The sequence below is a fragment of the Rhincodon typus genome, chromosome 24, assembly GCF_021869965.1.
Source record: "Rhincodon typus isolate 14 chromosome 24, sRhiTyp1.1, whole genome shotgun sequence".
Taxonomy (NCBI): Eukaryota; Metazoa; Chordata; class Chondrichthyes; order Orectolobiformes; family Rhincodontidae; genus Rhincodon; species Rhincodon typus.
In genome coordinates, this window is record NC_063355.1 from 35,766,308 (window position 1) to 35,838,396 (window position 72,089).

General features: G+C 41.0%; 1 long non-coding RNA gene across 1 annotated transcript; it reads left to right on the top strand.

The window, feature by feature from the left end:
• Window positions 1-27,873: 27,873 nt before the first annotated feature.
• Window positions 27,874-56,591, top strand: LOC125486013. Its single transcript, XR_007264709.1, has 3 exons — window positions 27,874-27,961; window positions 42,044-42,210; window positions 56,232-56,591. It is a non-coding gene; the product is annotated as an uncharacterized LOC125486013 (long non-coding RNA).
• The last annotated feature ends 15,498 nt before the right edge of the window (window positions 56,592-72,089 follow it).

Here is a 72,089-nt window from a genome sequence, read left to right on the forward strand (position 1 = left end):
GACAACTAATCTCCTGAATTTCCTTCACAGATGATCTCTTCCCTGCTTATTCAGGTGATTATCCTATAACTACATCTGGGGGAATCTTTAATTTCGTACATCATAGAAAATAGCTGTTTTGTTGAATTAACTCCTTTCTTTCTTGAAATATCCTGGATTTCTAGACTAGGCATTTTCTCTTTGATTTGACCAGGTATTCTCCTTTTTATGATATCCTGTATGTTCAGACCTGGCAATTGTTTTTTTTTTCTGGTCTTCCTCGCATGTAAGCATACGCATGTAGTCATCCCTGCTTAAATGAAGCCAATCTTTACTCCCGATCTGCTGATAGATCTGAGTTAAAGTATATACTTTACTCCAACTTGGGTTGGACTTCTTCAGTTGCCCTATAAAGATGCCTTTCTGGTGAACTAGACTTTCAATTGTGTTACTGGAGGATTGCTGCTCTTTCACCGATATTTCTGTCACTGGCACAGAGAATTCTGCTTTAAGAAACAACAGATTGTATTGTTCTTAAGAGAAAACATATCCACCAATTTTGTAAGATCTGTAATATCCTTGTTAACAGTATGGAACAATTCTCTTTTATGAGCAGATGTAATCTCACTAGATTATTTCTTCTTTTGAATTTTACCCTAAGACTTGAAGGCCCATTGATATCTTCCACCGATAGCTTTTTAACAACTTGATTGACCATCCTTTGTTTACGAACCAGCTGTTCTCTTGAAACTAATTTTAGAAATCCTTCTGCCACTGCAAGTATGTTCAGGCAAAGACTACATACAGACTATTATGAAGATAGTAAACATGGACTGTCAATATTCAACTTTCATCATCTGATTTCTAATGTCTGAAATCTTCATGGATTAAAGTGATTCTTACTTAAGAAAAGAGCAAATCCTGACCTAAAATGGCTTCCATAATACCTGATGACAGATTAAGGAAACACTTGTGAAATGTACAAAGCTTGTCTGCACTGAAATTACCATTTCATTTAAAAACAATGGAACCAGATAACTAAGCATCAAAAAAGTTTCACTTTATTTAATTCAGATTTGCATGATGAGTTCAAATAGTGAGAGATGATATGTTGCCTGGGGAATATTCAGCTTGGAATGACAACAGAGCTAAACTTAGGAATATACAAATAAACCATATCAGTAACTTGTTTAGGAATAAAGGTGCAGGGTTGGGGGGATGGGGTACTGGGAAAAAAGAATTTATGAACAAGATCTGGTACTCCCTCTCTCTTTTCCAATGTCTACTATCTCTTCAAAGAAGCATCTGGTGATGAAACAATTTGGCAAAACAACCATTCATCAGAAATGAATATTGTACAAATCTCACTACTGATAAACAAATAAGACTTCAGCTAATAAGACCACCGCTTTGTGGAACACCTACGATCGGTTCGCAACAAACAACTGCACCTCCCAGTCACGAACCATTTCAACTCCCCCTCCCACTCCTTGAACGACATGTCCATCCTGGGCCTTCTGCAGTGCCACAACGATGCCACCCGAAGGTTGCAGGAACAACATCTCATATTTCGCTTGGGAATCCTGCAGCCCAATGGTATCAATGTGGACTTCACAAGCTTCAAAATCTCCCCTCCCCCAACCGCATCCCAAAACCAGCCTAGCTCGTACCCGCCTCCCCAACCTGTCCTCCCACCTATCCACTCCTCCCACCTCAAGCCCCAGCCCCATCTCCTACCTACTAGCCCCATCCCGCCTCCTTGACCTGTCCATCCTCCCTGGACTGACCTATCCCCTCCCTAACTCCCCACCTACACTCATCTTTATTGGCTCCAACCCTGTCTCTTTGACTTGTCTGTCTCCTCTCCACCTATCTTCTCCTTTATCCGTCTTCTATCTGCCTCCCCCTTTGTCCCTATTTATTTCAGAATCCCCTTCCCCTCCCCCATTTCTGAAGAAGGGTCTAGACCCGAAACGTCAGCTTTCCTGCTCCTCTGATGTTGCTTGGCCTGCTGTGTTCATCCAGCTCTACACCTTGTTATCTTAGACTTCAGCTAAGTAGTTGTGGGGTTTCATATTCAGAACTCAAGGACATCAGAGACTTTTAAACTTCATTTGTTTTATCTTATGCTTGTAGATATCTCCCTTTTGCTTTTCAACTTATCTGTGTTTGTATGCGTATTTGATGCCCTGTCTTTATTTTTTGTGAGTGAGAGGAAATAAAATCCCTACTTCTTTTGCTCAAGAAATCCTGGTGATTGGCTCTGTCATTTTCTGGTGAACTACATTTTAATTGAAGCATGATAGCTCTGAAAGAGAAGAAAATTTGTTTCAACCAAATGAAAGGGGGAGTAAAAGAAGTGAGCCAATTTCCAATGCTTGAATGTCTACAACAAAGCTCAAAAGTGAGGATGTTGACTGTGAGCCACGTAACCTGGATACTGTTTGTGTTACAATCTTACTTGTAGCGTCTTTGAGAATTGTTTCACATGGACCATCTAGTTTCATCTTTGTGAGCTGTATCTTCAGTTTCTTCAGCCGTGGTACCTGTTCTGACAGGTTAGTGACACTCATTCCATTATCCAGCTAAAGATTAACAAGATGTCCATTGACATAAATAAGTTCTGTGAAACTTGTGACAGTTCAGTCGTTAGTGTTATTTGAAGCACTAACTTCCCCCAGGAATGCCTCTGTTATTTTTTTAATGGAGATGCAACCAGGTGAAAAGGGGTGAATTGGCTCCCTTCCTTTTCATGTTTTGAAATAATTTTTAAAGTCTTTTTAGCATATGGCAATCACACTTCAACTAAAACATGGTGCCAATCAAAATTAAGGAGCTAATTAAAATGCTTTCTTGGATGGAAGAAAGGAATTTTATTAATCATTGACAATTTCATCCCCCCAAATGAAAATGTGACATCAAGCACACAAACAAACCAAAGGTAGTAAGTTTTAAAAGAGGAGAGAGTGTCTGGATATCAGCTGCTGGTGGCTTGTGTTTGGAGAAGCTTGCTGCCACTAATCCTCCTTTCTATGTAGAATCTAATGGTCTGTCTGGTTTTCAATGATTGAAGGTAAGTCATGAGATAGTTTTATCAAGAAGAGGCATTGGTCTTACATAACAGGATATTGTTTATTACATGCTAGGAACAAGTACATAGTACATTAATCAGCAAAGTATAATTACAACTACCAGAAGCCAGGTATGTCATGGTTATCTACATCAGAAACTAGCACAAGGCTAACTGTTTCTCCACCTAAAGACTGTGTCATATCATCAGAATGGGCAGGCGAATGTAAGTTCAAGATTAACCCTTTCAGAACCTTATACAAATAATCTTAGTGGTAGATGCATAGAGTCATACAGCAAGGAAACAGACCCTTCAGTCCAATCTTCTATGCCGACCAAGTTTCCCAAACTAAACTAGTCCCATTTGACTGCATTTGACCCACATCCCGCTAAACCTTTCCTATTCAAGTACCTGTCCAAATGTCTTTTAAATGGTGTAACTGTACCTGCATCTAACACATCCTCAGGAAAATAACCCTTCCTTAATTTACTGTCCCTCCTACACATTTTTAAAAATGGTAATGTCTTGTGCATTGTATCTCCAACCTTTGTCTGGTGAGCATTGCCTGCACTTCCTTGGTCATGTCACCCATTCCAGTAAACTCCGAATAGTTTGAATCAAGCTCAGAAGGGCTACTATTCCACTACATTTTGAGAATCTCACGACACCAGGTTATAGTCCAACAGGTTTATTTGAAGACACAAGCTTTCGGAGTCTCGCTCCTTCTTCAGGTGTCAGTGAGAGAGGTGGCATCAGACACAGAATTTATAAGCAAAAGATCAAAGGGTCATAGAACTGATGCGAATGTGTTCAACAAATCTAAGATGACTGTTAAATTTTTAATCAGTTAGAAGGGATTAATATGCAAATCCCAGAATTTCTTTCAAGTCACTGCCCCGAGAGACGAAAGGTTTTATTAGTATACCAAAGGTGACATCTCAGGTCAGACATTGCATTTTAGGTGTGAGGCCTTGCTTAGAATCTGGCTGTGTATCAACTTGGAGCCAGACTGGTTTTATTTCCAAAGTAGGAATTTATAAAATGCCACATTGACTGTCTACAAATTGTGTGCTTTTTGAACAAAATAGAATGCATCTGCAATTACAAATCTGCAAATGCAAATTCACCCCATATATTTATATTGCGCGCGCGCGCCTGTGTGTGTGTGTGTGTGTGTGTTGTGTGTGTGTGTGTGTTTGTGAGAGAGGGAGAGTGTGTGTGTGTGTGAGAGAGAGAGAAAGAGTCTGTGTGTGTGTGTGTATGTGTGTTTGCATGAGTGCAAGTGTCTGCGTGTGAGAGTGTGTGTATGAGAGAGGGTCTGTGCAAGGGTGTGAGTATGTGTGTGTGAGTGTGTTTGTGTGAGGTACTGTATGTGTGCGTGTGTGAGTGTATACTGTGGTGGGGTCACCTGTAGTGTGACATGAACCCAAGATTCTGGTTGAGACCATCGTCATTGGTACTGAACCTGGCTATCAGCCTCTGCTTGGCGACTATGCGTTGTTGTGTATCCTAAAGTCCACCTTGGAGGACGTTTACCCAAAGATCCTAGGCCGAATGTCCTTTACCACTGAAGTATTCCCTCACTGGGAGGGAACATCCCTCTCTGGCGATTGTTACACAGTGCTCATTCATCTGTTGTCATAGCGTCTACATGGTTTCGCCAATGTACCATGCCTCAGGCCATCCTTGTATGGGATAGACCACGTTGGCCAAGTCACATGGGTATGTGCTGTGCGTGTAGGGGGTGGTGTTCCCACATGTAACGGTAGTATCCATGTCGATGACCTAACATGTCATGCAGAGGTTGACATGACAGGGTTGTATGGTGTTCTGGGACATCGTTGTTGTCCTGAAGGCTGAGTAGTTTGCTGCAAACAATGGTCTGTTTAAGGTTTGGCGGTTGTTTGAAGGCGAGAAGTGGGGGCTTACGGAAGATCTTGACGAGGTGCTCATTGTCATCGATAATGTGTTGAAGGCTACGAAGAACATGGCGTAGTTTCTCCGCTCCTGTCACACCTCTTGCAAACTCCTCAATCATCTCGTACACTGACTCTATAGAAGGCACCGTAACCTTGGAATTGAGATGGAGTCCATATTCTCAGCTTGCACTCAAGATACAGCAGTACAATTACGAGATACTGCCAAGCAGACAAGGCAACGGAACTGCACCATCTACATGCACACCAAGAACAAGAAACTGGAGAAACTTGCCATCACCACCAGCAGTAGCCAAGCCTCCCCTGATACCACTGTTGAAAACGGTACCACCACAGGGAAATCCATTGTCAACCGATCTGACTACACCCTTCCACCGGATGAGATCGAAGTTCTCAGCCGAGGGTTCAATTTCTGCCCCACCACCAAAATGGACCCCATTGGTCTTGCGGCAGACTCAGAGGAATTCATCAGACGGGAATTCTTCTAAGATGTCAGCAGCGAACCTAATGAGACAACCAATGAACCAGAACTGTCGACAGAGAGATCTGTGGTAGTGCGGCCAAAGAAGGAGTGGAATTGGACCCCTCCAAAGGGCTTTTGCCTTGGGCTTGACATGTATGCTCAAGCCATCAGGGAATGCGTGAACGCCAGATTCATCAGCCTCACTCACAAGGTAGCGCAAAACATCACCCAGGCACAACACAACGCCATCCATGCTCTCAAGACCAATTGCAACATTGTCATCAAATAAGCAGACAAAGGAGAAGCCATCATCCTACAGAATAGAATGGACTACTGCAAGAAAGTATACAAATAACTGAACAACTAGGAACACTGCGGACAACTATCTGCCGATCCAACCAAAGAACACACCTGTGAACTCAACAGACTGATCAAGACTTTAGCTCTAGTCCTGCAGCGTATGCTACACACTCTCATCCCATGTACTTCTTGCGTAGGGGGCTTCTGCTGCCTTCCGAAGATTCACAAAGCCAACCCACCTGGACGTCCCATTGTGTCAGGCAATGGGACCCTGTGTGAGAACCTCTCTGGTTAAGTCAAGAGCATCTCGAAACCCATTGTACAGGGAAACCCCAGACTCTGTTGCAACACTACAGATTTCTTGCAGAAACTCAGCACCCACAGACCAGTCGAACCAGGAACATTCCTCATCAGAATGGATGGTTCGGCACTCTACAACAGCATCCCCCATGATGACGGTGTCGCTGCAATTGCCTCAGTACTCAATTTCCAGACAACATCCTACAACTCATCCGCTTCATCCTCGACCACAACGTCTTCACCTTTGACAACCAGTTCTTCATCCAGACACGTGGAACAGCCATGGGGACCAAATTTGCACTCCAATATGCCAACATTTTCATGCACAGGTTCGAACAAGACTTCTTTGCTGTAGAGGGCCTCCAATGAATGCTATACACCAGATACATTGACGACATTTTCTTCCTTTAGACTCATGGCAAGGAATCACTTAAACAACTACATAGTGATATCAACAAGTTTCATCCCACCATCAGACCTACCGTAGACTACTCTTTGGAATTAGTGTCATTCTTGGACACACATATTTCCATCAAGGACGGACACCTCAACACCTCACTCTACTGCAAGCCCACGGATAACTTCACGATGCTGCACTTCTCTAGCTTCCACCCTAAACATATTAAAAAAGCCATTCCCTATGGACAAGCCCTACGCATATACAGGATCTGTTCGGATGAGGAGGAACACGGTGGACATCTGAAGGTGCTGAAAGATGCCCCCATTAGAACAGGATACGATGCTCAACTCATCGATCGCCAGTTCTGACATTCCACGGCAAAACACCGTAATGACCTCCTCAGAAGACAGACATGGGATACGACTGATAGGGTACCCTTCATCATCCAATACTTCCCAGGAGAAGAGAAACTATGCCATGTTCTTCGCAGCCCTCAACACATTATCAATGACAATGAGGACCTCGCCAAGATCTTCCCTACACCACCACTTCTCACCTTCAAACAACCACCGAACCTTAAACAGAACATTGTTCACAGCAAACTACCCAGCCTTCAGGACAACATCGACCACAACAATATACAACCCTGTCATGGCAATCTCTGCAAGACATATTAGATCATTGACATGGATACTACCATCACACATAGGAACACCACCCATTACGTGCACAGCAGATGCTCATGTGCCTTGGCCAGCGATGTCTATCCCATATGCTGCAGGCAAGGATGCCTTGAGGCACGGTACATTGGCAAAACCATGCAGATGCTACAACAACGGATGAATGGGCACTGTGTAACAAATGCCAGTCAGGGATGTTCCCTCCCAGTGGGGAAACACTTCAGCGGTAAAGGAAATTCGGCCTCAGATCTTCAGGTAAACGTCCATCAAGACTGACTTTGGGATACACAACAACACATAGTCGCCAAGCAGAGGCTGATAGCCAAGTTTGGTACCCATGAGGACGGCTTCAACTGGGATCTTGAGTTCATGTCACACTACAGGTGACCCCACCACAGTATACACTCTCACACACGCGCACATACACACACACTCGCTCACACAAACACACACACACACACACACATAATTACACACTCACACAGACCCTCCCTCATACACATAATCTTTCACACACACATGCACTCACTGGCGCGCGCGCGCGCGCACACACACACACACTCAAGCACACACACACACACTCAAGCACACACACACATACACATATAAATCTATGGGGTGAATTTGTATTTGCAGATTTGTAATTGCAGATACACTCAAAAAGCACACAATTTGTAGACAATGTGGCATTTTATAAATTCTTACTTTGGAAATAAAACCATTTTGACTCCAAGTTGACACACAGCCAGATTTTAAACAAGGCCTCACACCTAAAATGCATTGTCTGACCTGAGATGTCACCTCTGGTATTCTGATAAAACATTTAGTTATCTCAGGGCAGTGACTTGAAAGAAATTCTGGGATTTGCATATTAATCCCTTCTAACTGATTAAAGATTTAGCAGCTAACTTAGGTTTGTTCAACACACTTGCATCAGTTCTATGACCCTTTGATCTTTTGCTTATAAATTCTGTGTCTGATGCTACCTCTCTCACTGACTCCTGAAGAAGGAGCGAGACTTTGAAAGCTTGTGTCTTCAAATAAACCTGTTGGACTATAACCTGGTGTCATGTGCTTTTTGACCTTGTCCACCCCAGTCCAACACCAGCACCTCCACATCACTGCATTTTGAGACCTGAGTCATCCTTGTTCTACCTGGCCTACATCAGATCAGTAATGACCCAGTGGAAATCTCTGGAGCCAGGAATGAAGGCATACAACACAATTATAAAGGGTCTCAAGCTAATAACGTCTGCTGTCTAGGTATAGTTGCTTACCTGCCTTCATTCAGGCTTCTCAATTTAAAAAAATCTTCTAATGTGTCTCAGCAAAGTGTATACATTTTGTAAAACCGAAAGAACTGCCGATGCTGTAAATCAGAAACAAAAACAGAAATTGCTGGAAAAGCTCAGCAGTTCTGTCAGTATCTGTGGAGAGAAATCAAGTTTCGGGGTTGAGTGACCATTCCTCAGAACTCGGTTCTGAGGAAGGATCACCCAACCTGAAACATTAACTTTATTTCTCTCCACAGATGCTGCCAGATCTGCTGAGCTACTCCAGCAATTTCTGCTTTTGTATCCATTTTGTATTGTCCATAATTTAAGAAAAATCATTAGATGTTCAAACATTTTAAGTGTTGTCATAGAGTACGTCTATGCAGTTTTCAATCGGCTGAAGTCTGTCCAATGCAGGGCAGTTGGAGAAATCTGTTCCCCACTCTTTTTTATGTGCCTTAGAGGGTGTAAACCCACTTGCTCATTTGTGGCTTGATTCTTCCTGACTGCTTTGCTGTTGATGGCACAGAAATAAATGGCTTCTGTCACTCGTTCACATTTGTGAGAAAAGACTGTGTAAGTGTGATTTATGAAACAATCTGTAAGCATTTTAATTCTCACTCAGCGGGTTTTAGTCTGGCAAACATGCTGGACCAATAACGTACACACTATCTCTCTGGTCAACAAAAGCCCGACCTTCCAATGACCTTGGCAAAAAATGTGTCCTGGAAACAGCACTAACTTTCCCTTAGTGCCAAATGAATCCTTTTTAAAGACAGTTCCCGTGTTAACTTTGCAGGATTTAATTGTTTGTTCTGTTCGTGTTTCAAAAATACTCATGTCGACACCAGTCATGCTTATACATGTGATCAGTTCTTCAGTTTCTTTTGTTCCTGTCCATCATTGTGATAACAAAAATGTACTCCATATGCCCTTGCTTCCATAACTAATGTGAAACCAGCCAGATATAAATCTGCCCTCAGAGAGAAATCACTTATTTTCTTCTCATGACCAGGCTAATACATAGAGCAGAAAGTTATAGATAGGGTAATGTTTTAAATCTTTCTGTAAACCCTGAGATTCCTGATGGTGCATGGGCCATCGGGTACAGAACTGAGTCATACAGAGCAGAAAGTTCCTAAATTTTTGTACAGGTTCATTCTGAATTAGTTGGGGTCTTAAACAGACTAAAATTAACATTAGTGCACTGAGATGGGGTGAGGGAAATCCAACCAGAGGTTCTGCACCAAATCGCTACTTAGTAAAATCTGTTTGCATCTTAACAGAGTACAGCATTTGGCCATGTTGTGGTGCCATTTACAGTTGAATATTCTGTGAACGTTTAGTGTCTATCCTTGCAAATAAAGTATGGCCAACTTAAGTGGAGTACTGTTGAGCAGACACTGTCTCTCACAGTGTTCGCACGGTGGCTCAGTGGTTAGCACTGCTGCCTCACAGCACCAGGGGCCCGAGTTCGATTCCATCCTCGGGTGACTGTTTGCGTTGGAGTTTGCACATTCTCCCCGTGTCTGCGTGGGTTTGCTCTGGTTTCCTCTCATTGTCCAAAGATGTGCAAGCTAGGTGAATTAGCTAAGCTAAAATTGCCTGTAGTATTCAGGGATGTGTAGATTAGGTGGGTTTATATGGGGATGGGTCTGGGTGGGATGCTCGGAGGGTCAGTGTGTACTTGTTGGGCTGAAGGGGGATTCTATGAAAATGTAGTAACATCTCAAGATGTAGAACAGGGAAGAAAACTGAGAAAGAAAGTACTTTAAGTATATAAAATATCTATTTATCCTTTATGAGAAACTGATGCTAATTAAGATAAGTTAATATTTTCCATTAGTAGTTTCCACCACCAAGTATAATCTCTATCAACTTGCCTTTTTATGTGTATTTATTTAGGGATATCGATATCACTGGTTGGGCCAGCATTTATTCCCATCCCTAACTGCTTTCAGGAGGTGGTGGTGAGCTGCCCTCTGGTATCATTGTAGTCCGTTTAGTGTAGGTGCATCAAATACCTTCCCAGGATTCAGATTGTGACTTTATGCAGCATTGGTGTCATGCCTGCTTTCATTCTGTCTGCCGATGTCCCAGGAACACACTTGAACCCCTCCAACCTCCACTAGAAACATACAATCTTAAGGTATTTATGGAAGGGTAAAACACAAACATGTCTTTCGTGTCTTTCAACTCATCTCCTCAGTCTGAAATATAACCCACAGGAGATGTTTTCCAGTAGAGAGGAAGTTACCTTGCATCTCTGCCCATTGTTGAGTTATGCTCCCACCTCTACTCTTTACGATGCCATCTATCTTTACACATTAGGCAGCTCTCTATCTCATTACATAGTCTATAAGAAATACAACATGAGGTCACAACACAGATTGCTGCGGGTCACTACTGGCAACTTCGGTCATTTGCTAGTCAGCTGGATAGTCACAGACATAATATAAGTAGCTCTATCATATAATAACATGTAGTTCAAGCTGTGGAACTGAACCAAACCAGGAAGATCCTAAATTCAACTCCAGATCCTAGTTGTTGATTGATCTGAGTATAGGAGTAACTGGCTGCTATTGTGACAGGGACACAGAAGAGTATAAAATCCAGGCTTCTGCTCCTGATTATTATCTTATGAGCTTCCTGGAATAAAGCATACATGTGGACATGAGATGGAGACAGCTGAAGTCATTCTCTACAGTAAAATAGCACAGTCTCTTTTGACTCAGTCTTGAAAATGGTGACCTGGATGCTATACTGAAGAACCACAAACACTTGTGGAATGGCAGTCTTCGGTAATCATGCCCATCAGGAAAGAAATGTGGTAAGTTTGGGAAAGTGTACGGAATGATTAGAAGAATATAGATGCCATTGAAATAAACAATACTGAATTGTATCCATCCTGCAATCTGTACCTGCAATACATTTTATAGGACTCTGCTCCTATATTGTACAGGTAGTATCTTCTAGCTGATTCATTTACTTTCATTTCCTACTAATTAGTTGTGGTCCACCAGCCAATAAAACTTTGTAAACTATCTCTCAACCATACCACTGCCTGTCATGTACACTAGAGTTTGTCAGACAGGACTATCCACCATGATTCCTGTTACCAGGGAGTCACCAATGCTGCTTCACAACAAATTGTTATGTAATGTATTTTGATTCTTCAAATTCAACCAATGGAATAACTTGTTATTGCCACAGTTGTCATGGTACTGGAATGCAATCATCATTTAATGCCTTACACAGCTAATAGCCAGAGAGCCAAGATAATGGATCCTCATTTTTTTGCAAAGTGCTGTTTTTCTATCAGCTTCAGAAAACATAAAAACTTCACAAAATGATTTTGCTGATTGAAACATTTTCTCTTTAGCATTGTTAAAACAAAAAGCAATGATATTCCATGTTGGGAGATAATGTTCCATAAGAAGGCAAAGATTAGGAGGAGGGGGTACAAAGTTAATCACGGTCTCCTGGTAAACAATAGATATTCAGAAATGATCTTCAATGTGAGAAATTCTCAATCACCAAGGCAGCCTCCTTCAAACTTCTCCATATCCTAATGCAAACCATTGAGATATTAGGCATGATTGTTGTTGACTGTTGCTAAATTTGGCAAAGATTTTTTTCTTCTGTGATTTTTTGCCTCTTCTTTTCATACTGTTCTACTAGTACCACGACTGTACCTCTCTGGCACCTCATCCACTTGGCAATTTTTCAGGTATGAACCTCAAAGGTGAAAATTAACCAGACCTTTAATGGAGGGGATATCAAAGCAGAGTCCAGCCCAGTTCCTAGTTCCTGTCTATATAATATTATATATCTACACTCCAGCAAGAGTCACTAGCTAACAATTAGGAATTGGATCTCCAGGAGATTTTTTCACTTTTGTTATCTGCTCACTGAACCAATAATAACAATTTACTTGTTGCCCCACTGAGATTAACCAAACCAGCACAGTTGAGGATGTCAAACCTGGGATGCTCTTGATTAAGTCCTTAGATTTGCTATGGCTTCACCTATTCAGCCGTAAGAGGCATGGGAATATATTGTTTCTGTATCTGTATCATTTCTGTTTAATTTAGCTTTAAAATAGCCATTAGGAGATAGCCAGTAGTCCGAGTATTGTGACAATTGTGACTTAAAAGGCTACTTAATTCAACCCATGAATTGGGAAAACTTCTTATCAATATTCATATAATTAGTGACAATTTCACATGATGAAAACAATATTTATAGTTGGACACCATCAATGTAACATATTTGCATTCCATTCAGCAACATCACCTGCTGTTCTTCCAGGTGCACTTTCCCTCAAGGCATGAGGATGGGTCTTCGAAAATGTTTTCAGTGCAGTTCTGAGATATTTGCCAGGAAACGCTCCAGATTGGTGACAAACTACAATTATGCCTTCTTGATATTTTGCCAATATATTTATGAAATGCAAGGCAGAATAATACATGAATCTTCAAACTGCCAAATAACATCTGTAGACTTCCAGGTAGTCAACAGACTGCTGTCACCTCTCATCACTTTTCATCACCATTAAAGCAAGCCTAACCATTAGATTCTCTTTTACAAACACCCTTAGTCAAATACATACCTGATTAATGCGTTCATACTGCATGATCCTATTGTTGAGGCATTGCCTGGATGAAGTTGATTGTGATAGTGGTGAGAAGAAGTCTCTATTTCATTAAAATCTTTTCTTCCTGTCCTGGAGATTGATAGCTTTGGACTGTTTGAGAATGTACAGGTGGAGTAAAGAACCTCAAATATGATACCTGAAGACCAGCAATGTCCAACAACTGGGATGGGTTTGATATCTTCCATGCATCAATATGAATTGGTTTTTTTTTAAAACTTACTTGGACAATTTGGTTAGACAGTGAGTTTGGCACAGTATGGCTCCGACTAGTTACCAGCTCTGCCACTTCATGCACGACTATGGGATCTTGACCCCACTTGTCCCAGCTTGACTCAAACTGCCAATTGCCTGAACTGCCCAATCCAAAATTCTAAAATATCCAAAATCCGACACAGCCTTGATTCCATAGTTTGAGGTACTGTACCTGTAGTTTTACATGTTTACTATACAAATAGAGACAATTAAGCCAGTTGTGTCTTTGCCATGACTGGCTGAATGGCCTTCTTTTGTGCTGAAAATCTCCTTTGTTCAAAATTAATGTCACTGTCATGAGTTTGCTCAGTATCCAGCATTTTCCTCGAGTTTAAACATTTATCTATTTTTCCTGTGACAAAGTATTCTGTAACTGTGACATCTTACATAAACATATTGCTTATTAGTGACATTTGAACATTGGTAACCTATGGCCTATGATCACTGATTCTACAACCAGGAGTGATCACCTTTTCTTACAGCAAGGATTTCTGATTATCTGATATTCAAGTTTGTATTCACGAACAAGCACAGTTTAAGAACAGAAATAGTTCAGATTTCAAGGGGTGGCAAAGTGTGTGGAGTGGTGCCTAAGGAGATGAAAGTGTTCTGCATGTGTGTGGCCTTCAAGCCATATGCTGTGGAGAGAAACCTAAGTCATTTTGTGATATTTGTTCCTGCTGCTGGAAACTAACACCACAAATTGACGTCTTTTTTCACTCTGCATGTATGCAGAAGTTAACGCACATGTAGAGTGATTTTTCTTTCCCAAAATAATTACCGCATGTGCTGCTCTGTCAATCATCCTAAGCCATGGCCTTGCTTTCAAATAAACCCCATTCAATTTTTAATTGCATTGCAGCACACATCTTCATGCACACACACCAGCACTGTGCTATGTCAGTAAGCACCAAGCAGCCTTGTGTGACACACACTTCTTTTACACTATGTTACAAGATCTGTCTGATATGTCAGTGGGCCCCAGATAGCCTTAAGTCTTATGCACATTGTTATGCTATAATGATGTGTGACGAGGCTCTTTTAGCACTATTTCAAAGGACTTATTCACCAGTTAGCAGGGACCACAGTCATGGTGTAAAACATTTTTTCAGTCGAAACATCAAGCAATCTGATCAACCAAAATGCCTTACTTATGTTGAAAGAACTCAAGAAAAGCTTGCTACATTAAATTAACAAAACAACTCGTATGTAATAGTTCTACTTTGAATCTATTGATTGCTATTGGCTGCAGGATCACTGGAAACCAGCAGTGATAACAATTCTAGTAGCTTTGGCCAAATGAACACAATCATTTTGCCTCTGTATTTAACAACTAAACCAACTCACAACTATTGTATTCATTACCAGAACTGCTGGACCAGCTGTTGCAGGACAGGATGCTGACAGTGTTATATGAGAGGACAGTGACTGGGGAGCTGGAGAGGTGTGTTTGTGTGTATTGTGTGTGTGTGTCTGTGTGTGTGTGTTGGGGAGTGTGAGGGGGAGGAGGAGGTGGGAACAAGAGGATAAGCTATTCTCGCTTGAGAGAATAAAGAAAGAACATTACTTAAGATGCACCAGCCACCTGCTTGCCTTCGTACAGTGAGGCGGGTGAAGGCACAAGGACAATACACTTGGATAAATTCATCCAGGATAATGAAAGGTTTTATGCGTCCATCAAATACCATCAGGGGACAGGGCCTGCAGAGAATAGAACAAATTAGACTCGGCATGACGAGGGATCCTAGGAGGCAGTAATTGCTGCAGACTTTTTTCAGTTGTTCTGATTTTTAATTAGCCACTGAATCAAGCTAGAAACATTACACTAAAATCATCACAGGAAAGACTACAGATCACTCAATGTTAAAGTTATTACAATGGCAAACAACCCCTTGTCAGAGATATGCTTTATGTTATTTTCTCAAGGAGGACATTATAAAGGGATCTCAGATGGAGATCAAATTGCATTTGACAATGGAGAAGAGGGAAAAGAAAAACTTAGATTTGACAATCATTTTACGAGCCCCTATGCAAACTTTCCTGGTGCTTAGGCAATAAATTAATTGCCTAATGTGGAAATGTGCTTTGTGGACCAGAAAAGGCCAATTTCCAATCATGGCTTTTCCAGCTTTCAGCAATGGGATGACCTGTCAAAATGGTCCCTGAGAGAAAAACAATGATCCAATAAACCACCTCCCCCCAACCAATTTATTGATTTTTTTTAAGTGTTAACACTTGTCAATTCCAACTATCAGTGCTTGGGCCCCAGCTGTACATAATGTATATAAATGGTCTGGATGACACAAAACTGGGTGGGATTGTGAGTTGTAAGGAGGATGCAAAGTGGCTTTGAGGTGATTTAGACACATTGGGTGAATAGGCAGATGCAGTTTCATGCAGCTTAATGTGAAGTTATACATTTTGGTGCCAAAAACAGAAAGACAGTATTATTAAATGATGAGATTTATATTGACAAATGTGGATATAGAAAGGGATCTGCGTGTCCTTATACACTAGGCAATGAAAGTAGTCAAGCAGGTATGGCAAGCAATCAGGAAGGCAAATTATATGCTGGGCTTTGTTCAAAGAAGATTTGAGTTCAAAAGTTGGAATATCTACTGCATTTTTATAGGGGCTTAGTGAGACCACACCTGGACTATCGCATGCAATTTTAGTTTCCTTACTTCAGGAAGGATATACTTACCATAGAAAGAGTGCAGCAGAAGTTCACTAGGTTGATAATGGGGATGACAGGACCGTCCTATGATGAGAGATTGGTCTGACTAGACCTATATTCACTAGATATCAGAAAGATGAGAGGGGATATTATTGAAACTTCTAAAATTCTAACAGGGCTGGACAGACTAGATGCTGGTAGGATGTTTACCCTGGTTAGGCAGTCTAGAACCAAGGGTCACAATCTCAGGATACAGGGTAGACGATTTAGGAGTGAGATGAGGAAAATGTTTTTTTTTACTTGAAGTATGATGAACCCATGGAATTTTCTTCCACAGAAGTCTGTGGAGGCCAAGTCACTGAATGTATGTAAGAAAGAGACAGATAAGTTTTTAGATTTTAAAGGCATTGAATATGGGATTGCAATAAGGATCAGCCATGATCGTATTGAATAGCAGAGCAGGCTTGAGTGGTCGATTAGCCTACTCTGCTCCTATTTTCTATGTTTCTATATTTCCACTGTTCTGTATGCTCCCATTACATTAGTGCATCTGTTGACAAATTGAGCACATTTTTTACCTCTAATTTCAACTCATTGTCTTCATTAAATCCTACCTTTTAACTTAAATACAACAGCCTCCTCTGCTACCTCCAAGTCCAAGACTACAATCCACAACACACATGACCTACGATTGACCTGACTTTTCACAAAAATGATGCGTTATACGTTCTGAGCAGTATCGCCTTTCCTGGCCAGGAACGAAATCTCTTATTGCTAAAAGATCAGTCTGCAAGGCAAGAATAATGTCAAGCTCATCTTTGTCACAACAAGCCACATTCTATGCCTCTCTGAATCTATACTTCTGACACCAGACGAGGAAAAATTATTGTTTTAATTTTCTGCATTTAAGCTATGTGCAGAGCTGCCTTTAGTTCTGTCTCTTCTTGGTGTACCGTCCTTATGCCTCCCACTTAATCCATTGTATCAAGTTACAGATTCTGTATCTATACCAACCTCTACCTTTCCTTAGATAACATTTTCACTTCTTAAGAACTGATGCCGTAATCCACTTCCTTTAAAAAAAAGCTGTCTTTCAACTGTCCAATAATCTGTCCTCATTAACTATGTTATGGACCAGAAAAAAACACCTCAAAATATATTAAGAAGATAGTCTAGACTCTAACGTTTTCTTGCTTTAAAGCTAAGTGTTAGGTGTTGTGTTTCGGATGCAACTTGATTGGTCAAACTACCAGGCTTGAAACAAAACATACTTTATTCATACATTATAATTAAAATGCAGACAAAATACAAATAAAAGAAAATAGTTGGCTTAACTGTAACTCTATCAAAATGCTTAACAGAATAATAGATAACTACTACTAATTAACTATTCCAATATAGTAACATCCCATAAGCACATGCTTGGCAAAGGCAAATTCAGTAAAATAGATTGTCTCACATGCAATTCTAGCAGCAGGAAAAGAATCCCAGCTTTTAGTGTAACAGAAAGAGAATAAGAGCTTAATACTAAAAAAAAACCTGGTTCTGTGCAAGCTTGACTCCACTCATTTAGGCTGCTTCCATTGTTCCAACTTTTAAAAAAAATCCAAAGCCTCATAAGCTGTTTACTTTATTGGCTTTGGAGCAGTCTGCTCGTTGCTTCTGTCACAATCGTTCTTCATAAAAAGACCAGGACAAAATACACCTCTTAAAGCCATAGTATTGTCTCAACTATCCTATCCACTTTAAGTGAATAGTGTTTTCAGTGTAGTTTGCAAGCACCCTATGATTATCATGTCCTGGGATGTTTGTCCCGTTCATGGATTCTGTGCTATCTTGGTTGCCTGGCTTTTGGGGTGTCTACATCTACATTCTTTGAAGTTGATCTAGTTTTACTAGCCTCCAATATTTTTCATTCCTAGAATCCTCAGTTCATCTTTGGAGCAAATATGTAGACAGTTCACAGACGTGAGTAAGAGTAATAGTTGGTAATTACGCTATGGGATTTCAACGTTCCCATCATAAATTGGGATAGTCATAGTATTAGGGTTTAGAGGGAACAGATTTCTTGAAATGTATCCAGGGGAGTTTCTTGTATCAATACACAGAAGGCCCAATAAGTGATGGAGCAGTGCCGGATTTGGTTCTGAGGAAAGAAGTCGGACAATTGTTCTTTGTGGCAGTGGGGGATTAATTTAGCAATAGCAGTCAGAACACGGTACAGTTCAAATTTGTTCTGGACAAGGATAAAGATAGCCTGCAAAAGATGGCTTTGGACTGGGGGAAGGTAGATTTTATTAAAATAAAGCCGGATCTGGCCACTGTTGACTGGGAACAGCTCCTTGCAGGTAAGTCCATTGCAGACTAATGGGGGGCATTCAAAAAGGTGCTGACAAGAGTACAGGTCCCACATGTACCCTTTAGAGGGAAATGTAGGAGCAATATGTTCAGAGATACCTGGATGTCTAGGACAATTCAGGACTGGATGAGGAAGAAGAGAAGGGCTTCTAACAAGTCCAAAGGGAGCTAGAGGAATACAGGAAGTGCAGAAGGGAACTTAAGAAAGCAAGTAGAAGAGCAAAAAGGGGGCATGAAAAAGGAGTTGTGAACAGGTTTAGGGAGAATCCCAAGATATTTTATAACTATGTTAAAGGGAAAGGGTTAACTAGGGAAAAAAGTAGAGCCCATTAGGGAATAAGGGGGCAACCTTTGTATGAAGCCTCAAGATATTGGAAGGGTGTTGAATGAATGCTTTGGTCTTCACTCTGGAAAAGGAGAACATAGGTGTGGAATTCAGGAAAAGGGACTGTGAGGAACTTGCACAATTTTACATAGGAAATGGGGAGATATTGGAGACTCTGTCAGGCTTACAAACAGAAAATCCCCTGGGCCACGTGAATTGGATCCCAGGCTGCTGTGGTAGACAAGGCAGGAAATTACAGCTGCTCTGATACAAATTTTTAATTCCTCTCTGGCCACTGGGGAAGTGCTAGAGGACTGGAGGATGGATAATGTAGTTCCACTTTTAACGAAGGATGATAGAGACGAACCAGGAAACTACAGAATATTGAGTCTCACGTTAGTGGTAGGGAAACTATTGGAGAAAATTCTGAAGGAGTGAATTAATACCCACTTGGAAAGGCATGGGTTAATTAGGGATAATTAACATGGCTTTGTCAGAGAGAGGTCATGCCTATAAAAAAGTTAGATTCTTTTGAAAATATGATCAAGTGTATGAATGAGGGAAGTTCAGTAGATGTAAATTGAAATGGATTTTAGCAAAGCTTTTGACAAGGTCCCACATGGGAGATTGATTGAGAAGGTTAAAGCACGTTGAATTGAGGGAAACTTGGCATGATGGATCAGAAACTGGCTGAGTAAAAGAACACAAAGGGTAGTGGTAGAAGGCTGTTTGAGTGACTGGAGGTCAGTGTCCAGCAGTGCACCACAGGATCAGTACTGGGACCCTTAGTGTTTGTTATATATATAAATTATATAGATGAAAATGTTGGGGGAATGTTAAGCAAATTTGCAGATAACACCAAGATTGGTAGAATGGTTAATAGCAAAGAAGATGGTTACGGATACAGGAAGATATAGGTTCATCAGATGGGCAGACCAATGGCGGCTGGTATTTAATCCTGATAAGTGTGAGGTGATGCGCTTTGGAAGAAGAAACAAGAAAGTATTTAATGAATGGCAGGACACTGGGTAGCTTAGAGGAGCAAAGGGATCTTGAGGTAATTATTCACAGATCCCTGAAATCAGCAGAGCAAGTGCATAGGACAGTTAAGAATGCAATGGGACACTTGCTTTCATCAGTCATAGCATAGAGAATAACAGGAAGGAGGTAATGTTGGAGTTGTACAGAGTGTTGTTCAGGTCACAGCTGGAGTACTGTGTGCACGTCTGGTGATCTCACTACAGGGAAGATGTGATTGCACTAGAGGAGTACAGAAGTGGTTCACTAGGATGTTGTCTGGGGTGGAGAAGTTGAGTTATAAGCAGAGACTAGATAGGTTTGGATTGTTTTCTCTAGAGCAGATAAGACTGAAGGGAGACATGATTGAAATGTATAAGATTATGAGAGGCATGGACAGGGTGAATAGAGAGCAGCTATTCCCATTAGTTGAGGAGTGAATCATGAGAGGCCTAGTTATAGGGTAAGGGACTGGAGATTCAGAGGGGACTTGGGAAAAGTCTTTCTCACTCAGCAGATGGTGGGATTCTGGAATGCACTGCCTGGGAAGGTAGTTGAGGCCAGAAACCGTACAATATTTAAACAATGTTTTGATGAGTACTTCAAATATCATAACACTCAAGGATATATGACAAGTGCAAGAAAATGGGATTAGTGCGCCTTTAGTGGTAGTTATGTTGGTGTAGACTTGATGGGCCGATGGGCCAAAGGGCCTTTTCTGCACTGTATGAATCAATGAATCTACGATTTTTGACTTAGACGAAGGCTGTCTCATTCTCTTGAGTATTGTAATACTCTTTACGTACACTTTATACGTATTACTGTATACAGCCCTCCTGCACCATGTCTTACTCCTGCTCCATTGATGCCACTCTGGACTGTCATCCTTTTATGCCTTGCTGATGTCGGAGTAACATCATCAATAATATTTAGCATATTTATATTCCATTATGTTACATCTCACTCTAAGTTTCTCTCTTACTTGGTTTACGTAATTTTAGAAATTTAATTTGAATTATTTATGATTTTTTTTAATTCTAGTAACTTGTGGCTTATAGTTTGTTTCATTCTGGCATTTCAACCCTACGAGATAACCTATAAACTACTTGCAATCTCATATAACAGCCAAAGCTTCATTTTTAATTATACAATACCTGTATACAGGTATCCTAGCTCCATCATTCTGGGTGTAAAGGTGCACCTGTTCCCAATGTAACAGAAGCAGGACATAAGGCTGCTGATTCCCTTCCAGCACATAACGCTGAACACTCCCTGGACTGCACTGTGACAGATCACCTGATTGTGAGTGTTCCATGCTGATGACTGACTGTGTTGAAGCCCCTGAACTATGTACAGACTGTGTTCCTGACTGATGATACCAGATCCCCCCCCTCCCCCCACCCCAATACACAGTGCAAACCCTTTGGCCAGACTGAGGATGAATTTCCAGCATGGCCATTTGGTTGAATAAATGCGTAGTGAATTTATCACATGGGCAGCTGGCAGGTGCTGTAGGTTTTACATTGATATCTCAATGTTTTGTTCACCCAGAGCTCTCTTTTCCCCCAGACAGATCCCTACTGACAAGCATGACTAGCAGCCTGTTTTTTGTGTGTCCATATTAAAGAATGCATCAAAATGGCAGAAGTGAAAGCTTTTGGCTCCAGCTGAAGTGTCAACACACTAAAAGGCATGGCACTAAGTGGGAAAGTATGAAGAGAGCAGTTCTGAGATGCAGCCTGGTCCAATTTGTGATCTGGGTGCCCATCCGTTTCCACAACATTTCTCTGTTACAAGTCCGCTTCCCTGCTTACTAAGCAACCTGTTAGTGTATCGGAGAGGTGCAGTGCTGGGTGCCAATGTCCCTGGATGATGGGAGCACGTGGTTGATGACCATGGAATGTGCTGTGAGATGTTGTTGCCCAGTGACTAGCATAAAGGTCATTTGGAGCAAGTGGCGAACTGAATCCACATGCTCTCATTTCCAATGTTGAGCTTTTTGGTGAATTTGTTAAGATGAGACACAAATATGAATAAGGCATGTGGCATTAACAAGGATTTTTATGACCAATAACCGTTAATTGGCAATTCTCCACTGCCTGTTAAGAATCCTGTTACACCACTTGTGAAAAGCTTTCACTTATGCAACATTGCCTCCAACACTACCTTACTTTTACTACTACAATATTCCTTATTCTTGCTTTTTTCATCCTTAGCTTTGATTCTTCCCCATTTACTCCCTGAATAGAGGGAGTCAGTCACTAGAGTCAGTCTGGAGTTTATGCTCAAAACTCTGGAGTGGAACTTAACTGCAGAAGCGTATCATTTTGAGATAAGCTTTGCATATACCCCAGGACTGTTGTAATAAATCCTTAACTTTACTTTTGAAATATTAGTTAGTAAATCTGCTGTCTTTTTTTTTTGATCTATCAGTTTTCTCCCCTATTCATTCAGTCGGTCCTATATCTGTTGTTTTATTTTATTCATTTGTGGGACGTGGGCGGTGCTGGCTGGCCAGCATTTCTTGCCCATCCCTAGTTGCCCCTTGAGAAGGTGCTGATGAGCTGCCTTCTTTAACCGCTGCAGTCCTCCAGCTGTGGGTTGACCCACGATGCTATTAGGGAGGGAATTCCAGGATTTTGACCCAGCGACAGTGAAGGAAAGTGATATGTTTCCAAGTCAGGATGGTGAGTGACTCGGAGGGGAACTTGGCGGTGGTGGTGTTCCCATATATCTGCTGTCCTTGTCCTTCTAGATGGAAGTGGTCGTGGGTTTGGAAGGTGCTGTTTGAGGATCTTTGATGAATTTCTGCAGTGCATCTTGTAGATAGTACACGTTGCTGCTACTGAGCATTGGTGGTGGACGGAGTGAATGCTTGTAGATGTAGTGCCAATCAAGCTGGCTGCTTTGTCCTGGATGGTGTCAAGCTTCTTGAGTGTTGATTGGGCTGCACTCATCTAGGCAAAGCTGAGTATTCCATCACACTCCTGACTTGTGCCTTGTAGATGGCAGACAGGCTTTGAGGAGTCAGGAGATGAGTTACTCGCCGCAGTATTCCCAGCTTCTGGCCTGCTCTTGTAGCCATTCTGTTAATGTGGTGAGTCCAGTTGAGTTTCTGGTGAATGGTAACCCCCAGGATGTTGATAGTGGTGGATTCAGTGATGGTGACACCATTGACCTGTGTTTTTTGTTTTGCTTCTTCAGCCCAGTATCTGGTATGTTTTCCTAAAGCCGTGTTTCCTGTTCAGAAACCCCCTCATAATTTATCATCTGACTATTATTTTATTTACCTCCCATAACTTCTAAAATGATCAAACTTTAGTACAGAAGATGGCCCACTGGGCCTGTACTGGACCTTGTTGTTTCACTGAAGCTACCTACACATTGCTTTTCTTCAAGCTATGCTTCCTGCTTGATGACCAATATCCCTTTTGGGATATTTTAACAACGCTGGAGGAGCTGTATAAGTACTGCCCAAACCTTCAACTTCCAAGATGAGGACAATAGGTGTATGGGAACAACATCAGCTTTTAAACCATCAGTTTTAGTTATGAAGAGAAATTGGATAAACTGGGGTTGTTTTCCCTTGAGCAGAGGAGACTGAGGTGGTTATTGTGGTGGGCAGGGAGTCTAGTTTGGGGGATGGGTACATGATTGAAATATATAAAATTATGACGAGCATAGCCAAGGTAGACAAGAAAGAACATGTCCCCTTGGTTGAGGGATCAGTGACCCGGGGCATAGATTTAGGGTAAGGGGCAAGACGTTTGGAGGTGATGTGAGGAAATTATTCTTTCACTCAGATGGTGGTGGCCATCTGGAACTCACTGCCGATAAGGGTGGTAGAGGCAGAAACCTTCATAATATTTAATAAGTATTTAGATGTAAACCTGTGATGCCAAGGCATACAAGGCACAGGCCAAGTGCTGGAAAATAGGGTTAGAATAGATAGGTGGTTGTTTTTAACTGGCACAGGCTCAATGGGTTGAAGGGTCTTTTTTCTGTGCTGTAGACCTCTATGACTATGACTCTTTGACTCAAGTTCCTATATAAATCATATACCATTCTGATGTGGAAATATATGACCATTGTTTTTGGATTAAAATCTGGGAATTCCCTATCTAATACCTTTTCCATTGTTTTTGGATTAAAATCTTGGAACTCCCTATCTAATACCTTTTCCACAGATACAGTAACAGTAACAGCTTTGTGATGACTTTACCAAAAACACCTTGAGTTTTGTTGCTGGCTTATTATTTGCTACAGTCATGTTGACTGACTTCTGTGTACTTCCAACATTATAATTAACATGCACCTTATGATCCAAATTGTGGTTCAAATCTGCTTTAGTACTGTTCAGGCTGTTGAATTGCATAAATCAGTTCTGCTACCCTCTAAACTTTTACTATATTTTGTCGAAATGTTACTGGAACCTTAATGATACATCTCATTAACATCAAAAATTAATAACCAAATGCACAGAAATGCAAAAGTCTTAAGTAATTAAGAACAAAGAATGAAACTGATAATTATTTCAAACACCATGTTTAAAGTCAAAACAATCACAGCTTTAAAACACGTTGCCAAGCAGCTGCAGACAGTAAAACTGAAGAGAGTGCATCTCTATTCTCTTCCAAATTTCACTCCCAACAGGTCATTACTCAAAATTTCTGACTAAGCTCAGTTGAGAACACAATGTACTCTATTACAATTTACCATACTCAACCATTGAAGAAAGTGACTCTTACATCTCTGCTCTTTGCAGTACCTTGGCTAATACACAAAGTATTTTCCATTTGTTGTGATCACAGATTATAACCCTGGTAAAGTTGGCTGCAGATGTAAATTCAGAAGCTCTCTGGAGAGAGTGGCCCTAGGAGGCCACAGGTGGTGAGTTGTCTAAGAATTTCTGAAGAGTGAAAATGCACTACAAACTGAATTTGTAATCTCCGAGGAGTATCTCAGATTGTGAACATGATATTAAAAAGGACAACAGTCTAGGTAAGGCACATATTTCTGATTTCCCCTTCCAAGAATACACAGGGACAGGGATTAAAAGTAAACTTCAATCCTGGTCTGTGTGTGTTAGTGACCTGATGTCCTAGAGTATGGACTAGTGAACTGTGAGGGTCACAGCTCTGACATCAGCAATTTAAATACATTGCAGGTAAAAGAAAGGGAAAAGACTCTCTCTCTATTCTGAGTGCTGCCAGTCAGCCACTACTGAAAGAAATCAGCAGAAAAAAGTGTCAAACAACATTCAAAGCCAAGACTCTCAAAAATAACTGTCCAACTATCAATGTCAAACCTACTAAAATATCCACTGCAATGGTCACAACCATCAAATATACACTTTTCACAAACAATTCAGAGACTGATTCATTTTTTTTAACTTTTATCTTTTTGGAATCACCTCTTACTTCTAATCCGTGTGTGTGTGTGTGTGTGTGTGTGTGTGTGTGTGTGTGTGTGTGTGTGTGTGTGATTATTTCTTCTCATGTCTAGTAATTAATGAACTCACTCTTCTTGTTAATTTGACTTCTTTTAAAAGGTATGTTCATTTGGGCCTAGGACGAAGATATCAACAAGGAAAGGATCCTTTTTAAAAATTAACCTTCTTTCAACCAACCAAAGAGGAATCAGTTCATCCCTCCTCACCCAGGAGCTAACACTTTGAGGCATATCATCTGGAACTATATCAGATTGGGGTACCTCACCTGGAGACTGTCTTAACACTAGAGTGGTGCCAAATGGCCATTAACACTTACAAGCTCCTCAGTCCATGAGTGCAAATAGACGAAAGTTGAAGCTTGCATTTAAACCCTGTCCTAATGTATTCCTGAAAGAGGAAAATTCAAATGAATATCTTGCCCGGACTGCTGTATTTTCTCCCATGGTTTTCACAGTCTGACGTATGCACAGGAGATTACAGTTCAGTTTTTTGGGGAATTCCTCCCTTTGACGTGCCTTTAACACTATATCAAGTAAGACATTCCAAGATCGCTTTCTTTCAGACAGCCACTGAATCTACATACAGAATCATCTTTTATCTATCTCCTCCTTTGAAAAAACCACATGTTGCAGTTCAAAGTTCAGCATGTTTACAGGTAATTATCTGTTGTTGTGATATTATGTTATTCATGCCGTTATTAGACTAATGAATGGACTCTCTAACTTCAAATAATGCTGATATTGTTAATGTTGCTGTTGTCTAGTGCATGTCCTGTGCAGTGTGACCGATATACCTTATTCAGTCCAAGTTTCCTTTTCATCCTGATCTGTATACCCTTGCTCACTATGATCTGCCTGTACTGCTTGCAAACAAAGCTTTTCACTGTACTTCAGTACACGTGACAACAAATCAAATCAATCAACCAATCAATGTAGCAATAATCTACTTGCTGATAGTCAGTTTGGGTTTTATCAGGATCACTCAGCTCCAGAGCTCATTACAGTCTTGGTTCAAACATGGACCAAAATTCTGACAATCAGGAGGTGAGGTAAAAATTCTTGTCTTGCCAGTAGTTCTAACATCACTTGAAAGATTACGAAAAAAGTGTTTTACCTAATTAAATATATTCCACCATGTCACACCAAAGCGCAAGAAAGGATACTTTTCCAGCATACAGCTCAATAGAAAAAAGACAAGACATTCTAAACCTGAGATTTTATTCGGTTAATTCAGTGCAGACTTTGGCTATTCACAGGGGCAATAAAAAAAGTCTTTTGTTTTGGCAGGAAGTAGAGATGAAGTGATTGGAATTGAAACTTTAAGCGGCAGTAAAGCTTTCGCATTAGATAGACAAGATTCGAGGGAAGTATCAAAGAACCAGTAAGATGATAGGTTTATGTTGACTATGAGACTGCCTGCTGCAGGCATCTGTTTTTCAAGATCAAGCTGTACCTCACAAGAAAAGGTGACATTAAAGCCAACCCTTATCTGGTGCACTTACTATGATCTATTGTGTTCCGAATTTTACTTTGAAATTACCATATGTTTTGCACTACAGCACCCCAGTAAACAATGTGCTCTGAAATCCTACATTCTGGGAATTTCTGATGAAGCTGCCACATTACCTTATGAAAAATAGGACAATTTGTAGACTTCAGACGCTGCACTGCCTGAATGATCTGCAACCATAGCAATCTTTAGTGACCAATAGATCGATAGTACTGGGCAGGAATGAATTTTTCATTAGCAATTATAATTTCTTTGTTTTTGTTTGAAAGGACACTGACTGGGGAAATCCTTTTAAAATGAAAATATTTGGACAAGAAAAGGGAGTCAATCATGTTATAACAAAAGGGCAGTGCACTGCAGTAAAAGCAAAACACTGAGGACTTTGGAAATCTGAAACAAATCCAGAAAGTGCTGGAGAAGTTCAGCAGGTCTGGCAGTATTCGTGGGAAGAGAAACTGAATTAACATTTCACATCCAGCATGACTTCTTCAGAACTCCTTCACAGTGCATTGCAACCCAGTTTAAAATGCTTCACTGAGACACTGGCCATTTTCAGTTGGAGGTACTGTATTCAAGCTAATGTTTATCCATGTTGCTGCAATGATGACAATTCAAAACATTTATTTGACTGTAAGGTACTTTGGGATTCCCTGCCATCATGAATGGATGATATATAAACGCAACTTCTTTGTTTTCTTCTTTACTGCAACCAAGATGACAAAAGATTATCTGGTCCTTGCAAACTCCTCCCTATTCTTTCATTTGCTATCACCATCTCATCTTCCCAGCAATCCAGTCGGTGTCTCTTTGAAGGTCTGTAAGGAATCAAGCTCCGAATTCTTCTGTGCCATCCTGACTCTAATCACCTTGTATAATAAAGTTAAACGTTCATCCATCCAATCTCATGCCCCGTTTCCTTAATTTATGGGCTGATTAGGTTCAGTTGCCCCCATCGTCCCAGGCATGACGCATTCACTGTGGTTAATAGCCCATAGACTTTCTGCCATCATTTCTAAATCCTTGCTGTGCATCAGTTCAAATGCTGCAAACCAGCAATTGCTTTTTGCAGTTCAAGAATGTGATGAATTACATAGGATTTGGCCAATAGAAGCAAATTGGTACCCAACTTAGCTGACAGAGACCTGGAGGTCCTAGTGAACAAGAGGTCTGTCCTTTCTTCTCAGTCCCACCAGAGGAGATCACAACACCAGCCTGATCTGAAGTTGCAAACTGGAACATTACGATGTCCATAGTCTGGAGGAACACCCACCAATATTGGAAAGAGGTTCTGCCCTTCTGCGCTTTACAAGGGTAAGTGCCACCATCTTCATTCTGCCCTCTCACACTCATTCTAACTCTGTCACTGCAAACACCCAATAGATGGCCTAGTAGTATTACTGCTATTTATCCAGAAACCCAGCATATTATAGGGACCTTTATTCAAATCCCCCCACCGCAGATGTTGGAATTTTGAATTCAATTAAAAAAAAATCTACTGATTACCTTAGAACCACATACCTGGTGTAGCCTACATGTGTCTCCAGACCCACAGTAGTGTGGTTGACTCCCAGCTGCCCACTGAAATGGCCTAGAAAGCCACTCAGTTCAAAGGCAGCTAGAGATAGGCTATAAATCCTGGCCAGCCAGCAATGCCCATATCTGAGTGAATTAAAAGAACTCCCTTTAATTTTTTTTTGTGGTGTGCAGACTTTTGAGGTCCATGCGCAGCACTGACTTCAAAAACCAGAAGTCAATACGTTGGCACATCAATCAATGTGCACAGAACCTTGGAAGTGCAGCTGAACAGTTTAGAGGGAACATTGCAAATACCTCCCACTAAGACTCATGGTCTACCACTTTGATCATTACACACAGTGTCTTCCCTCAATGCTTCACCTATTCCATTCTTCCAAAGTACTAATCCATCCTGCCCTCTTGTGCTTCCTACTTGCTCACTCACTACATTTCCCCTACCTGCACAAATATAAAAGCTGAGCTAGCTACTTAATCCCATCCTTTTCTCACATCATGAGAAAGCAGCTCACAGTCAGGCAGAGAGGGCCAAGATAGATGATGAGGTAACCAACGTGCATTTGCTCACCCCCTATGTGAAAAGAAGACTTGGTTTAGCAGAAGATAACAGTAACTGCTCGTGTGTGATGCTGAGACTTCAGTTAGATTCGTTATGTGATGCTACACTGCTCTCCCATTTCCACCATTATGAATGCATTCTCAACATGCCCAAATTTCTAACCCAACTGCACAACTCATTCACTTTCTTGACTTCTGCAGGTATGATTTGCCACCATATAGTCTCCACCATGAAGACAGCAATCCTCCAGCCAATAAATCCTCTTGCACTTCTGAGGAAGAAGGCACACATCCCTCAGAGGAAGGACCAATAGGACTTTCTCCTGTACCCTCTACCAGCTCAGATACTGACACCTCAATGAGCGCATTAGCAAAATTACAGTCATGAGCACAATCTGATCAGTACCTCATTGAAACATCTGTGCAGCTGACTGAGTGAAAAACCTCCCCAAGTCACTAGCACACATCAGAGGACTCCTGAAGACCAGGCACCTGCTGAGCCTTAGGCAAAAGAGACCCAGTAAGTCTGGACCCTCTCTGCCCAAACCTTCCCAGACTTCCATCAAACCAGCTGTGCACCCCAGGACTGCATCTAGAAGTAGTGGGAGGGAAAGGAAAAAGAAAACATGTGAGAATACTTAGGTGGCATGTGTGACACTTCATTGTAAATTAAATTCACATTTGTAAGTATATTTTCACTTTACAGCATCACCTGTCTGATTAACTACCATTTTAACTGCAACTCCAAGAATGAAGCCTTAGAGGATACCTACCTTTAATGCCACACAATATTTGAGCCCTGTCTGAAGGAGTGCCAGTCTTTCTCCAGCACCCATACTAGCAGAAAACATTGTTAAGTTTGAATATGGGAAAATCAGACGTTGTGAATCCTTTCAACAGATTGTAAAGTAAACTTCTTTTGAACAATAGGAAAAGCAAAGAATGAACAAAGCCGTTTTTGAGAGAAAAGTACCAGAAATTTAAAATAAAAACAGAAAATGCCAGACATCTACAGAGATAGAAACAGGGTTAACTTTCTGAGTCTGGTATGTTTTTTCTTCAGAACAACTCAATGAGCTGCATTTACAAATGGGATTATACAGAGGCTGCTTGCAATTCCATCATAAACACATTTACAGCCCATGATTGATTACTTCATCCAACTCAGTTCCTTTAAAGGTGGTTGCCAAAGAGCTCCTGTGTGTGAAGCTGCAGCTGATGTTGATGCAATATAGCATGGTGAAGGTGATGTTCCTGCTGATCAACATCCCCTCATTTCTCCTTGCAATAATGCTGCAGATCTCACAGATCCTCATCATCCATCAAATACCTTCATTGCCTGTTTCAGTTGTCCACAGTACAGAATACAGGAATCATGCGGCACACTCTGTCTGTACTGTACTGCAACAAAGCCCCCCCAGACCTCAGCAAGCATGGAAACCTCATCTGGAGGAGACATTGTATGACCCTCAATGGTTCCAGTGGAAGAAGGTGTTGCATTGCATTAATGCTGGACCTCGTGACATGGTACACTCACAGCTGCCTGTGTACAGTCTGTAATGCTCTGGATTGTTCCAGGAGATGACACAGATCTATTGCAATGTCCCAGGAAATCCTCATTTGGTAACACCACTGTACCTTGCTCATCTGGGGTACATTACATCAAAAATGAAAGACTGTGGGTCTCATGCACTTTCATACAGTGACGTTTTTCTGGAAACTTTGCATTAGGAAGCTGCTCTACATCCACTGGTGGTTACTGCTCGTCCTGAGCTTCCAGACATTTGTATTCCTCATCAATTTCAGTGGCTGCTCATAGTGCAGAAAACAAAAAGATGACAACGGCTTTCGTGTCAGGATCCATAATTGACAGTTCGAATGAACCTACATGGACGATATCAGGAACAAAGCAGCTCCTCGGTGACGTGATCAGTCGGCAGTCTCAACATATACAAACAGCATTTAACAAAAAACTGGAAAAGGACAATGGATTACATAGAACATCTTACTCAGATGTATGCTGCACAAGCTGGGAAGGCAATGGCCTAGTGGTATTATTGCTAGACTATTAATCCAAAAAACTCAGCTAAGATCTGGAGAAAACCAAAGAAGTGCAGATGCAGGAAATCAGAAACAAAAACAGAAATTGCTGGAAAAACATACATATCCAAAGGATCATTAGTCATCACTTCCTTGCCTCCAGCAGGATATCACCACCAGACAAAATATTTGCCTCCCCTCCCTTGTCAACCTTCCACAGGGAACATTTCCTCTGGGATAGTCTGATCCACACCTCCTTCACTCCCAGCACTTCCCCTCAGTCCCATGGCACTATCCCCTGCAATTGCAGAAGGTGTAACACTTGCCCATTTACTTCCTCCCTCCTCACAATCAAAGACCCCAGACACATCTTCCAGGTAATGGAGTGATTTATCTGCATTTCACTTCAATCTAGTCTGCTGTATTCACTATTCATAACGTGTTCTCCTCTACATTAGGGTAACAAAGCACAGACTGGGCAACTGCTTTGCAGAACACATATGTTCTATCCACAAAAATGACCCTGTGTTTCCTGGCCAAGCAAGCTGGAAGAACACCTCATTTTTTGCTTCGTAACTCTGCAGTCTTTTGGATTCAATATTGAATTCAACAATTTTAGGGCCTGAGCACCTTCTTCCATGTCCTTACCCCAACTCCCACACACCAAGCCTTGTCATCATATGACTTCCTCTTACAATCAACCCATTGTCAGCTACTAATGGTTCAAATTAGCAATTATTCATTCCCTCAGGCTGAATACCCATTCTTTTATCTGCCCAACTGCTGTTCTCTCCCTATGGGCTCCATCTCTACCTATTGTTTACTCCTCCCCCACCACCACCCAACTCCTTCTTTAGCATATACACCCATCCTTTCCTAGCTACAATCAGTTCTGAAGAAGGTTCACTGGACCCAAAATGTTAACTCCATTTTCTGTCTACAGATGCTGCTAGACCTGCAGAGTTTTTCCAGCAATTTCTGCTAAGATTCTGGGGACCCAGGTTTGAGTCTGACCATGGAAGACAGAGGAATTTGAATTCAATTTTTAAAAAAAAACTGGAATTAAGAATCTACTGATGACTGTGAAACCATTGTTGATTGTTGGGAAACCTTATTTGCCTTCATTTAATGTGAAGGAAATCTGCCATCTTTACCTGGCCTGGCCAACATGTGACTCCAGACCCACAACCAAAGTAGTTGACTCTTAATTGCTTTCTGAAATAGCCTAACAAGCCAGTCAGTTGTATCAATCGCTACAAAGTCTCAACAAAGAAATGAAATCAGACAGACCACCTGGCATTGACCCAGGCGCCCAGTTAACCCTGCAAATTCCTCTTCACTAACATCTAGGAGCTGGTGCCAAAATTGGGAGAGCTGTCTCCAAGACTAGTAAAGCAACACCCTGAACATAGTCATTGGCACAGAATAATACCTCACAGACAATGTCCCAAACTGTACCATCACCATCCCGTCCAGCAGGACAGACCCAGCAGAGCTGGTGTCGCATTGGTATACAGGGAAGGAGTTGCCCCGGGAGTCCTCAACATTGACTCTGGACCCCATGAAGTGTCATGGTTTCGGGTTAAAAATGGGCAAGGAAACCTCCTGATTACCATGTACCGTCCTCCCTCAGCTGATGAATCGGTTCTCCTACATGTTGAACAGCACTTAGAGGAGGCACTGAGGATGGCAAGGGCACAAAATGTACTCTGAGTGGGGGATTTCAATTTCCACTACCAAAAGTGGCTCGGCAGCAGTACGACTGATCAAGCTGGTCAGATTCTAAAGAACAAAGCTGCTAGACTGGGCCTATGGCAGGTGGTGAGGGAACTCAAAGAGGAAAAACATATTTGACCTCATCCTTGCCAATCTGCCAGCTGCGGATTCATCTGTCCATGACAGTATCGGTAAGAATGACCACTGTACAGTCCTAGAAGATACAAAGTCCTGCCTTCACATTGAGAATAACCTCCATCGTATTGGGTGGCACTATCACCGTCCTAATGAGACAGATTTCGAACAGATCTAACAAATCAAGATTGGGCGTGCATGAGACATTGTAGCCAACAAGCAAAGGTGTATTCAATCACAATCAGCAACTCATGACCCTGCATCTCCCCCAATCTACCATCACCATCAAGCCAGGGGATCAACCATGGTTCAATGGAGGGTGCAGGAGGGCATACCAGGAGCAGTGCCAGGCATACCTGAAGATAGGGTGTCACCCTGGTGAAGCTGCCAAATAGGACTACTTGCACACCAAACAGCATAAGCAGCAAGTGATAGACAGATCTAAGCAAACACACAACCAGTGGATCAAATATAAGCTCTGTAGTCCACCACTTCCAAATGTAAACGGTGGTGGACAATTAAACCACTCACTGGAGGAGCACGCTCCATAAATATCCTCATCCTCAATGAAGGAAGAGACCTGCATATCAGTGCAACAGGTAAGGCTGAAGAACTCGCAGCAATCTTCAGCCAGAAGTGCCAAGTGAATGATCCATCTCGGCTTCCTCCAATAGTCCCCAGCATTACAGATACCAATTTTCAAACAATCTGATTCACTCCACGTCTTGTCAAAAAATGGTTGGAAGCACTGGATACTGCAAAGACTATGAGCCCTGACAACATTCAGTCATAATACTGAAGACCTGTACTTCAGAACTTGCTGCACCCCTAGCCAAGCTATTCCAGTACAGTTACAACACTGGCATCTATCCAACAATGTGGAAAATTGCCAAGGTATGCACTGTACATAAAATGTGGGACCAATCCAACATGGCCAGTTTCCCCTCCTTCATCAGAAAAGTAATGGAAGGTGTCATCAACAATGCCAACAAGCAACACCTGCTCAGCAATAACCTGCTCAGTGACATCCAGTTTGGGTTCTGCCAGGACCACTCAGCTTCTTAGCTCACTACAACCTTGGTTCAAACATAGACAAAAGAGCTAAATTCCAGAGGTGAGGTGAGAATGACAGTCTTTGACATCAAGGACTCATTTGACCAAGTGTGGCATCAAGAATCCCCAGCAAAACTGGAATCAATGGGTAACAGGAGACAAACTTCCTGTTGGTTGGAGTCAGACCTTGCACATAGGAAGATGGTTGTTCTTATTGGAGGTCAGTCATCTCAGCTCCAGGACTTCCTCGGGGCAGTGTTCTAAGCTCAACCATCTTCAGCTACTCCATCAATAACCTTCCCTCTATCATAAGGTCAGAAATGGGGATGTTCGCCAATGATTGCACAATGTTCAGCACCATTTGTGACTCCTCAGATACTGAAGCAGTCCATGTTTCAAGTGCAACAAGATCTGGACAATATCCAGGCTTGGACTGACAATTGGCAAGTAACATTTGGACCATACAAATGCTAGACAATGACCATCTCCAAGAAGGGACAATCTAACAACCACCCCATGACATTCAATGGTGTTACCATCACTTAATCCCCCATTATCAACATCCTGGTGTTACTACTGACCAGAAACTCAACTGGACTCACCACATAAACACAGTGACTAACAATACTCCAGCGAGTAACGCACCTCCTGATTCCCTGAAGCCTGTCCACCATCTACAAGGCACAAGTCAGGAGTGTGATCGAATACTCCCCACTTGCCTGGATGAGTGCAGCCCCAACAACACTGAAGAAGCTTGACACCATCCAGGACAAAACAGCCCACTTGATTGGCACTACATCTACAAGCAGTAGTGTCAATCTGTGCCTTGTTTACTTTAAGTATCAACAGTCTACATAACACTTCTTCCCTGTCAATTTTGAACACTTCTAGTGAAAATGTTTCTTCCTCTGTCGCCATGACCGAGGTAGCATCTCCCTCTTTGGTAAAGACGAATGCAGGGTATTGATTTAACACCCCAGCTATGCCCACCATCACCTGGTGTAAATCCCATTCTTGGCCTATTATTAGCCTATTTCTCCTTTTACCACTCTTATTATTTATATGCCTCTTGAAGACTTTGGGACACTGCTTTATGTTGGCTGCCAATCTTTTCTCATTATTCCACTTTGCTTCCTTTATTTGCTTTTGTACCTCCCTCCTATATATTGGTATTCCTACTGATTCTCAATTTTATTTTCTACCTGACACTGTATTTTCTTTGTCTTAATTTCTGTCTCCTTTGTCGTACAGGGAGGTCTGGATTAGTTTGTCCTATCTTTCCCATATGAGAGGATAACTGTATTGGAATCATCTCCTCTTTGAAGATAGCCCATTGTTTAGTTACTGTTTTTGTCAACAACATCAATCATGCCCGTTCTTGCCTCACTGAAGTCTGCTCTCCATCAATTGAGTTTTCTCACTCTGGATTGTCACCTGTCATTCTCCACCAACATCTTGAACCTTATGGTACAGTGATCACTGTCTCCTAAATGTTCCCCCACTGACACTTGATCCACTTGCCCAACTTCATTTCCAATAGCGCAAATAGGTTCAATAGTGCTTTCTTTCTGGTTGAATTGGTCACGTACTGCTGTAGGAAGCTGTCCAGCACACAATCCAAGATTATTCCAAGTATTCCAGTCTACATTTGGGTAATTGAATTCTGCCATTATAATTACTCTATAATGTTGGCATCTTTCTGTAATTTCCCTGCAAATTTGTTCCTGTTTGTCCTTTCTACTTGTCGATTGTCTATAGACTACACCAGCAATATAATTGTACCCTTTTTGTTTCTTGGCTCCTTATAATCTTCAAAACTGACTGAATCTGCAGCTATGCTGCAGCTGATGATCTAAAACTAGTATTTGTTGGGTGTGATGGAAAATTTGACTAATCTTTGTCATAGTACGTAATGTTGTGATTCCTGTATGTCCTCAGCTACAAAGTCAATGGAGCTCCATCCAACTGTATTTTAATTCCTGTGCAAAGTTCTTCTCCATGGAGGTGACTGTGGATGGGAATACCTACATTAGAAAAGGTCCATTTCCTGTTGAAACTGTACATCAGCTAATGTGAAGCTCAATTGATATGAAGGGTGTTGCCAGAGAAGGTTGTTACACTCCTTGGTTTTAGAACACTTAAATGTCAGATGGACATCTTCCACTAAAATGATACGGCTAAAATTGACAACTTCACCTAATATGATAATTGAAATAACAGTAGCTCATTAGTTATGGCATCCAGAATTTTCCAGATACTTTCTCACATACTGATGATAGATGGGAACTTAAAATTATAAATATCACGTTGTGCCTTTGGAATTCATGCATGCTCTTGTTACATATTCATTTACATAATTCTTGCAAGTGTTCGTTAACATTTTCAATCTTTAATCTCACTTCAGTGAGAGGACAGCTTAATACTTTGCCTTTGTTAATAAGCTGATCCTTGATAATGTAAAAGCAGGGATATTTGCCATTGAAAGTAAGTATTAAGACTGCTTCCACTGCCTTTCCAGTCAATGTACTACCAGAACTACCTTTTAAAGTGAACTCACCCCTATCTTTGATAACAAGGTGTAGAGCTGGATGAACACAGCAGGCCAAGCAGCATCAGAGGAGCAAGAAGGCTGACGTTTCGGGCCTAGATCCTTCGCACCCAGCTGTTATGTTCTGTTGGAAATTGCTCTTGAAATTCTAAACTCAACCATACTGACACCTGGATGTGTTCGTAAAATCTTAATCTCTCTATTTCTAGTAGGATGGGAGAGGAAAGATGTTTGAATCTCACATTAGAAATAATGTTGAATATGAAATCCATTTTATTTTTACACTATGAAACAATATGATTAATTGAGTTTATGCTGACAGCCAAGATATCACCAATATTTTGATTGTGAGCCACTCAGAAATAATACTGCGAACATAGTGATGAAATGTGGGTAAACACATTTCTCTCCACACTGAATTCAGATTTTACTCCGCTCATTGTGAGCAGCTGCTGATTGGAGGCTTTCCATACATCAAGGTTTGTGGATGATACCAAAATTGGTGGTATAGTTGATAGTGAAGAAGGTTATTTGAAATTACACAGGCATGTTGATCTATTGGGCCCAATAGGCTGAGGAGTTGCAGATGGAGTTTAATTTGGATAAATGTGAAGAATTGTATTTTGGTAAAACAACCAAGGACAGGGCTTCTACAGTTCATGTTAGGGCCATGGATAGTGTTGTTGAACAGAGAGACCTGGGGGTTCAGGTACATAGTTCTTTGAAAGTTGCGTCACGGTAAATGGGGTGGTTAAGAAGGCATTTAGCACCCTATCACTGTTGTGGGAGGGAAGAGAAGGGGTGAGGGCGAAAGTGCGGGAGATGGATCAGACCTGGTTGAGGGCCCTCTGGGGGATCATCGGTTGAGGAAGAAGGTGGACATTTCGGAGGCTCCCTTGTCGAAGTTGGCATATGAACTGATATTTTCCCAGCCACCATCAGTTCTGAGGAAAGGTCACTGGACCCGAATCGTTAATCTGATCTTTTCTTCACAGATGCTGCCTGACCTGCTGAACTTTTCCAGCAACTTTGTTCCTGATTTACAGCATCTGCAGTTCTTTCTGTTTTTATTTTGATGAGAGTCCTTATGCCAAATTTCCTGAGCCAACTGAGGAAGAAGAGGTGGTGTTGTGCCTCTTGACCATCGCATCTACATGTGAGGTCCAAGACAAGTTGTCGGTTATTGTCACTCCAAGGAACTTGACGGTCTCCACCCCCTTAACCACAGTTCAATTGATGTGAATGGGGACGTGTTCTGCTCCTATCTTTCTGAAGTCAATGATCAGTTCTTTAGGTTTGCCGACGTTGAGAGAGAGGTTGCACTCATTGCACCATGTCATCAAGTCTCTATCTCGCTTATCTATTTTGACTCGTCGTTGTTAGATATCCATCCCATCTTCAAAATCTCCTGCTTAATACAATCAGGGCAGCACAGTAGCCCAGTGGTTAGCACTGCTGCCTTAGAGCACCAGGCACCCAGGTTCGATTTCAGCCTCAGGTGACTGTCTGTGTGGAGTTTACACATTCTCCCCATGTCTGTGTGGGTTTTCTCCAGGTGCTCTGGTTTCTTCCCATAATCCGGCTCAGTGGTTAGCACTGCTGCCTCACAGCGCTAGGAACCTGAGTTCAATTCCACCCTCGGGTGACTGTCTGTGTGGAGTTTGCATGTTCTCCCCATGTCTGCATGGGTTTCCTCCAGGTGCTCCGGCTTCCTCCCACAGGCCAAAGATGTGCAAGCTAGGTGGATTGGCCGTGCTAAACTGCCCATAGAGTTCAGGGATGTGTAGATTAGGTGGGTTATAGGGGGATGGGTCTGGGTGAGATGTTCTGAGGGTTGGTGTGGACATGTTGGGCCAAAGGGCCTGTTTCCACACTGTAGGGATTCTATGATGTACAGTTTAGGTGGATTGGCCAGGCTAAATTGCCCATAGTGTCCAGGGATGTGTGGGTTAGCCATGGGAAACTCAGGGTTACAGGGCTCGTGTGGGGTAGGGGTATGGGTATTGGAGTGATGCTCTTCAGAGGGTTGGTATGGATTTGATGGGCCAAATGGCCTGCTTCCACACTATAGGGATTCTAGGATTCTGGATTAACATAACTCCTGCAGTTTTAATGGAAATATCATTTGTGTACTAATAGTAAATTATATAAAAGAAAACAAAAATCGATAATTATAGTTGAATCCTTTTTGTGGTATATTATCTTTCTTAAGCACATAAGGGTTAAAATGGATCTGTGGATGAATAGTCTTTCTGACCATTAAATAGCAAAATATTTGGCATTAATCTAAAATAAGCTATGCACAGGAAGGCTCATCAGGATTCCAACACTATTAATCAGCCTGAAATCAGGAAAATGCTATTTGTCTGTATTTTCTGTGATCCCAGTTTTGAATGCACAGGACACAATCTTTGCTCTTGCAGAGTTCCCCTGAGAGCACAACCTCAATTCCAATTGGCTGGTATGCTGCATGGGCAAAGCTTCACTGAAGATTGGTGAACATCAGAAGTTGGACGGATGACACCAGTAGCTCGGGACGAGGGGTAGCAGCGGCATCAGCCGCCAATGCTCTTTTCAGATGGGATCAGTCAGATTAATCCTGCTCCTTTTATCTCTACATTCAGGTGGATACTTGATCTACCTGCCCACAGGGTCCTATTGTGTGAGGGAGCTCAGTGAGTGAAATGCAGAATTTTTAAATATTGGTAATTTAGTTAAATTGTGCTTATAATGTTAGATTGTGTATATGATATAATGTACTTATAATGTTCCAGATGTGCACTCCTGCCACAACCATATTTACCTTTTCAAGCATGATATTCCCTGGTAAACTGTAACAGGCAATGAATAGTTGGAGAGAGAACAAAGTGTTCACAGAGGAGAATGCTGGAGAGAAGGCAATTAAAAGAGAACAAAAAAGAAACTGAGGAAGAGCAACTAGAAAATAAGTCATATTTAGTGTACTTAACTATATTTAATCATAGCTGTGAACAATCTTACATATTTTTAGGGCCTGCATCCACAGAATAGGAACACAGAGAGAATGAATGAAATCATGCATTGATTCCACACAGAGGAAATGTGATCTGTAAAATCTAGTGATAAGGTACCAGTCTGAATACAAAGACGGAGTATAGATTGGCTTTGTTTTATTTCATTCATTTGAACTTCACAGAATCACAGAAGTGTAATGGCTCAGAAGGAGGCCATCAGCCTATTGTACCTGCACCGGAGGCCTCTCCTAGTCCACTACTCACTGACTAGCTTACTGAGGTCCCTTAGAAAGTGTGTCACAGCCAGATGTACAAACTCCAGCAATGTGAATTGTTCTGCTTTACTCCTTGCCAAAACAATTTCCCACTAATAATATGAGCGTGTTTATTCAATCTCCCAATTAAATATAAAAGATTTTGTACAGCTGCAGTCTAATTTCCTCTTCATTTAGATCTTTAAAAGAAGTAGTAAATTTGGGAATCACTGAAGGATAACAACTACTACATTATATTGATGTTATTTCTGGTAATTACATTACTAAGAGGAGAAAGTAGTGACATGGAAGTGTTACTGGACTAATAGCCCAGCAGTCTAAATTAATACTCTGGTGATGTGGGTTTAAATTCCACATGGCAGCTTGTGGAACTTGAGGGCAATGATTTTTTTTAAAAAGTGGAATGAACATAAAGCTGATCTTAGTAATGATGACCTCGAATTCATCACTGATTGACTAGTGCACTACATAGTATGAAACCTATAATCCTTACCTGGTCTGACCTGTATATGACTCCAGATCCACACCAATGTCATTGACTGTGAAATGGCCTGGCAAGACATTCAGTGCAGGAGAAATTAGGCCTTACCAGCTATGTCTACATCTCATGAAATAATGAAGAGTTACTGTTATTGAGACTTTACAGTGTGCACATTGGCTTCTGCATTTTCTACATTATAACAGTGATTGCACATCAAAAGTAATTTGGTGGCTCTAAGTTGCTTTGAGACATCCTGAAGCTATGAAAGGCACTATATAAATGCCACTTGTTCTTAATCTTTGTTTTGGTAGGCGGAGTAGGTAGATGATAGTAAATGAAAATAGTGAATGACTGTGAACAGGAGAAATGACTTACTGTACAGTTAAGAACATACAAATTTAAATCAAAAAATTGTCTGGCAAGGTAAACTGGACCTGACATAAGAGGGAGATTTTTACGTTGAACAACTGTGGCCATGAGGCAGAGTGAATCTGGAATTCCGCAGGGAATATGTGATGGGAGAATATCTCACATTTATAAGAACACCATTCAGATCTTCCTTTTATTGACATGAATAGGAGACAATCCAGCAGTTTCTGGCCTTGAATATTTTCCATTATGCACTTCCCCGAGGTGCTACTTTAAAAAAAGACCAACATCCAAATTTCAGCACAAAGTTTGCTATATTCTATCCTCATCAGTGGAGTTAATCTGGGGTTGCAAATCTCTTTTTGAGATATCCTGAAGACTTAAAAGGAGCCAGCCTGCCTTTTTCTCTCTCTTTTTTCCCCTCTCTTTCATCCCTCCTACAGTTCTCATTCTCTCACCGATTAATGTTCTGTTCAGTTCCTGACTCCTAGATAATTTTGGCTGCATCTTTACAAATGAGAACTGCATCCTCATTGCAATGGCATAGTTTTCAGTGTCTCAGCTCACACTGGATAATAGTCATTTGATTGAGATGGCCTGAACCTGTGGATGTTACCGAAACATGGCTCAGGGCTTTTGGGAAATGAAGAGAGAAACGTGGAGAAAAACAGAAATGATAACTTGTCAGTGTGCATAATGCTTTCTCTAACAATATCTAAGGTTTGCTTGGAATCGACCCAATAATTAATTGACCTCTTGCTTGGTTTTTCAAATCTCTAGGAATTAATTAAAGCCGGTACTGATCAGTAATGGAATTCTGAGCAGTGTCTACTTACCCCTCTGGGAATTGGACTTCATGATCCCTTTCCACTTATAGCCTTTAGCAACCAGGGAAAAGGGGATCCTGATACCATCTGGCTGGTCTGAATTTGAACCTTGGTCTCAAAAGGTGAAAGGCCATTGTTGTAACATAATGCAGTACTCATTTTCCTTTTAAACTAAAAAATGAATGCTGGCCTTTCACCTCTGAGGCCCAAATTAGGATTTAGTCAAGACAGATGGAATGATATGGTCTCCTGACACCAGTAATTGTCTCAAGTGAAGTAGATTTTTTTAAGACTGTCAATCTAGTATTGGGATAATTAGCACAATATGTCTGCTCAAATTTGTAGCATTTGCCACTTGTTGGGGCACTGCCACTTGGGAAGAAGAACAGAAATGTTTAATTGGTGCAGTGGGCTTGTTAAAGCCAGTTTGGGTTTTAGAGCCATTATCAAGTGAGTTTATGATGCAGGCCCACTGTATGTTGCTTTCTCCTATTTACCTGACTTCCTGTCAACACTTCAAATAAAGGCCAAAGTTCCATGATTCCCATTGGAAGGAAATTGACTTTGTGCATTTAGTTTTACCTGGAGACATCAAAGTGTTAACGTTGGGCAGGTGGGCCTCTGATGGTACTACTTTCCCAGATTGGAGTGTTTATATAGACTACTATTGATAATTGAGCCTGTGAATCTGGCACTGTGAGTAATAACATCCATATCACAGTGGCATACAAAGCAGGAAGGTGTCAGGCTCAGTCACATTTATTGAATGAAGTAATATCAGTCAAGGCAACACAAAGGCGCTACAATTAAGTTAAGCTCCCTCAGCATAAGGAAATTAAAAAAACTGTGATGTTTCCTGCTCCAGACTACTGTCCAGTGGATATAGAGGGAAGTACATGTGTGGATTTTGGATCGTGACAGTATTGGACTTGAATGCAGGACTCTCTGCAATTAAATACACCAGTGAAGACAGTGAGAAGTGCAACTGAGAGGCAATTGGAGAACAGCTGCTGTATATGACACCAATTTCAGGTAACGTTATCGGGCTCAAACTTGGTTATAACCATCTTCAGAGATAGTAGACACAGTTCACGTGTATTGGTATTGAGGGAAGCAGCACACATAATTGTTCCTCCTACAATACCTAATTATAATATTGACCAAAGGGAGGGGCCACATTAATGCAGCTTAAGTGGACGGTTGAGTAGCATGGAATCCCATTCCTCTTGAGTAGCATCAGAAATGGTACAGCAAGTTGGAATTTTATTGTAGAGAGCGTGAGAGACATTTTGGACATTTGCTGTTTACATCAATATGACTGCACCATAATGGTAACAGTGAACTCCTGCTAAAATAAGTACTGCAGGGGTGTGGATTAGAAAGAAAGGAACAAAAGTGATGTTTAGCCTTGGTTAATTTGTCTGCCTTTAATCAAAAGAGAACAACACTTTTTTAGGGCTGTGTTCTGGTTCATTGCACCCTGCCACTTGAGGTGGCAGCTTTACTATTAACATTCAACAGTAGAACTAAAGAGCAGTGATTGACTCCTGATACAAGAGACAGAATTACACATTGCCAGCACAGCTGACCGCCTCCATTTAGCCATTCCAGTTTGATGAAGACAATTTGCATAAATATCACCCTGCAAAACTCCCTGTGGGCACTGAATGAATCTGTTTTCTATGAAGCAAACCTTTCTTTTCTTTTCTAATCTTTTAAACCATTTCTGTCTCTGCTGTTTTACCTCCTTTCTCATCTCATAAAAAAAGCTAAATGCTCTGGCTTCTTTTTAAAAGAAGCTGAATTACTAGACAAATTACATCTGCATAGAACTTGCCTTTTTTAATTACAATGTTACTTGGCTATGATTTCCTTGTCCTTCCTTCTAATATATAGGTAAAAACAGCTCTTTGGAGAATCAGAAGGGACTTCGGCAAAATGGATATATGTTTAGTTTTTCATCCATTATTAATGTTATTGTGGTTATTTGCAAACATTCTGTAGACTTAGCATGGTTAAAAGAGAATCGCAACTTTAAGTAGGGCATTCTAATTGTCTGGAACCAAAGCAGAAGTTGCTGGAAAAGCTCAGGAGGTCTAGCAGCATCTGTGAAGAAAAATCAGAGTTAATGTTTCAGGTCTGGTGACCCTTCCTCAGGGTGGTTCTGAGGAACAATCACAAGACCCGAAACATTAACTCTGATTTTTCTTCACAGATGCTGCCAGACCTGCTGAGCTTTTCCAGCAACTTGTTTTTGATCCTGATTTCAGTTTTTATTCTAATTGTCATCGTTGCATTTAAAGAAACATTCACACTGTCAGGACTCTTGTTGAAGAGAGACTTTTGCAATTACAACTGAAAACAAAAAATGCTGGAAATCACAGGCTACAACTCTCTTTCATTCAGACCCATGTAACTGATGATTGAAAAAATACAAACTGGCAAAGATACCTTCACTAGATAACTGTAGATCTAAAGGCAAGGATATGTAGCAAAAGGAAAGACTGTTCAACCCAGTTAGGCAAATTGTTTGTTACACGTCAGTTCTAAGGATGTACAACACATCTAATAACTTGCTGAAGTAGATATTCTGTAATCAGTAACATGTTTTCAAACGCTGGGAAAAAATTTAGCTTAGCCTGGTCCTGACAACCCTAAAACCTATTTATTCCAGCAGGAATTATTTGATAGTGATGAGAAATGGAAGCTGTGGATTATTTCCTAATCCCCATCTACAAACACTTGCTTCTGCCCTGACTGAAAGAGATTAATTCAGAACAATTCCTGGACCTTACTAGGAGTATGACACCATACATTCATTACGTAACAGTTTGTTTCCTGAAAGATGGTTTCCTTTAGTTTTGATTTTACTTTTGATCTTTAACATGACTCCATTGAGATTAAGTTTAGATGGTCTTGAAACGAATTCTCAAGATGGAGCATATTACAATAATCATATCTGACAAAATATAACATGTTAATGAATCTAGAATAGAACAAGCAGGAGCAGTGATGCCTAGTAGCATGTTATAGAACAAATCACTTTCTTGGAAAAAGACTCCTGTTGTGCAATGAAAACCAACACATCAACCTGACCAACATAGGATTAAATGAGAGCTTTCTGGGTATAATTCAGTTAATTCAATGTGAGAGAATGTTCTTGAATTCTTTTTACATTTCATGTAGATCAGCAATTCACTGTATGTTATTTCTGACCTTCACTAAAATATCCTAATGTTTGCAGGATGATGGTTTGATGTTATTTGTGTGTGCTGTGCCTGCTGACTGATCACATCACTGAGGAGCTGCTTTGTTTCTGATATTGCCCACACTGGTTCATTAGAACTGTCAATAATGGATGCTGACACAGATGCTGTTGTCATCTCGGTATTTGCTGCACTATGAACAGCTACTGAAATTGATGAGGAATACAAACGTCTGGAAGCTCAGGACCAGCAGCAACCACCTTTGGATATGGAGCAACCTTATAATGCAAAGTTTCCAGAAAAAGAGACCCACAGTGGTTCGCCTTAAGGGAGGTGATGGCCTAGTGTTATTATCGCTGCACTGTTAATGTTCTGGGCACCTGGGTTCGAATCCCACATGGCAGATGATGGAATTTGAATTCAATAAAATATCTGGAATTAAGAATCTAATGATGACCATGAATCCATTGTTGATTGTTGGAAAAACCCATCTGGTTCACTAATGTCCTTCAGGGAATAAAATCTGCCATCCTTACCTGGTCTGGCCTACATGTAACTCCAGACCTACAGCAATGTGGTTGACTCTTAACTGCCCTCTGGGCAATTAGGGATGGGCAATAAATGCTGCCTAGCAGTGATGCCCTCATCCCATGAATGAATAAAAGAATAAAGGAATGTCTTCCAGATGAGAAGGGGGCAGTAGCACCGCTGAATGAGGATGGCCCAGGACACTGTTCCAAAACTGTGTTATCTGCTGTAGCTTACAAATCTAGCACACAAGTGCAGCAGGTAATCAGGAAGGCTAATGGAATGTTGGCCCTTATTTCAAGGGAGTTGGAGAATAATAGTAGGGAAGTCTTACTGTAGCTGTGCAAGGTTGTACTGAGCCCACATCTGGAAGACTGTGAGTAGTTTTGAATCTAGAAGTAGTGGCATTGAAGCCGAGGATTAACCACGATCATATCAAATGGCAGAGGAGACTAGACAGCCGTTATAGTCTTCTCTTCCCCCTACTTCTTATGTTCCTAACAACTGGAGAAATAAACTGGCTTCAGTAATCTGGGGGTGAAGGAAGAACAAATGGGAACCAGATTCCCAGAAGAGAGTGTTAGAGAAACTCAGCACGTCTGGTAGCATCTGACAATAGAGAAACAGAATCAATATTTTGAGTCCAGGATGACTCTTCTTCAGCACTTCAGTTCTGTCATTCTGGTGTTGAAACATTAACTCAGTTTCTCTCTGCACAGATGCTGCCAGAACTGTTGAGTTTCTCCAATATTTTATGTTTTTATTTCAAATTTCCAGATAACTTCATTATCTGCATATATTTTCTAACAGGCGTTAATAAATAGAAGTCAAGATTGGAAATCTTGTAAATGCGAAATATGTGGCTGTATTTATTTCAGATTTCTAGCAGCCATATATTTTGCATTTACAAGATTTCCAATCTTGACTTCTATTTATCAACTCCTGTTAGAAAATATATGCAAATAATGAAGCTATTGACAGGCCTATTATGTTAATCTCTAAAGTGAAATGGTCTGTCAATAATTACTATCTGGAGCTATTCACAATGAAAGAAAACTTGGACCCAGCAGCATGGGCTGTTTGTGCTATACTTAATCAGTAGTCACTAGGTTCAGGTAACATTTTCAAAATTTGAACAGGTCACTTCTGGCCCAACACCAACATAAAGTGTGGCAGCTACAAATTGCTTATCCCAACTGCTCCTCACTGATATCTCCCAAACTCCTCCTCAAGCAATACTTTGTCCATTCAACCACAATTGCATCCATTTCCATGGATACAACAGAAACATTAGATTCACTTTCAATTCTATTACTGTCTGTGATTCTAGATAGGCACCAAGGCTGAAGAGATGTTAGACTTGTCAAGCGCTGTGCCTTTTCTTTTCTCCTAGAGGCTGATTTGCCTCCATTTATTTTGACACTTCAACAAGGTGTGCAGATTAAGCCTTATTTTCTTCCCTGTGACTGAAGCCAATTTTTTTGGAAAAACATCTGTCAGGTCATAGACTTTTACTTTTATTGAAAGATCAAGAGTGAGACTCAATTTCTGAGTGCACCATTCTGTGCTCGTTAACACACAGACCCCATTACCCCATTCACCTATCACCACCCAAATCTTACTAAGAAGCTCCCCTTTTACACCAAGCAGAACTTTTTTTTCACTTCTAGTATCCCACTTCTGCTTAAGGGACTGGGGTGGATCTTCACTTTGAAGAACAGAGGAAAATGGATGAAAATGCATCAGCTGTCTTTTGAAGTAAATAATAAGATGTGCAGCCTATAATCCCCCACATCTTCCCTTCAATTATCCCATATTTTCCCCTTTGTCTCTGTCGTATTTCCCTAAACATCTTCCTATTCTCTACTTATCTTCCCCATAGTTCCCATCACCATCCTGCCCCAACCACCCCGCAATACTTTCCCCACAGTTTGCCCCACATTACGTTTTACATAACAAAAACAGAAATTGCTGGGGAAACTCAGCCGGTCTGGCGGCATCTGTGAAAAAGAGAAACGGAGTTAATGTTTCATGTCCAGTGACCCTTTTTTCTCTTCACAGATGCTGTCAGACCTGCTGAGTTTCTCCACCAATTTGTTTTTGTTTCAGATTTCCAGCGTCCACAGTTCTTTGCTTTATTGCCACATTGTGTTTTGTTGGGTGTTGAATGTATAACACTGTCTAATCTCCCAAAGTAATGCTGCTCATGTCCATAGAACCTTCTGCAAGAACTCTTAATTTTGCAACTTGATCTATACAGACATTATCTTCACACCAGCTCAGAGGCTCTGTTCCTATCCGCCCTCACTAAGTAATTATGTGACATCAAATACATCTTGTGTATGTGATCATCATCATTATATATGTCTCTGACAGTAATCACATTACTCTGCATCTCCCCTAAGTCTTTGACTGTATTATATTTACAAACAAAAGATCTCCCCTAAGTCTCAAACTTCACAGAGTTAGTTTCTGTGCTTTAACCAATCTTCTAGATTTGGTTCTGATCTCATTCTGAGTTTGAGAATATTCTGCACTCTCCTTTCTGTTACAGTGTATGCTCCTCTCCCAGTGGATGTAGAGGTTTCTTCTTCTTATATATCCAAGTTTCTGTTGCTTCCTTGTTGAAATGTATCAATGCAGTACGTATTAAGTCCCACTAAGATGTTATTATGCAAAGTTAAAGCAAATGGGATTGGTAGTAATATATTGGCATGGATTGAGAATTGGTTACCCAATCTGAAAATTGTTCACATGCCTGTGTTGCTGTGATGCGACGCTGTTCTGTTATCCTGACATCCTGGTGAACTTAAAAGATAAATTTGTGTTTTTCTTGACTGAGACAATCATTCCATTCACTGACTCCAGGGACATTGTTCCCTTATTGTGTAACTCTCATTTATAACTAAGATGTTAAGGAATTTCTAGTCCCAGAAGGTAATGAATGTCTGGAATTCTCTACCTCAGAGAGTTGGGAAAGCTAGATCTCTGAAAATATTTAATGAGGAGGTTGATAGTGTTTTGAAATATTAGGGAGTTGAGGGCTATGAGGATTTGAGGGTATGAACAAGGAGTTGAATCCTGGAATAGATCAGTCATGATCTTGTTGCATTGATGAGGAGGCTTGAGGGGCCAAAATGGCCTACTTCTGCTCCTATTTCCTATGTTTTTATATTCAATGCTTCTTCATCTAGTATTTTTTCCTGCCATGTTTTGCTGCATGTTTGGGGTCTAACACTGCTTGGTTCTTTCAAATTAACAATGCATGAGTCCATGGAACTTTCTACAAGAACTCTTCATTTACAACTTGATCTATACACCCATTAGGCCACAGTTTCCAAAGAGTGACAATCCTACATAGATTGCTACTTTGCTCCTTTTTTACACAACCAAAAAGCTCTGCATATCTGACAGGAGATTCCTTTGAGGGCACCTTTAGAAATGCAGAACTGTATTTCCGTTCTGACAGGTCTGTCAAACCACACCCCTTTTTATGCGGTAGTGGAAGAGCAGGGGTCTTGGATCTGGAGAAGGAGGGATTGGGTCTTGCAGCAGAGAAGGGGGGAGTCCAGTACGGAACAGTGTAAAAGCTGTCAGGTCCAGAGGTGGGAAAGAGAGTCAGGTCTGAGAGAATGCATGGGGTCAGGGGGATACTGAGTGGCATGGAGATGGAGGGGGCTGATGGTGTTGGCCCGTTTGGGCAGAAGGAGGCAGTTAGGTCATTGACCAAGAGGTGTCAAGTGTGGGGAGAGGCAGATTGTCAAGCCAGGTGTCTTTGGGAGGAGTAGCTAAGGGTGTCTGAAATTAGTTGGGGGATCAGTTTAGCAGATTCTCAGGAGTTAGACTAAGTGTTTAATATTCTAACCTTTGCTGAGTAACAATTTCTTTAAACTGAAGCAAAACCCTCCAAATCCTCCAATTTAAATGAATACTTTCAGAGAGTTCCAGGCAGAGGAGAATTGTCCAGTAGAATCTTCCATTTCCCTGGAAATTCCTTTGGGGTCCACTAAGATGGGCATTCTGCAGGGTTCCCATGCACAACTCTCATCTGCTCTGCATTAGCATCTGTCTGGCCATAGTAAAATCTGGGCCATATTTTAACACTAGGTTACATCTTCTGCTCCCTTCCAGCTCTCACTATCTAATCCTGTGACTCTGACATGATCACTACATCGTCATCATCATTCATCATGTTTGCTGTTAATATTAATCCCATTACTTCACACTCAATATTGCTAAGTGCCACATTTAACTCATTCAGTTGAGCTAAGACTGCTTAAGAGATCCACTTGTCTAATATCTCTTCCAGTGTATATGAACACATTAAACATTAACATGGCATAGATGTCAATCACTGTTGCAATGGCTTTTTATTAACAGACAAAAGAAATACATAAATGAAAACCGAAAGAACTGTGGATGCTGTAAATCAGGAACTAAAGCAGAAGTTGCTGGAAAAACTTAGCAGGTCTGGCGGCATCTGTGAAGAAAAATCAGAGTTAACATTTCAGGTCCAGTGACCCTTCCTCAGACCTGCTGAGCTTTTCCAGCAACTTCTTCTGTAGCTTGTGAAAAGAAGTAGATACTTTTGGAGGTGTGTTTTAGTCAAACTTCTTCCACTTTTTGAATGCTGTTTTTATTTTCAAAGCTAATGCTGGGGAGGGTGTGGTGGAAATAAGCAAAAAGGAAATTAAGCAAAAGATTTTTTAAAAGTCTTTTTTAAAGTTAGAAATCAATCTCAAAAGATTGACTTGGGTTCTTATAAAAAATAAGTGAAATTAAAAAGATAAAAGTAGAAACTGCAGGGAAAGAGATTACAAAATAACACAGATGAGGAAGATCAATTGTCCCAACCTATCTTATCCAATCTGAAAGAGATGAAACTGAGAAGTGTTTCAATATTTTATTTAAAATGATATTGCCTTTCTTCGTAGTGCAGTGATGATGCCGCAGCTAACATCAAAGCTTATTTATTATTGATCTTTGTTTCAGTTTTAAGTGCACAAGCCAAAAATGACTATCTAAAGTTAATTTTCCACCTTTTTCCCAGGCTAGAGAGCAATCTAAAAGTCAGGTGGCACAGGCATGCATCTGATCACGACGAATGCACACACAGAAAGACCAGGTTGATGCAAAATTCTAGGGTTTGTGATTGTTACTTTATTCAGCCTGAGTATGTGAGACAAGCATGATAGGTGTTTGACAAATCCACCAGCACTACTGCTAAGAAAGCTCAGTAGATCACATACCAATTACCTTGTTACGAGCTGATCAGCAACTCTCAGCAAGTACCTTGGCCTATCAAAGATCTTGACAAGTGGCACAATTGCATGTCAAAACCACTGACCAATCAGGAGCCAACAGCCTTTGGGTCCAACAACAAGAATGTAGGTCTTTCTTTCCCTTTTGTATCTCAAAGTTGGAGTCACAGGGAATTATGTAAGTCAGTCATATACTCTTATACAAAGAGATGGAGGACCAGTGCTTGACCTAAGTCATTGTTGGGACCTACATTCAAGGCTAATACCGACTGATGAAATGGAAAATATCACTGCTTGCTGTCCATGTCAGATGGTAGCACTTTGTCTCTGAGTCATCCAGTTCTAGCTTCAAGCCTCTTTGCAAGATTTGAGCACAAAATCTAGCTTGAGACTCCAGGGCAATAGTTAGGCATTGCAGCAGATCCAGAGACTGTCTTTCAGATGAAATATTAAACTGAGGCCCCAGTTGCCCTTTCAGGCAGGTGAAAAGTTTGACACTATTCTGTAGAAGAGCAGTGGAGTCCTGGCCAATATTTATTCATTTATCAACATCACAAAAACAGATCATATTGCATTGTTTATTGTGGTAGCTTGATGCTTGCAAATTGGTTGCTGTGTTTCATATTTTACAGCTCCTGACTTGCACTTTAGAAGTACTTCATTTGCAATAATGTACTTGGAGACTTCAGAAGGGCTACCTGCTCTCAAGTGACGGGTAGCTAATTAAGATAGGCTACAGGCCTTAATTAACCAATTACAGACACTGACTGGAATTTTCTAATGGGCCTGTGAACATCCACTGTTTGGGGACCAGGCATTCCGTCAGGAGGTGGCTGACTGCAGTCAATTTTTTTGATTTAAAAATTTTAGCTCTAAAGTGCCCAAAGGGGACATCCCAAAATGGTGGCGCTCTCTCTCTCTCTCTATCTCTCTTTCTCTTTCTCTTACCTGAACTGCAGGGATCTCATTCCAAACTGCCTGGCCTTCCTGTTGGTCCTCCAGCTTTGAGAGCCCACTGACCATCTTTAATTGGATGACACATTCGCCCTCTGGTCTCTAATTGGCCAAGTTGAGAGAAATCACTGCCAGGTGACTGTACCCCACAGTGCAGGCTTATGACCCTCATTTGACCTTGATGCCCGGGTCCCAACCCAAAAGACAAAATCCTCTCTCAAATGTTCCAGTTCCCATTGCAAACATCTTTCACTGTGAGGAGTACAAAAAAAATCATAAACAGTTGAAAAATTGCACATAACATGTAAAGGCATTAAAGCAGAAGAATGTTAGCAATCCATCAGCATCATAAAAAAAGGGCAGGTTGACATCTTTGACATATACCATTTGTTAAACCCGACTGCAATGAGGTTTGACACGGCAAACATTTGACCTCGTCTTTTCTGTTCTCATCTGCACTTCCAGTATTTATTTCAGATTCCCAGCATTTCCAGTCATTTCTTTTTCAAAAGAGAGCAGGTTAAGAGGTGCTCTGATGATACTTGGTGATCACTGAATCCAATATCTGTTCAATTTACTGGAATTTTATTTTTCTATTTCAATTTCAGAAAATCCAATTTAATCTTTATTGACTGAATGATAAATAGCATTAGGTTAGAAGCCAACAGAATTTCAGAAAATTTTCTGTTTCGAATGCTGATGTAATCCAATCCAAGTGAAAAAATCTAATTGTCTAGACCTTAATCCACAGGAAAATCTCCTTATGCAAACAGATGCTTCTTGCTACTCAACGTCTTCAAGAATGTTAACAAAGAAAGAGATAAAGATCACGAATATGAGTATTCTATAGTACATACCAAGTAAAGGATAACTTACTCCTACCTGGCACTGTGTGGCTTGTGGGTGTCTCAATATCAGTTCCTGCTCAGGTATTGTAAAGAACAGGGAGAAAATGATAACTCACTTATGTCTGGTATTATGGTTTATGAATGTCTCAACCTTAACCTCTATGTCTTAAAAGTATCACAGTATCAGTTGCCGTGTGTACCGAATAGACTGCAAAAAAGGAAACATGCTGATACTTATGCATGAGTAATGTATATGGGGAGAAAGGTAAAATTAATTTACCCTTTTGTACAGTTTAAAATGTCTGTAGCCCTTTTCCTCTCCCATATATACACAATACCAACTGCATGAACTGGAAGAATTTACGATTTTTGACATTTATAGAGTAGACTTTAACACTTCCCACCCAAGGGTAACAGTATGAGCTGGGCACAGTAGTTAAGATTATGGGAGGAATCATCATAGATCATAGAATCGCCACAGTGTGGAAATAGGCCGTTCAGCCCAACAAGTCCACACTGACCCTCTGAAGAGCATCCCACCCAGACCCATCCTCCTAACCTATTCCTGTAACCCTGCATTTCCCATGGCTAATGCACCTAACCTACACATCCCTGAACACTATGGCCAATTTAGCACAGCCAATACACCTAACTTGCATATCTCTGGACTGTGGGAGCACCCAGCAGAAACCCATGAAGACACAGGGAGAACGTGCAAACTCCACACAGACAGACCCCCGAGGTTGGAATCGAACATGGGCCACTGGTGCTGTGAGGTAGCAGTGCTAACCACTGAGCCACCATGCCACTAAACTAATAGCTTAGGGGATAATATCTCTATACCAATGACATCCCCATCAGAAGCCATTCTGACATACCCATCAGTATCATTCTGCATTCCTGATGTTTTTTCATTTTTACCAATAATAATTACTTTAGTTGGGCTACCTGGTCTGGCAATGTGACATGCAAGAGTGTGCAATATTTGTATATAAAATTAGTGAAGTATGGATTGAGCAACATAACTCCATCAATATTTCTCCAGTGGGAAATTTGCATTTTTAAAAACCACAGCCTGCATTTTAAAAACTAGCAGAATGAGTGTGAACACATTTTATAAGTTTAGGTTAGAGCAGTTATGCCTATGTCTGTATCTTAAACATCAAAGTTGGCATTGTTGCAATAGAATTTACAAACATTTAGAGCTCCATCTGGGAAAGTGAAACTGCTCAGCAATGTTCACATTACCCCTTTAAGGCAGCCCACAGTTACCATGGAGACAAGAAAGGGGCCAGCTAATTAGTTGACTGCCAATTACATTAATTAAGGGCTGAAGTAAAATCTGATTTAATTACTTGTTTATTATGTTACAGCTAAGTATTCAGTTTATAACCTATATCACTGGACTATGTTGTTCTTTGAAACCACTAACAAATTGCAAGCTCCACTCAAAAATGTTCAACTGACTAGAAATAATAAAACCATTAATTTTTCAAGTAAGGGATGCCAATGTTGGATAATGGAACTCTTCACAATATCTCAGTTAAAGTTATCCCCAGTAAGATGCAGACACAATGAGCCGAATGGCCTTCTTCTGTACTGTATCATTCTATGATTCTGGGCAAGATGCAAGGTAACTCTTCCAAGCTGCCTAACTCACTTAAACCCAACTTCAGAAAAGTTGCACTTCAGTGACAATTCCCTTACAAACTGTTCTGCAGCCTTTACTAAGTAAGCTTGGCAGTTTAAGGCCTTCACTGCAAAGGTGTGGACGATGTTGTGTTATGGGCCCACGCTGATTAGGAAATGATGCGAGGTTGGTCTATTTTGTTTTCACACAGATTCCTATCATCAGCATCAAGAATAAGACCTTTGTCCCATCAGTTTGGCAGTTGAGTGAAACATTCCCCTTGAGTGATGATATTCATTAACATTCCAACCCATCATAAACTTCAAAATGGAATGGGACTTTTATTTGCACCTGATGAACCCATGTATTATTAAAAGACTACTCATATTTTCAATAAATGTTATTAAATGGTTTCTTCGGTAAAGATGGTGAAGAGTTTAGAAGTAGGCCATACTGATCACACAAGGTTCTGCTTTCAATCTTTTTTCTTTCCTGATCTCAACTAAAGGTAACAAATTGCCTCAGCACAGCTGATGTGAGTAACTACCTTTGTGTTTAAGCTAATAAGGGCACTGGTGGTGCAGTGGTAGTGTCCAGACCTCTGAGCGAGGAGATCCTGGTTTGAGCTTTAAAGTTGTGTTATAACATCACTGAGCAGGTTGATTAGAAAATATCTCAAACTATTTCATTTTGGAAGGTCAAATTTGAATGCAGAATACAGAGTTAATGGCAGGATTCTTGGCAGTGTGGAGGAACAGAGGATCTTGGGGTGCACATACATAGATCCCTCAAATAGGGTTGATAGGGTTGTAAAGAAGGTGTATGGTGTGTTGGCTTTCATTGGCAGGGGAATTAAGTTTAAGAGCCATGAGGTTATGCTCCAGCTCTATAAAACTCTGGTTAGACCACACTTGGAATATTGTGTTCAGTTCTGGTCACCTCATTATAGGAAAGATGTGGAAGCTTTAGAGAGGGCGCAGAGGAGATTTACCAGGATGCTGCCTGGACTGAAAGGCAGGTCTTATGAGGAAAGGTTGAGGGAGCTAGGGCTTTTTTCATTGGAGCGAAGAAGGATGAGAGGTGACTTGATAGAGGTGTACAAGACGATGAGAAGCATAGCTAGAGTGGATAGTCAGAGACTTTTTCCCAGGGCGGAAATGACTATTACGAGGGGGCATAATTTTAAGGTGATTGGAGGAAGGTATAGGGGAGATGTCAGAGGTAGGTTCTTCACACAGAGAGTGGTGGGCGTGTGGAATGCACTGCCGGCAGTGGTACTGGAGTCAGATACTTTAGAGACTTTTAAGCGACTCTTGGATAGGCACATGGAGGATAGTAAAATGTAGGGTATGCAGGGTAGATTGATTTTAGTAGGATAATAGTTTGGCACAACATCGTGGGCCAAAGGGCCTGTACTGTACTATACTGTTCTATGTTCTCTGTTCTATGTTCTATTGATTGCATCTAGTGTTCTGTCATGGTAAAAATTGGAGTTAGACAACCCATAGTGAGAAAGTGTGGGAAAATTTATAAAGTCAAGTTGGTACAATTTCCGCATTGTAAAACAAACTTTTGGTGATACTGTGAAAAGAAAAGACAGTCAGAAAAATGATGTAGTGCCTTTCATGATCTCAAATGTTCTGAAATTTTTACAGCCAATTAAGTACTTTTGAAGTGTAGTAACTGTTGCAGTGTAGTAAACTGTTTTTTTGTGAAGGCTTACAAATGAACAAAGACCATTTGGGAGGTCACAGAAGAATGCCTGAGTCACTGAAGTCAATGGCTTCAAAGGAAATGGGAAAAATGTAGGGTGGGAAAGGGATTATTTATATTTACAAATTTACATTGTCAGGACTACCAGCTAAGCCACTTAAAAACTGGATTACCTATTGCTACCCATATAAATGTTGGCAATAAAATAGATATTTTTCTGTGGTGCCACTACAGTTAAAGGAGAAGAATAAATGGAAGCAAATGTATTACGTTTCTCCACTTGAAGATCACACAATCGGGTGAATTTTGGTGTAGAATGTAGACTGAGCAGATGACAGGCTTGTGCTGTGTGTATCTGATGGTTTTTTTTTTGTGATCAGGCCTTATTTGACTTGCAAATGAGCACCAGCACTGCTTACTCTACCATGTGAGAGGGTGGAAAATCCACTGGGGTGAACGCTGAATGAAGTTGTGCTAATACCTTATATAATAGCTTATGAAGCTAAAGATAAAAAAAGCAGCAGATTCTAAGGGCAGGGAAGTTTCTTTAAGCACAATTAGCATCAAAGCAATCAATCTATGAAAGACTCTCAAGAGACCAAAACAACAGACAGAGTGCCAGGTGGAATTGGTAGAAACTAAAGAAATGGCATGGTAGCACATTGACGATATCTTTGGAAGTATATTGTTCAGACTGAGTTGAGGAAATATAATGCAGCATTTGATTGAGCTGGAGGGCTTCTTGCTGAAAGTGGAAAGTAAAATGTTCCATTTACTAGATGAGAATGAAATGACTTCAATAATAACTGTGTGGTAAGGAGGGTTGAACGAGAATTTGCAGCCAGGAAACCTGTGATAATGTACCTTCCACAGGTTTCACTGGATGTAATGAAATGTTTGATTTTTTTTACAGGTTTGCCATCTGCAGACAGCTATGTTGACAACAGAGAAGGGCAGAAGATTGTTGGAAGTGGAAGTGGGTCTGCTAATTACTGGTGGTAGTGTCCAATGAATGCAGAGGTCCAATTTTATGGGAGTACTCTTGGTGGGCGGGGCAAGAAGTCCTGTCTTCCACACATCTCTGTGCCTCCTGAGGCCCAGTAAATATGGCCTGGTGATATTAAATCTAAAAATGGTGTTAAATGAGAGGTACGTAGCCTCCTCAAAATATTTCAGTGACCAATCTGCACATTGAGAGTGGTTGATAACCTTCTCTGAGAAGCTAAAATGACCTTCCATGGACTTCCCATAGTGTCCTTGTCAGCAACACTCACATCCCATGAAAAAGAAATAAAACTCTTGCATTTTGCTATACATTATGTTTCTATTCTGTCTTTGTTTAGCGATATTGGTGTGATTTAAAACTCCAGAATTTCTTCAAATCATCATAAAACCCATTATGAGTCCATTTTTTCTGAAGTGCTCCTCAGCTGATAGGTTTTGCATTGTTAATGACATAGATTAAATGAAACAGGATTGAAACAGAAGTCCAGTAAGTGTTAGAGGGGAGAGGCGGCCAAGAGAAATATCCCAAAAATATGGCATAAAAGTAAATTACTGCCGTTGAAATAGTACATTAAAAAATATTTAGCCTATTGACAGCTGCAAAAATAAAACAAACCTAACAACTCATAAAATTATCATGAAATTCTGTAGTCCTGGTATCATTACATGAATGGCTTGATAATAGAGTAAATAAATTGAATGGAATTCTGAAAGAAATATACTTACAGCATAATCGAGGAGCTGTATTGCAACAAATGAACAATGTTTTTCGAATTAACTCACTCTTTTGTGCTGCCTCCCTGTTCATTGCCAATCATGGCTTGTGTTAACCTTAACATCAGGAATCACAGTGCCAATATCTGAATGGTCAACTATAGGAGAATGGGATGCAAGATGAAAAGAAGCTAGGCTCAAGATATCAGCTTCAATGAGTGGGTAGACATTGGTTAATGCTGCAGAATGGGGCAATAATCCAAAATATCCCAACATGGCAGCCGATGCTGTAATTGGAGTGAAGAAGGATTTATAGTTATCGGCTTCTTCAGTGAGAGGCCCAGTGGTTTTGGGCTGGCAGCTGCTCAACAAGGATACTTGTGACAGTGAAACTTTTTCTGCTGTATCAGTGTTAAGCAGCTGTGGAAAGGCTTCTAGGCTGAGAAAGGACCCTGAAGGAGGGGGCTGCTCTATTCTTCTCTTTCATATGAACAAACTAATAACACAACGAGAACTGGTGAAACAATAATATGGATTATTTATTTGAAGATACAAGTTGAGTTGTGATGACTTGCATTGCAGGAGATCCATCCACAAATTCTGTGGAGCAGAGTTCTGAGGCAAGACAAGAAGGTTCCCTTGTAACCTGATTTTTCTACAATGCAGTTATATCAAAAACAATGAAAACATAGTAAAGCAGTATTTTCAATTTTTTCACAACTTACAATGGCCTGACCTTATTTGGTAAAATGCATTCAACAAAATTGGGAGTTGGGTCTTGTTACAATAACAGGATAACAAGCCAAACAAAATCAGCCTCACTATCACTGGATTCACCACACAGTGAAATTAAAACATTCAATAACTCTCAAATTAGCTCAATTGTTCATAACCAGACTTTACAAATAAGGGTTCTTGGACACCAAGTTTATAACTTAAACAAAAATTAACGATTTATTACAGTAAATGTAACTTTAGCAGGACACAAATAAATAATAAGGCTATCTAATTAATGTCAATGATCTAAGCCCAATCTTCATTGATAATAAACAAACAGATACAGCAAAGGGATAAATTGAAAAAGAAAATAACGGTGGTAATTTACCAGTTCAATAACTATTTCAAAGATGAATACCAGGCCTTCATGAAATCCTTGGATGATGGTTTGTATTATAGGCACATAGGAATGGATATCTTGCTTGAATTTTGAAGTTTCCTGTCAATACAAACAGCCTCAGCAGACTTCCAGAATTATTCACTCACTCCTTACAGACTGGAATTTTCTTCTCAGAACATCAACAAGTTGATAATCAGAGTGAAACCAGAGAGAGCAAAACAAAAGCATCCAGGAGATTTTGGAACATAAAACTGTCTGCTGCTCAAAACCCACTCAGAACTAGTTCACCCTTTGTTTTCTCTTTATTCCTTCAGCATTCTCTGTGGTTGTTTGGTCAGCACCAGTCCTCCCTTGATTGGCCAATTCAACGCCCAACCAGCTATCATCCCTGAGCATAGCAATGTCTTAGTGCCAAATTTTCTACAGTGCCCTTAGAACACTAATTAACCTGCATTATCTTTCCAGGCCAATTCCCCACAATAAACATAAGACTTTGTTCTCGCTTTTTTTAAAAAACAAGATGCTGTTCAAAGTTCAAAGTTCAATTCTCTACTTCAACTTGCAGTTCCAAACCAAAAATGAGAAAAATAGATTTAAAATAGTGATGGTCTCAATATCTCTGGAACAACTAAATAATCTTTCTTTGGTCCAACACATCGACTTTATGCAAGTGCGATACAATCTGCCATGATACCAATGCAGTCAAAAGTATTATCTCTGGTTTTGTCCTGTGGTGCAGAATCCTGGAGCATCTCTATGGCCTTTGGGGCTTCAGGTAGGAAACAAGCAGGTGAGTGGGGTGGGGCATTCATCGATTATTCAGCTTCCCCTCTTGAAGAACATACATCATCCATGATTACTTTGTTTGTTAGTTCCATTGTGCAGCATTTCAGCAAATATTTTCATGATTGCCCAGAACTCTGTAATTTCACATCCTAGCACGGCCTAACTCTGTTCCAATTAGTTATATACCTATAATGGCCATATGCATGAGATTGGATAATCTGGAGTTAACAGACTGGAGGTTGAGTTTAGCTCAATTGAGATGAGAAAGAGGGTGGAGAGGTTTTGTGAGGGAAATCCAGTTCTAAAAGCCTGTCCATTTGAAGGCATAATCATCAAAGACTGAGTGAGAATGTGCAAGAGTCCAGAATAAGAACAGTGCAGAGATCTTGGAAGAGAGAACAGCTGCTCCAAATAGAAATGGTAGTAAACAGACCAAATCCCACATATGCATTGCTAGACTACATCTTTCCTGTACTTGGTGGATCAAAAGTCCCTAGAAGAAAGTGAGAGTGTGAGGTGAGAGGTAACATATAGAGAGAAATAGATAATGCTACAGCTTAAATTCCAGCCAATATCACACTGTCAGCATAATGACTGCATATCAATAGCAATGTCATTTAAATTCAATTTTCGTGAAATAACAGTTGAAATTTAGCAATCCCCAAAATATCTGTAGAAATCTTAGATTTATCTTATAATAAAATTTATTTTGACTAATGTAGTCACCATAAACCATTAACCCTGATCATATTCTCATTGAGTTGTCTGCTTTTTTAGAGATGGTGACAGGTTCTCTAATTTTATCTGCTCTTGCTAATTTTTGAATTTGGCATGTTGGTGAATTTAGAGGGGCTCTTGAGGTGCATGGCAGTCTCCCTAAGTCTGACGCAGGAGGCTTGGGTTCAAGTCCCCTCTGCTCCAGGATTGTGTAATAACACGTCTGGAAATATGGATGAACATATCTGTGTATTGATTTAAACTAATTGGGCAAATATTAAAAACATTGATGGCAAAAAGATTGCAGATTCAGTTCCAGAGGTGTGAAATTAGCTGATCTCTACCCATTGGTAGTTCTATTATTAGTTCCATTAGGCCATTGAGGGATCTGATTTGGGAGGGGGAAGTCACCGAGGGCTCCCATTCCTGTTTGCTGCAAAGTGAGATGAGTGAGTACATTGATGTTGGTTGAGGATTGGACTCAGTCAGCTGATTCCTCAGATGAAGAAATTATCTTCTAAGGAAAGGTTCAACAGGTTGGACTTATTCCTAGTGGACTTCAGAAGATTGAGAGGTAATTTTATTGTAACATGCAAGATCCAGGGGGGACCTGATAGGGTTAATGCTGAGAAGATGCTTTCCCTTGTCTGGTATTCTAGAACCAGGGGCACAGTTTAAGTTTGGGGTTTCCCATTTAAAATGAAATAAAGATATTTTTCTTCTCTCAGACAGTGGTAGAGTTTGGGTCATTGTATATATTCAAGATTGTGTTAGATGGATTCTGATCTGCAAGGGTGTCAAGGGTTATGGAAAATACAGTTGGAGCCACAATTCGATTAACCATGATGTTATGAAATGCCAGAAGAAGTTTGAGGGGCTGAGTGGACTACACCTGCTCCTACTTCTTGTGTTATTGTGATTTTTCATTGGACTTCTTAGTGATTACCTCATTGTCACTGAAGCTAACTATCTGGGATCCCATATGATGAATGACTGCTTGGGTGAAACACAGTGGGGGGTTGGGGGAACAGAAAGTAGGGGTAAAATTTAACTAAATACATGTAGCCCATCATGACTTATTTTATAGGTGTAGAGGAAGATAAACTTGACATGAAAAATAATCAACAGGATAAATAAGGAACAAAAAGGAATGGGGACAATATTTAAGCAAAATTTAGTCATTGTAAGAGAAATGATATGACACTAAAATAAAGATAATTTTTTCTTTTCTGCAGCAAAGAATTAAAATTGAATACCAATATTTTAAGATTTTACCATAAAATTAATAACACAAAATAATTGGCTTAATTGCAGGAATAATTGTGTTGTATTTATTAGGGACAAGCAATGTAAAAACACCGAAGCTTTACTATGATTTGGCTGAATGAAATGTGTTTGAAAAAATCAACTATGAATGACATGGCAGATCAGATCCAGTTTGTGACATTCCCAACAGCAGCAGAGGAATAGTGGCAGTGCCGGCACTGATTGTCAGAGGCTGGGAAAAGAACGGTGAATGAGAAAGATGGCCCAGCCTCTTGGCATTGTTCCATTGCTCCACTGACTACCAGCAAATGAAGACAAACAGAGAGAGCTTGCCCAATCAACATTCATTACGGAAAAATGCTGTCAGGGGCCAATGCCCTCTGCTAATCAGAAACATGGGCCAAATATAAAACTTCCATTCTTCCATGGTACAGCTGGCACTAGTTAATCAGGACATTACTAATCAGGTTGGCTCCAGGTGTAAGTGATGCCTGCAGCTGCCAAGAGATTACTAGTTAATTTAGCTGAGTATTTTTGGGCTTGTAATAAATTTCAAATATCTAACAGGATAATCTGATTGACTGAACTAGAAGATTGTCAGTTTGTCAGAAATTTACCCTAAGGAATAACTCACCTCTGCACATATTTGCTGGAGACTAGCATCTACAGGGCTGCAGTGGGCTTCTCCCTGATCAAAAATAATATATTGTGCTCAATCAAGAGGGCATGCATTCAGTAGAGAGCAAAGTGGAGAATTGTCATGTTTCAGATTCATTTGGTCATTCAGTCTATAACCTTGATAGCATTTCCATCTGGCTTTGTGAATAAAATGTAAATGAAATATAAATTGCTGATCATCCTAGCTGAAGGAGAAAGTTCTAGAAAGATGTCAGCCAGGACACCAAGGAGACCTTTGAAACAGTACGCTGGCTTTTTTTTTAATCACAACGTGAGGAGCAGGTAGACAGGGCCTTGGTTTTACATCTTATCGGAAAGATGACACCTTTGAATGTTCATTGCTTTAGTACTGCTCTGAAATTCACCCATGACTTTGTGCTTATGTAAATGGAGTGGAGTGCACCCAGATTTTTCTGATTCAGAGATGAGTGCTCCTGTAATGTAAGCAAAACATTGCTGATGCTAGAAATCCGAAATAAACACAGAGAATGCTGGAAGAACTCAGCAGGCCTGGCAGCATGTGTGGCGAGTGAAACAGAGTTCACACTTCGAGTCTGATATGACTCTTCTTCAGATTCAGTTCTATTACATAGGTGGCCTATTACATGGAATTAAATGCAGCATGGAAACAGACAGTGCAAGTGGTCTACACCAACATTTCTGTTTTCTCTTGAATTCCGTATTGGAAATTGTTATTTCTTTTGATTTGGGTATCAATCTAGTAACTGTTCTTTCCATCTTCTGTACTGCTTCAATGTCCTGCTTCTAAAATGGAGAATATAAATTTGCACCAACCTCAATTGTTATCTTACTAAGGTTATGTACAAGCTGTAATAAAAGTTCTCGGCTTTTCAATTCCATTTCTCAAAAAATTTGCTTTGCTGCTTTTTAGTGATTTGCATGTCTACTCCCAAATTCTTTTTAGACAATTGGATCACAAAATTTACTGCTCAGTGCACAATATTATGGTTCTAATGTGAATACTGATACAAAATCTTCAACATGTCCCCTATTTCTTTAGTTTGATTGACAAAAACTCGGCTGGAAACTTATAGTGACCTAAACAAGGACATAACAGCTGGGACTGGGAGTAGGTAATTCAGCCCCTTGAGCCTGCTCTGCCATTTGATACAATCATGGCTGATCTCATCTTGGCCTCAATTCGACTTTCCTGTCCGCATTCTATCCTTCAACCTCTTAACTCATACAAAATCTGTCTATCTCCTCCTTCAATTTACTTAACGTCCCAGCATACACCACATTCTGAGGTGGTGAATTCTATAGATTGATGATCCTTTGAGAAAAGTAATTTCTCCTCATCTCCGTTTTAAATCTGATACACTTTATCCTAAAACTATGACCTCTCATTCTAGTCTGCCCCACATCCGCTCTACATCACTTTGTCTATTCCTTGTAGCATCTATATACCCTAATTAAATCTCGTCTCATTCGTCTGAGCATCCAGCATCTGCCAGGTTCTCAGAACCTTCATGGCACCTCTCTGATCTAGTGGCAGGATGTTTCTAACTTTAAAGCTGCACTTCAGGTCACACTAGCATTGAATATTCAAATGCTGCTGGAAGGATTCTGTGCACACAGGGACAGGCACCCAGCTCACACGTGGAATGAGTTACATTTCAGGGTTAATTGCTTCTCTCACGGAGCTCACTTATTCAGTGCCTACCTGCATGCTCACAGTATTCCTGTTTTGCTTTGTCCTACAAGGGGACAGACATCTTTCTGTATGGCAAATGGCCATAATCAATCTCACACCTGCACCATATGAACAAAAAACAAACAGCAGTACGGCACAGGAACAGGCCCTTCAGCCCACCAAGCCTGTGCCAACACATGCTGCTTTTCTACACTAAAAACCTTTTGCCTCTATCTCGTCTTTATCCCTATATTCCCTGCCTAATCATGTATCGATGAAAGTGCCTCTTAAATGTTGCTATTGTATCTGCTCTGCATCTGCCACAAGCAAGTAAGGAGCGTGCTGCTCAGTGAAGTTCATGGAGGCATGTGTCAGTCAGGGTCTCCGACAGTAAGTCTAGGGCCGCTTCCGAGATCAATCCAGCGGTTTGATCATGGTCAGGCATCCAGTTAGATGCTCTCGGTCAGAGGGTCCATGACTTCGAAACCAAAGGAGTGGGTCCAGTCAGCCCCCTGGCAAAGTCTGGTACCGTGGCCTCCTCTGATGGTCCTAGGGGAAGAGAATATCCCTCCTTTGCAACACACTGTCCACCAAGATGTCCAAGTTCCTGTTCACAAAGCAGAGCGTCAATTTCCCCTGTCTACCATGTCATGGGCAAATGTCATTCACCCAGCAGGCAGCTTTGGAGTACCAGTGTACAAATGGGTTCACGCCATCCATTTAAGGATGGCCTGGGTGCATGGGATGATGTAATGAGTGGTGAGTTCTTCTGCATACAATGAGGTGGCAGAATTTCATTAGCAATGCAGGTGCACCTGGGGGCATGGTAAGTAGTTAATGAAGTGAGTTTGGGATGATACAGAGAGAAGTCTCACAAGCCTAACAGAGAGAAGCCCTCTGCGAAACTCAGCAAAATTGGGACTTAGCCAAAATGTGGTAAGAGTCAGCTGACTGTTACCAGTTTTCAAGGTGCCCACATTTTTCCTCATCATATTATTTTTCCCAATACAATTGTAGTTTTTTTTATTTTGATATCTTTTGCAATTTTCTTTTAAATGCTTTTTTGTAGTTTGCATAGCTATTTAATCACTCTTTTGTGATCTATGTATTTCCTCCATTCGCCAGTATCTGAACTATATTTTGCACTTTCGTATGCTTGTTCTTTTAGTTTTGTGTTGTCTTTTAGTCTTTGGTCACTCATGGATTTTTTTTGATAATACTCTCTCTAAAGCTGTTAGCCTCTCTACCTTGCTTTCCTCCTTTAAATGCACCATCTCTCTGACCAAACATTACCTAAATCCAGAATCTCAGTAGCTATTTTGAAATTCTGGTTTTCAGATAGTGCATGGAACTAAAACATGTTATGATCGCTGTTCAATAAATGTTCACGCACTGTAACTATAATCTGAATCTGACTCATTATTCATGACTAATTCTAACCTGTAATACCCTGTAAATTGTGAACATCAATATCCTGCATTGATCCTTGTGAAACAGCACCTTCCATTTTGTACCACTCATATGCAACTACTACTACCAGCAATAGTTGAGACATGTAAAGTAGATTCATTTCAGGAGAAGATAGGAGAATGGAATAGAAGGTTGAACCCCTCTATCTCTATAACCCTGCATTTCCCATGGCTAATCCACCTAGCCTACCCATCCTTGGACACTATAGGCAATTTAGCATGACCAATCTACCTAACCTCCACATCTTTCGACTGTGGGAGTAAACCAGAGCACCAGGAGGAAACCCACACAGACACGGGGAGAATGTGCAAACTCTACACAGACAGTTGCCTCAGGGTGAAATCAAACTTGGGTCCCTGGCGCTGTGAGGCAGCAGTGTTAACCACCGTGCCACCCCTTACTACAGCAAGCTCAATGTGAAACACAGGTCACCAGTCTAATGGAATACAGGATAAAGGGCTGGATTTTATGTGGGTGGCAGGGATTTTGCTGTCAGGGCTGAAATCACAGACAGATCCTATGTAGGCAGGAAGTGAGATCGGGGGCCATATTTTAATGATGGCAGCCAACTAAGTGAATGCTGTCTCAAAGAGCTACCATCACACTCAGAGGGCTAGCAGTCCCACAGTTATACCTTAGGATAACCATCCTCCCTGAGGAGTAAGTATGGTCTGGGCATTTCTAACCCCAAAAATGGGTGTTGTGGGTTATCATTGAGGGCAGGTGTCACTGTTAGCATTGGGGGTGGCCATTACTGTCAAGGGCCAAAAGCAGTCCAAAAAGGAGGCCCATCTCCTCCCACCCTACAGCCCTGTAGAAGCTGCCATGTTAACTTGCTGTTCTTCCCACACAGCGGGGGTGACCCAAGTGCTGGTAACATGCCAAGGGAGAGGGCGAGACTCTTAATTGACATCAATGGTCACCTATAATTTGAACATTGATAGAGTTGGAAATGTTTTCTGTTGACAAACTCTGCAGCATGGTGATATGGAGCTCTCAAAGCAACAAGACTGCAAGTCGATAATGCCCTGTGCCCGGGGTCAGCCAATGATGTAGAGAATCACACTTCCTAAGCCACTTAACACTTCCTCACAGGGGATGAGCTGTGATCTAGAGAAAATAGCATCAGAGACATCATGGATGCATTTGTTGTGTTGAGGACTGGGAAAGGTCATTCAGGTCCCCAACTATTTCTTGAAGAAAGCCCCGGGTCACAGAGATGTTCATGTCAGTGGCAACCATTTTGTAACATTATTGTACAATTGACTGTGGATCAAAGATGGCAATGTTTCAACTTTGTGTTCTTGTGAATGACATGCATGGTCCAATTGAGATGAAAGGTGATTCCCTATCCTTCATGTTCCATTTTGTGTTGCTGATCCATGGCCACTATGAGGTTATAGCGTCCTTCCATTTCCATCCTGCCCCTTTATATAACTATTAATGTCTCCAATTTTCTCTCACACACCACGGCTTTGCAAATGATCATGCCCTTGTTGAACCTATATCCTCCCTATGTAGAGGCTAGAGTGAAAATGACCCAGGTAAACGGCCCTTAGGAACTCCCCATCCCCTCGTATGATCCATGAAATCTCACCTTTCTATCTTGAATTGACCTTTTCATTATAATTATTTATTCAGTGACCCAATCCCTTAATTCAAAGCCAGATTTGAGTTACCCTGTTTCCTCAGGATTCCATGGACCTCCCTCATAAACCTCCTAACAGTAATTGAGCAAAACCCCAGGAACTGCCTGGACTGACATAGGCAGGACAGCCTGGCTGAGCATGGCCCTGCCCCTGGACTGAAGTCTCCACAGCACCCCAACTGATGTACCTGTAATTGCCAGACTGGTTGCAGTTGGGCTGCAGGACTGACAAGGCCCAATCCCAAGGGAGTAAAAATCAGGATTCCCAGACTCTGGTGGGACTAAACCTCTGAGTGAGTGACAATGACTAAACCCCTGGACAAGAATCAGATGAGTCCCTCGACTGACTGACCGCAGTTCCCGATGACTCACCAAGGACTGCTCCCTTTGGCTTTCAAACATGGCCATTTGGCCAGATGTTTGCCACGTTAGCTGCTAGCACATGCTGTAGGTATGACATTGACAGAGCTTGATGCCGCCCTATCTTGACTAGTCGGTTGCTTTACATTAAATAAGCAATAAAATCCACAAGAGAGTGGCAGCCTGCAATTGAGCACTGAAGTGTCTATTTGATAAAAAGCTCTACAAGCCACAAAAGCCAGCAGCATCCAGGTAAGCACAAAGGGAGTAAATGTTAAGAACTGAACCTAAGAACCATAAAATGCATCCTGTTTAGAAGTAGGAGATATGTGTGTACCTCTGTGTTCAAAGTAACCTGACAGAAGAATGCAGGTTATAGTTTCTGGAACTCCAAAGTAAAGTCCTGAAGGATTGAAATGGTGCGGGAGTCAGACCGAGAGCCGACATGATGATATGGTGAGGCTGGTGGTTTGCCCTTGCCACCTTGTGTGGTGGAGAACAATGCCCAAGAAGCATGCCAGGAACTTGTGGTGAAGACAGAGTAAGATGAAGAACTGGACAAGTAATTGCTGAGCTGGAGACGCCAGATATCCACTCTGATTTATAAACTGGGCATTTGTGCTGTTTAGTTTCTTGGGGAAGAAGAGGAGAATTGGAAGTAGCATATACATTGGGCTAATGATGAAATGCAAATGTATCGAAATAAGACAGTTGCTAATCTATAGCGAGAATCCAACGTTACAGCTGTGAACCTAGTGATAAGATTGGAACTTTTTCTTGGCATAAGATTCTGATATTTTCATTTTCAATGTATTTTCCCAATGTTCTTACCATTGCCCATACCATTCCAGGAAGTAGAAAGTTTTGCCCTACAAGTTCTAATGTCATTCTTTGATGAGTTAGTGGATCTAAACAAGTCGATGGCTAATGTTGACATTATTGTCGTTGATGCCTTGCGATGAGGAAGGGGAAAATTAGTCACTGTCACACCTGTAAATCAAGTGGTCCCTTCTGAAAACTATACTCACAAAGGTATTGGTTGAGGAAAGGGGCGATCACACTTGTCTGTGACCACTACTCCGCAAACAGCTCACTGACTCTCACCACCTGCGTTCTCCTTGTGTGAAGTACCAGAAGGTAATATTCACCCACAGGACCCCAGTCTGGTACATTACTGTCATGAGAGAAAAATTTTTGTGCTGGCAAGTCGAAGATTTGTTGCCCATTCCCAGTTGCCTTGAACTGATTGGCTGTCCAGGCCATTTCTGATGGCAGTTAGAAATCGACCATATTGCTGAGTCTGGAGTCACATGTAGGCTAGAGAGAGTAAGGACATCATTCTTTACCTGAAGACCATTTGTGAACCAGATGAGTTTTTACAGCAATTGCTAATAGTTAGATGGTTGTTATTAGACTAGCTTTACAGTCCATATTTTTTATTGAAATCAAATTCCCCATCTACTATGTGGGATTCAAACCCATGTCCTCAGAACCTTGGGCTGGAGTTCTGAATTATAGTGACAATGCCAGTAAATAACTGGTTCTCCTAGATTTCAGAATGTCTTTCCTACAGTATTGTCTGTGTAAATGATCAGTTTCTATTTTCCAAGGCGTGAGATACTGATCCTGCCATAGGGTCCTGGCGGTGATGTTTTAAGTATGCCATCCATTTAATGATGCTTATAACACTCCCATTGTTGTTAATGGGTTTTATGAGAAGGTGACACTGAGCTGTCAGCTTTGTACAGCCACTGCATTGTGCCGCACAGCTCCCAATGCATGAGGAGTCACTATTGTCACTAAAACACAGATGGTCAGATAGTACCATCAAGGAACAAAATTGAGAACAGAGGATGGGTGTGGAATGGGAATAGGGGAGGAGGGAGGGTGTGGAAGGCGAACACCACTCTAGAATAATTTGCAGATCAATACACATTTGTCTCAATCAACTGCTGTGTATGCTGAGAAAAAACAAAATTGCTACAAGCTATTTTTGCACTTCATTGAAACAAAACTCCATTATTATCAGAACAGTGGGAGAAAAGGCCATACTCAAGTCCTTACTGTCAGGAGCCAGGATACCAATGCAAATCAGTTAGCAAGCTCCTGTTCCCATTCCCAAGGAAAGCAGTGAATCACTTTAAAGGGTAATGTTTAACCAAGAATCTGTGTTTATAGCCTTGTGTCATCTACTTTACCCATCTATGAGTAAATTACTGCTCTGGGCCAGCACCCTGATTGCTGAATGAGGAATCTGGTTACTGAGAAGAAAAAGATCTGAGACAACTGTGTCCCTATGGAATACACAATGATTAGAATGAACCACCTAAATAAAACACCCAGGGTTGTTCATTAGTTAGTAGTCAGGTTACCACACCTTCAGGATACTCCTGAATACTCCAGGAATCAAAGACTGATTTCCAGGCATAACACAGTGTGGAGCTGGAGGAGCACAGTAGGCTAGACAGCATCATAGGAGCAGTAAAGTTGATGTTTTGGGTCGGGACCCTTTCTGCTCCTCTGATGCTGTCTGGCCTGCTGTGTTCCTCCAGTTCCACACTGTGTTATCTCTTACTCCAGCATCGGCAATTCTTACTATGTCTGTTTGATTTCCAGGCAAATGTTACACTAACACAAAAATAATCACAGATAGTAAGAAAACAATGTCCTTATTTAAACTTATTTGAAAATCCAGGTGAGGACATACAAGAATGTACAACCAGGCAACAGTAAGTTTGCTTGCTTTTCAGGTAACATGGGACAATGAAGAGTCATAAGAATTGACGTGTCCGACAACAGTGGTAGCTGTGGGGCAAGGGCACTAGGTGTCTAGGTGGAAGAATTCTCTGCAGTGAAACCTCCTGTAATGTGCCCGTCACAGTTGGCTACTTTAAATGGAAAAGTTAGTGTTCTGCAGGGTTAGGTACACTGGGCTGAATTTCTCAGCCTTTACTGTTCTTAGGTCATGACTGGAGCTGAGAACTGCTTCCTGTGGGCTATCCATGTGCTTGTATTTGCTAGAAATCAAGGTCCCTTTTAAAAGCAGTGCGGCACAGTAGTTAGCATTGCTGCCTTACAGTGCCAGGGACCTGGGTCCAATTCCAACCATGAGTGACTGTGTGGAGTTGGCATGTTCTCCCTGTGTCTGTGTGGGTTTCTGCGGGGTGCTCCGGTTTCCTCACAGAGTCCAAAGATGTTCAAGTTAGATGGATCAGCCATGCTAGATTGCCCTGTGGTGTTCAGGAACGGGCAGGCTAGGTGGGTTAGCCATGGTAAAAAAAAGGGTTACAAGGATGGGTTGGGGGAACTGGGTCTGGATGGGATGCTCTTCAGAGGATTGGTGCGGATTGAATGGCCTCTTTCCACACTATAGGAATTTTATAATTCTGTGCAGCATTAAGATTTTATAAAACTGCTGCTGTAGCAATTATCTTCTTTGCCCAAATATAAACAACTGCTAATGAAGGAGGACAAAAGGACAGTAACAGTGAAGGCCACCATGATCACAGAGGCCATTGTGTTCCATAAGCTGACATCAAAGATCTATCGGGCACCATATGCACACCATTATCAATGCAGCAGTGTACATTGGTCTGAAGGATTCCAATAGATGATTGACACACTTAAAACCTCCAGCCCTAGTAATAGGGGTTATCAAGTACTCAGAGTCACGGCGTGGTCCATGTCAGGTGGCATCCCAGCCAGACCCAGTACCCCAACCTATCCCTGTAACTCTGCATGTTTTTTACCATGGCTAATCCACCTAGTTAGGCAGCCATCTTCTTCAGATGGAAGATGAACCAAAAGAGGAGGAGGAAGGTCCAGAGAATGCTGCCCTTTAGCATGTTCAACACACTCTGGGCTGACTACCTGGTTATTTTCTGGTATCAGCAAACTATTCTCAATTGTCATAGCTCTTATGCTATTAATGCCTATTTAACTAATGTATCGTATCTAAACTGCAGCTTCTTAACAGCTTAATAAATGACCTGAAAATCTGTTACAAATGGTCAATTGCCTGTATAAGGTAACTGCTGTCCCAGTTGGGGAGGCGACGGCCTAGTGTTATTATCGCTGAACTGTTAATCCAGAGATCCAGATAATGTTCTGGGGACCAAGGTTCAAATCCCGCCACAGCAGATGGTGGAATTTGAATTCAATAAAAATCTGGAATTAAAGAGTCTAATGATGACCATGAATCCATTGTTGATTGTCAGTAAAATTCCATCTGGTTCACTAACATCCTTTAGGGAAGAGAACTGCCATCCTTACCCAGTCTGGCCTACATGTGACTCCAGACCCACAGCAATGTAGTTGACTCTTAACTGACCTCCGGGTAATTAGGAATGTGCAATAAATGCTGCCCTAGCTAGCAACGCCCATGTCCTGTGAATGAATAAGTGAAAGAATACCAAACTGTTACACATTGACGTGTTAAATTGTGTGCTGGCATGGGTTCATATAGATTGGGTTCAGTGCTCAGTTTCTTTTTAAAATATGCAGTAATGTTTTGGCTTAGATTATAATTTGTGTCACATGGGCTCTGTTGGTGGTACTTATGCCTCCAAGTCAGATAGTTGAGGGTTCAAGTACACAATCTAAGCTGGTACCTCAAAGTAACATTGGAAATACATTGCGTTGTGAGTGCTTTTTAGGTGAAGTAATAAATGGAATTAATTAACATGCCCTAAGGTTTCAGTGAAAGGTGGGATTCTGAGTAAAATTATGTTGTTTCATTAAGAGTACTATATTGAGATGTTATCAAGTCTATTGTTACTATGGTGTATAGCCATTTTACATGTTTAACTCTTTATGCATTGTAACACACTTGTGCTTTAAATAGTCATTCGGTAGTACAGAATTTGAGTATTGCTAAAAAGGCATTTTTTACAAAACTTTTTGTCTTGCATTCATCAGGACATTTTGCAAAAATATCAATTCAAGGTGAAACCAAGGCGTATACTGCATGAGAGGAGAGTGCTGATTGGTTGGCAAGTGGACTGTGATTGGTAAAGACGTAGTCATAAAGAGTGTACCAGAAAATGATAATTGACAGTTTACTGCAGAGTTTAGTTAAACTTTAATCCACGCAGATGGCATGTCGACAGATCAGAATCCTTAACTCCTTAAAGAAATTTCAAACTTTTAATTCCAAAATATGTTTTTAAAGAGGCCTGTTAGAGACAGAAAAAAGTGACTGCAGATATAAATTCAGAAACTGGCAGAGTCTTTTGTGAACCCATGAAAATACACAATTATACAGTCAGGGAAATCTCAAACAGAAAGATTAACCATGAGAAGATAATGAGAGGCTGACCACCCACAATCCCTCCCAGCATGAAGTTAATTCCTGTTT